This window comes from Lynx canadensis, chromosome E1 (genome assembly GCF_007474595.2).
Source record: "Lynx canadensis isolate LIC74 chromosome E1, mLynCan4.pri.v2, whole genome shotgun sequence".
NCBI lineage: Eukaryota > Metazoa > Chordata > Mammalia > Carnivora > Felidae > Lynx > Lynx canadensis.
In genome coordinates this window covers 53,869,801-53,939,551 of record NC_044316.2, presented here as the reverse complement: position 1 = coordinate 53,939,551, position 69,751 = coordinate 53,869,801, and the positions used below count along the sequence as shown (strand labels likewise).

Genomic DNA, 69,751 nt, shown 5'->3' with positions numbered 1-69,751 from the left:
TTAACTCAAAATGGATTAAAGATTTAAATGTAAGGTCTGGAACCATGCAGCTCCTAGAAGAAAGCATGGGAATAAAGCTCCTTCACATGGGTTTTGGTAATGATGTTTTGGATATGACACCTAAAGCACAAGCAACAAAATAAAAAGGAAGCAAGTGGGACTATGTCGAACTAAAAAGTTTCTGCACAGCTGATGGGAAACTATCAACAAAGTGAGAAACAACCTATGGAATGGGAAAAATATATTTGTAAACCATATACCTGATAAAGGGTTAATATCCAAAATACATAAAGAATTTATACAGCTCAAGAGCAAAAAAACAACCCAATTAAAAAATGGGTAAAAGGCCCGAAGAGACACTTCTCCAAAGAAGCTATATGAAAGGTCAACAGACATGAAAAGATCCTCAGCATCACTAGTCATTACGGAAATGCAAATTAAAATCACAATGAGATATCACCTCATGCCTATTAGAGTGGCCAAAATAACAAAGACAGGATATAACCAATGTTGCCAATGGATATAGAGAAAAAGGAAACCTTCTGGTTGATGGACATATAAATTGGTGTAGCCTCTACAAAAAACAACACAGATTATCCTCAAAAAATTAAAAATAGAAATACAACATGATATAGCAATTCCACTTTTGGGAATATATCCAAAGGAAATGAAAATACAAACTCAAAAAGATATCTGCATCTCCATGTTTATGGCAGCATTGTTTACAATAGCCAAGACATGGAAATAATCTAAGTGTCCAGGGGCGCCTGGGTGGCTCAGTCGGTTGAGCATCTGACTTCAGCTCAGGTCATGATCTCACAGTTCGCGGGGTTTGAGCCCCGCGTCGGGCTCTGTGCTGACAGCTCAGAGCCTCGAGCCTGCTTCAGACTCTATGTCTCCCTCTCTCTCCCTGCCCCTCCCCCACTCATGCTCTGTCTGTCTCTCTCCCTCTCTCTCAAAAATAAATAAACATTAAAAAAATTGTTTTTAAATCTAAGTGTCCAATGGATAAAGAAGGTATGGTATATACAGAGAAAGACAGATACCATATGGTTTCACTCTTATGTGGATCCTGAGAAACTTAACAGGAACCCATGGGGGAGGGGAAGGAACAAAAAAAAAAAGAGGTTAGAGTGGGAGAGAGCCAAAGCATAAGAGACTGTTAAAAACTGAGAACAAACTGAGGGTTGATGGGGGGTGGGAGGGAGGGGAGGGTGGGTGATGGGTATTGAGGAGGGCACCTTTTGGGATGAGCACTGGGTGTTGTATGGAAACCAATTTGACAATAAATTTCATATATAAAATAAAAAAAAATAAAGTTATCGTAAAAAAAAAAGAAGGTATGGTATAGATTTACAGTGGAATATTGTTCTGGAATAAAAAAATTAGGAAATACTACCATTTGCAAAAATAAAGATGGACCCTGAAGGCATTATGCCAAGTGAAATAAGTCAGGAAAGGCAAATACTGTGTGATCTCATATGTGGAATCTAAAACAAAAACGAAAACAAAAAATAACCAAATTCACAGTTACCAGAGGCAAAAGCAGTGGGGGGGGGGGGGGGGAACTGGAGGAAGGTGGTCAAAAGGTACAAATTTCCAGTTATAAGGTAAATAAGTACTAGGGATATGCTATACAACATGATGCCTACAACTAACACTGCTCTATGATATATAGAAAAGTTGTTAAGAGAGTAAATCCTAAGAGTTCTCATCAAAAGGAGAAAATATTTTTTCTTTTTTCCTTTCTTTTTCTTGTATCTATATGAGAAGATATATATCAGCAGGGAAAAACTATACTGGGCTGAACGAAAACTTAAAAAAATATATATCAAAATGGGGCACCTGGTTGGCTCAGTCGGTTAAGCATCCAACTCTGTTTTAAAATTTTTTTACGTGTTTATTTATTTTTGAAGGAGAGAGAGAGACAGGGCATGAGTGGGGGAGGGGCAGAGAGAGAGGGAGACATAGAATCTGAAGCAGGCTCCAGGCTTTGAGCTGTCGGCACAGAGTCCGATGCAGGGCTCAAACTCATGGACTGCAAGATCATGACCTGAGTTAAAGTCAGATGCCCAACCGACTGAGCAACCCAGGCACCCCAAACGTCCAACTCTTGATTTTGGCTCATGTTATGATCTCACAGTTCATGAGATCAAGCCCCATGTTGGGCTCTGTGCTGACAGCTAGAGCAGTGCTATGAGGGAAATTTATAGCCTCTAATTCCTATACTAAAAAAAAAGGAAAAGTCTTAAATCAATCATGTAAACTCTTACCTCAAGAGTTTAACCACTCTGGAAAACAGTATGGAGGTTCCTCAAAAAACTAAAAATAGAACTACCCAACTACCCAGCAATTGCACTACTAAGTATTTATCCAAGGGGTACAGTGTGCTATTTCAAAGGGACACATGCACCCCCATATTTATAGCAGCACTATCAACAATAGCCAAAGTATGGGAAGAGTCCAAATGTCCATCAATGGATGAATGGATAAAGAAGATGTGGTATATATATATACAATGGAGTGTTGCTTGGCAATCAAAAAGAATGAAATCTTGCCACTTGCAACTACGTGGGTGGAACTGCAGGTGTTATGCTAAGTGAAATTAGTCAGCCAGAGAAAGACAAATATCATATGACTTCATTCATATGAGGACTTTAAGACACAGAACAGATGAACATAAGGGAAGGGAAACAAAAATAATATAATAACAGGGATGCGGACAAAACATGAGACTCATAAATATGGAGAACAAACTGAGGGTTAAGGGAGGGGTTGTGGGAGGGGGGATGGACTAAATGGGTAAGGGGCACTAAGGAATCCACTCCTGAAATCATTGATGCACTATATGCTAACTAATTTGGATGTAAATTATAAAAAATAAAATAAAATAAAATAAAACAAAATAAAATAAAAAAGAAACCAGAAACAAAGAACAAAATAAACCTAAAGCAAGCAGGAGGAAAATAATAAAGATAAGAGCAGGCATCAGTGAAACTGAGAACAGAAAAACAGGGGCCCCTGGGTGGCTCAAGTGGTTAAACATTTGACTCTTGGTTTCTGCTCAAGTCGTGATCTCGCGGTTTGTGAGTTCGAGCCTGGCGTCGGGCTCTGTGCTGACAGCTCGGAGCCTGGAACTTGCTTTGGATTCTGTGTCTCCGTCTCTCTCTGCCCCTCCCCTGCTAGAGAGTGCACAAATGTGCTCTCTCTCTCTCTCTCAAAAAAATAAAATAAAACATTAAAAATTTTTTTTTAGAAACAATGAACTTGTAGCAAGACTGACAAAGAACAAAAACAGAATGTACAAATGATATCAGGGGTGTCACTAAGACCCTGAAGCCATTAAAGGATAATAAAGAAATGCTACAAACAACTTTATATCCACAAATTTAACAAACTTAAAGGAAATGGACCAGTTTCTTAAGAGCCACAAATTACCAAAACTGACCCAAAATGAAATAAACAACCTCAGTAAGTCCAATTACCATTAAAGAGATGAAATATGTAATTTAAAAACATCAAAAAAGAAATATCCAGGCCCATATTCACTAGAGAATTCTAGTAAGCATTTAAAGATGAATTAACACCATTTTTGCACAATCTCTCCCAGAAGAGAGAATAAGAGTGAGAACTTCCCAATTCATTTTAAAAGCTAGTATTATCCAGATACCAAACTTAACAAAAACAGTACAAAGAAAACTAAAGACCAGTATGTCTCATGAGCATGGACACAAAAATCCTCCACAAAATATTAGCAAATGGAATCCAGCAATGCATAAAAAGAATTATACACCATGATGGAGTGAGATTTATTCGAGGTGTGCAAGGCTGGCTCAATATTTAGAAATCACTCATTGTAATTCACCATATCAAACTAAAGAAGAAAAATCATAAGATCATATCAACTGACACTGAAAAAGCATATGACAAACTCCAATACCCACCCATGATAAAAAAAAAAACTCATAAAAATAAGAATAGAGGGAATTTCCTCAACCTGATGAATATCATCTAAAAGAAAGGCTAACATCATACTTAGTGATGACAAACTAAATGCTCCCCGTCTAAGATCATGAGCAAGACAGAGATGTCCTCTTTCACCATTGTTACTCATCCTAACATCATTGTTACTCATCCAGAAATTCTGGCCTTTGCAATAGGCTAGAAAAAGAAATAAAGGCATAGAGAATGGAAAAGAAGAAATAAAGCTGTCCCTATTTGCCGATGACATAGCTGTCTATGTAGAAAATCTCAAGTGATCTACAAAATCTCGTAGAACCAATAGGTGAGTTCATCAGTTCACGGGATCCAAGATGAACACACAAAAATCAACCACATTTCTATATACCAACAATGAACATATATGAACCAGAATTTAAAATGCAATTCCGTTTACAATAACTCCAAAGGAAATGAAATGCTTAGGTATAAACTTAACAAAATATGTAGTGGATCCTTACACCAAAAATTACAAAATGCTGATGACAGAAATCAAAGAAAATTTAAACAGATGCCAATCCTTCCCAAATCTGAGTTCTAATCTATTTTGCTGAAAACCAAAATTTTTTTTCCCAAGGGGATGGAGACTTTCCCTGAGGCCCAGCTCTCTGTCTGAAGGGATCTGGAAGGATCATAACATGGCCTGATACCCAAATACAGAAGGCATTTCTATTTCCCAACCTCATGGATGAGAACGAAGGAAACAGCCAGAGCACACTTGTTGCAGTTTTTCAAGCCACCACGAGATGGTGATAGTGGCCATTTGCAGAGCTTCTGTGGAGACCCTGTTCAAGGACTTAAAAATAGTTTTACTCTGGGGTGCCTGGGTGGCTCAGTCGGTTGAGCATCCTCCTTCGGCTCAGGTTATGATCTCGCAGTCTGTGAGTTCGAGCCCCGTGTCAGGCTCTGGGCTGACAGCTCGGAGCCTGGAGCCTGCTTTGGATTCTCTCTCTCTCTCTCTCTCTCTCTCTCTCTCTCTCTCTCTCCCTCTCTCTCAAAAATAAATAAACACTAAAAAACGAATAATAATGATAATTCTACTCTAACAGGATTGCTTCTCAGTGGCTGAGTCCCTCCTGGGTGATTCAAATACCCTGATCCTGGCCACCCTGGGTGTTAGAAACAAACCCATTGTATCCTCATGGCCTTTCCTTTTCAGGCTGAGTCTTACATCATCAGCTATGCGTGTGGGGTCACTTTGTCTCCTTTGGGACCAACCAGAGGTGGACCCAGACATTCACAGGTCCAAAGCTCAAGATCCAACCAGGGGTCTGGAGCCCAAAGGGCAGTTCAGACTAGAATAAGTCGGGGCCCTAATACCCTGTGCCTGGAGGACGGAATAGAACCAGGCAGAAAGACAAGACACTTCTGACTCTACCCAGGGCTTCAGCTTTATTGAGAAACAGCATCCGCAGGGCTCTTCTGGAATTCTTACCCTTGGAAGAGATAGAAGGACCCAGTGCCCCCTACTAAACATGGCCAGCTGGCTTAGAACTTGGTGTGGTGACAGCTGGCAATGCTTCCTCTCACCCCCCATGAACAAGGGAAGCAGCTTTTTCAAAGATATAATTGGTGCCAGCAAGGTCTGAGGAAAGGCATCTGAGGAGGTGAGAAACAAGGAGACAGAGGTGCTGGGACCAAGAGAGATGGGCAGACATGGGCTGGAGGCTGGGGTGGGAGGGTCTACCTTGCAGCGTGGGGAGAGATGTCTGTACTTTGGCTCTGACCTGGCATCCCAGGAACAGCCTCAAAAATGGTCTCTAACATTATCTCTATGTTGAATTGTTTACACAATCGCAGGGCTGCATTGAATTGTCTATCCTATGTACTTATACATGTGTTTTATTTCTACCAAAGCACACATACATTAACACTGTAATTCAGGAATCATTTTTATAGCCCAATTATTTATACCTTATGACCATTTGTGTATTAAAAAGTTGATTCATGAACTTCACACATTTAAAATATGCTATACATTTTTTTTTTGGTCCCCCGAGTACTCACACTCTCCCTTCAGTCCCAGAGTGGTCAGCACCTCTGTGAGCCCCAGTGCCCACAGCCCAGGGCCCCCTGCTGGCATCCTGAAGACAAGCTTGTGCCATCGGAGCCACCGCACTCGGGGCACCCGGTCCAGGAAGATAGTGGGACTCGGCATCCTACAGGCTGGCATTGGGAGCCAAGCCAAGCTGCCACCTCTTCCAACTCTAAAATACACTGTAATTTTGGGGGCGCCTTGGTGGCTCAGTTGGTTAAGCATCTGACTTCAGCTCAGGTCATGATTTCATGGTATGTGGGTTCAGGCCCCACATTCAGGCTCTGTGCTGACAGCTCAGAGCCTGGAACCTTCTTCAGATTCTGTGTCTCCCTCTCTCTGCCCTCCCCTGCTCACACTCTGTCTCTCTCTCTCTCTCTCTCTCAAAAATAAATAAACATTAAAAATTTTTTTAATTAAAAAAAATATATATATACCATAATTTTTGTAACCCTATTTTGGAATCTCTCTTTTCTTAAGATGCTGAGAGCTTCACAAAATAAAAGCGGCCCAGGCTTCTCTGGACCTCAGGGGGACCATGAAGCCAAAGAGTAATAAAAAAGATACTTCTGATTCTAGTCCAAGGAAAGGCATAACATTTGCCTTTAACTTGATCTTTGCTTCATTATTTTTTGCTTGCAAAAGAGAGACCCAATTCACTGTGTGGATGGTTCCCATGCTATTTCATGCTCAGCCTGCTGACCTCCTAGGCTTTTACTCTGCATTTCTCTATAGCAGCCTTTAAAACACCAATGTTCCATCAACTCTGGAAGATGTAGTGGGAGATGACAGGAGGTGGTGAGTTTTTGGATCCTCCCGTGTTGAGTCCTCACATGGATCTTCCCTCATGTGCAGGCTTGAGGGTTGGAGAAGTAAATCGCCACTGGGTCAAAAACACTTGTGTTAGTCAGGGAAACAGAGAAACAGAACAAATAGGAAAATTATGAAGAGTTCATTATAAGGAATTGGCCCCCATGGTTATGGTAGATGAGGAGTACCCAAGAAAGCAATGGTATAATTCATTCCAAGTTCAAAGGTCTGAGAGCCAGGAATGCAGAGGGCAGGAAAAGATGGATGCCCTAGCTGAAGCCATCAGGCAGCAAGGGGCAAATTCCTCTTTCCTCTACTGGTCATTGAATTCTACTCAGATCCTCAATGGATTGGGTGAGGCCCACCCACCCAGGGGAGAGCAACTTACCTCACTGAGTCTGCAGATTCAAATGCTAATTTCATCCAGAAACATCCTCACAAACACATCCAGACATAATGCTCCATCTGAACAGCCAGTTAAGTTGACACATAAAATTAACCGTCACAGCACATACTCAAACCTAAAGTCAAGTTTCTGCTGTTTTTGCACTGCCCACCCGGTGGACCTTCCAACTTTTCAGGGCAATCAGGAGCTGGCAGAAGCTGAAGTGTTTTCAGAAAAAGAAGAAGCACTTGGGAAGTGAGAGAGGAAGAGAGATGGTTGTGGGTGGAGAAGTTTCAGGAAACAGTGAGTCCCTGTCAAGTTTCTCAATTTGGGTTACAATGGCCACTGGCTGCCTGACAAATCCTCTCATTCTGCTTCCTGGGTCTGAAGATTGTGCCTCTCCCCCTTGCTGTCTCTTGGCCACCCTCTCCCCACCAGAGTTATGATACAAGGGAAAGACGCTTGAGCAGTGGAGCCAGAGGAATCTGGGTTCGGATCCTGACATCAACCCTTATAACATGCTTCTGGTCAGCTTATTGATTCTCTGAGCTGTTGGCAAGGTAGCTAGAAGGGGGAGACATTATGTAAACTCTTTGTTATATGAAGAAAGACCAATAAATGACAACTGCCCCCCCCCAAAAAAAAATCAAGCAAAGTTTCAGAGCTATAATTTCAAGGTTTGGTTTTTTGTGTTTTTTTTGTTTTTTTTTTTAATTTTTAATTTTTTTTTTAAGAGAGAGAGAGCAGAGGAGGGGCAGAGAGAGAGAGGGAGACAGGGAACCCGAAGCAGGCTTTGCACTATCAGCACAAAGCCCAACACAGAGCTCAAACCCATGAACCGTGGGACTATGACCTGAGCCATTCGGATGCTCAACCGACTGAGCCACCCAGGCAGAAGCAACAGTATAGGACTTTCAAGGATCAATCATAAATGTGTTGGGCCTTGCTCCTTCTGGGATCACTCACTCTGGGAGAAGCTAGTTTCCATATCATGAAAACACTCATGCAGTTCTCTTGCACAAGGAGCTGAGGTCTCCTGCCAACAGCTATGTGAGTGCGCCGTCTTGGAAGCAGATCCTCTAGGCCAGTCCAGCCTTCAGATGAGTATAGCCTTGGCCAACATCTTGACCACAACTTCATGAAAGAGATGCCCTGAGCCCAAACCACCCAGATAAGCCACTCTCAGATTTGCGACTCTCAGGAAGTGTGAGGTAATAATTGTTTGATATTTTTATCTGCTAAGTTTTGGGGGAATTTGTTATGCAGCAATAGATATCTAATCTAGTTGGACTTGCCTGGGTTCAGTGTCTGCAGCCAATTCAGTTCTCGTTTATTTACTCAATCACTCATTCACTCATATAGCAAATATTTATCATAAGCCGACCATTTGTCACATACTACAGTTGGGCACCGGGTTATTCCGTGGTGAATACAACGGATCCCAAATGCCGCTATGATATAAGCTATGATATATCCTAGTGGGGTGGGGGAGTGGAAAGAAACCACCAAAATAAAACATAATAACAAGGTTTGGTGAATTATGGAGGAAATAAACAGAGACCAGTGATTTAGACAACAGGGTGACCCCTAGGAAGGGTGATCAGGGAAGGCTTCCTGAAGGGGTGACATCCAAGGTGAAATCTAAAGGGTAAGAAGGAACAAGCAATGGGAAGAGGTGGGCAAAGGATCCAAGGAAAGGAACAAGCAAGTGATAAGGCCCTGGGGCAGGACGGGCACTGTGGCTGGAGCACAGGGCACACTGGGGCAGGGGGGCAAGATGGAATTGCAGAACCCAGCAGTGGCTGAGTCCTCTTGGGCTATGTAGACCAACCAAGAAGAGTAGATTTCATCTGAAGGGCATGGGACAAAGAGTGTACTAGCTACTATTGACTTTTGTTGAAGTACTCTCTTGCTGATGAGTGGGAAAGAGGAAGGTCAAGGCACTGGGGGGACAAGGAAGAACCGGGATGTCACCATCGCACTGGGAAGAGAGAGTACAGTTGTAATGTCAGGGGGAAGAGGGGAAATAGGAAGATGGAAAGTGCTAGAATAAGCATTAAATGGAGTGACAGAGAGAGGAATCCCTGGTGTTGTGGTCTGGTTGCAATAACACTGGAAATATTGTTGTCTTTGATCAGTATAAGATAGTGTAGGAGAGGACCAGATCTGGGGAGAGAGTGTTTAGGGGGAAGTTGATAGACTTTGTTGTGTAGACCTGGTTGTGCATGACAATGCTGAGAAGCTGGCATAACCCAGGCAAGATGTTGGGCCCTGAACCTTGACCTGCTTCACTACCATTTCCAAGGTAAACTCATCCCAAATCCATCACGTCATGAGAATGAGCCACTCTGAGTTAAGATAGACTTGCCTCCTCACCTCCAGGCAAGGACCTTCCCCCATCCTGCACCTTGAAGAGACCCCCAGTCACCACTGTGAACCCAAAAGAGACAGCAGCAACTTGTGTTTGGCAGACCACCATCTTGTTACACAACCACCCCTCTGTACCACTGGTTGGAGAGGACAGGCCCAGCCTCAGCTTCACGTGCCCCCATTTTCTCATCAGTACCTCCAATCCCTGCATCCTCTTGTCCATTCTCAGTACTCTCCCCTGCAAGTCACAGCAGAGTGGACTTTCCAAAGAAGAAAGTAAAAAGTGAGGTCCTCATGTTGGTGACAGGTGCTCCATGTCTATGTCTGGAGAACAGAGAAACACAGCCTGAGGGATTTGTACACTGGTTGGGAACCCAGAGTCAAAATGAGACCTTTTTTTAAAATTTTTATTTATTTTTGAGAGATAGTGTGTGAGCAGAGGAGGAACAGAGAGAGAGGGAGACACAGAATCTGAAGCAGGCTCCAGGCTCTGAGCTGTCAGCACAGAGCCCAAAGCAGGGCTTGAACTCTTGAACTGCAAGATTCAAGATTATGACCTGAGCCAAAGTCAGATGCTCAACCGACTGAGCCACCCAGGCACCCCAAAATGAGACCTTTGAAGGAATGTGAGGTCACAGTGCCAACCTGTGTGGCTAGAGGAGAGCAGGGGTCCCATTGGGGACTGTGGGAGTGCTTGGAGCTGCAGGTTGCGGGGGGGGGGGTCCTAACACCACTGTGGTCACCACTGATGGGTGCTCTGGCCTTTACCCCAGAGATGGTGCCTCCTGAGCACAAGGAAGTGACGTGTCACAAGGGTGTGGGTGGCCCACTGAGGAGGAAATGCTCTGATGTGGCTCTGTAGTGTGGGGGTGAATGTGGATAGTGAGAGGAGCAGCTGTGGGCTGTGGAGAGGGATGGCAATCCCACGCCGGCCCTGGACCCGGATCGGGACCTGTCCACAGATTGAGAAGCACCCAGGGCACCAGGTCCTGGGCTCTGCACCAGCCCATGCTCTTCTGTCCCCAAGCTTCCTCCACCCTGACCAGTTCGAGTGACCATGGAAGAAGACTGTGGGGACCAAAGACAGACTGAACAAGGAACCAAAGAGGCCTAGGAAAGCAGAAGTGGGATGTGGAGACCAGACCTTCTGTGAGGAGGCTTGAAAGTGTTCCCCCTCAGGAGCCTGACATTGCTGTGGGTGACGTCTGTGCCATAGAAATGACCCTGGGGAATGGGAGAGCATGGCTGCCTACAGATCTACTCCTTCTACAGGTCCCAGGTGAGTGGGGCTGAGCCTGGGCAGGGAAGTCGGCCCTTGGTGGGAGGGAGGGCAGGGGGAGGTGGGGAGAGAGGGACCCAAGGGGAAGGAAGGAGGATGTGGGAGGGAGGAGGGAAAACAGAGAAAATTTCAGGAGCGGCCAGCTACTGCCTCAGCAGTGACCGGGAAGATTCAATGCATGAAGCAGGTGAATCTTGTCCACTGTCCTGGACTGAGCAGCACCGATGAGAGGGAATCTGTGTCCACCATTAACGTCATTGTCACAGTCAGAAGTGATGTCTTGGAGCATCATGTGCACACGCGGGCACACACACACACACACACACACACACACACACCATGAACAGCCTCTCCTTGTCCACTCTGTGACATCCTCTCCCTTGGGTCTCAGGAAAGGACTGTCTCCTGCCAAGGCCTCCTCCAGATCCTGAGGGCCCTTGAGGGACCCAAGAGGCACCTTGACCCAAAAGCCCACTGACCCAGGCCCATCTGATGAGGGACCCACACTTGGCTGTGTTTTCCAGGCTGTTCCTCTATAAGTGGCCCCACCTCCGTGACGGGCACTGTGGGGGGATCCCTGAGCGTGCAATGTTCATATGAAGAGCAATTAAGAACACATTTCAAATACTGGTGCAAAAGGCCATGTTTGTGGAAAACTGTGGAGACCAAACGGTCAAACAGAGAAGTGAGGAATGGCCGCATGTCCATCAGGGACCATCCTGCAAGCCTCACCTTCACAGTGACCTTGGAGAACCTCACAGAGGATGATGCAGGAATATATCAGTGTGGGATCGATACGTCCTGGTTAGGAGGATACTTGCAAGACCCTGCCGTCCACATTGTGGTGTCTGTGACCCCAGGTGAGCTGTACACACCCCTCCCCCAGCACCAGTACTAGGGCCCCTGAGACTGGGGCCGGTCACCCCGAACCTTCAGGAAAGTGGTGACATGTAGGCTAGAAGAACAGGGAGAGGATGGGGCTGGTGACGCGGGACACCGGGGAGGCGTATGTATGTGCTCTTGTGGGCGTGTCCACATGTGTGTGTCTAGATGTGTGTGCATTCATGTGTGCATGTGTTGTGTTGTCTGCACACTCACACAAGCACACCCCTGGCTGTCGTAGGTGCCTCTGTATGCCACACCCTGACACACTGTCAAGCCTAAAGCTCTCCCGGGAAGGGGGATGGGAGAGGCCCCGAGTCTGGGGTCAGCTGCCTTCCTGCCCTGACAAGAGTCCTGTCTACTCTAAAGGGACCCTAGTCTCCTCCTGGAATCTCTCTATCCTCCCAATGGGAGACAGGACCCCTCAGATATTGCTTCTTCACCCTTGTAGGCTGCCCATGACCCTGGGGCCCTAGAGAACATCACTATGTCATGGATGCTTCCTGGGGCCCCAGCCTCACAGCTGTGATTCTCAAGGTCTGCAGCAACCTCGAGACGGCCCAAGAATGAGCTCCAGACCCTGATCTGGAGCTTCTGTGACCATTTGGGAACCACCCCGCCCTCCAACTTGACCCTCCCCCTCTTCTTCTGGCACCTCGTCCCCACAGGAGGGAACCCAGAGAAACCCCTGAAGTGGCTCCCCTCAGACAAAGGAGAAGGAGGAGAAAATGCGTTCTCAGGTCTTATGGTCCCAAATATACCGAATAAGTCTTCTTTAATAGAACCCTGTTTTTGTTTCCTAAGAACCAAATGAAGGTCATCCCTCCAAGTCTGTGGATTTTTATCTTGTGTTCTTATTCTGCTGTTGTCCCTGGTTCCTCTGTGGGAACTCTGAGGTCCTTCTTGTGGGTCTTAGTTTGTCTCTCATACATGAGGCATTTCCCTCCCATGCCCTCTGTGGGTTTCTACTCAACAGTGAGGAGCTGAGTGTCCACAGGCGTCCCTGGGGACCTGAGGGAAAGACCTTCTTCTCATTGGCTTTAAGACAGGCCACTTTCTATGGGGTCCACCGGGTGTGTGTCTGTCTCCCTAGATCTTTCTTTCTGGTCATTCCCACTCCCAGAGAGGACTGTGCAAGGGCCGCTCAGGTTCGTAGGCCTGGCTGACAGTTCTGGGGGCCGAGTGCACTGAGTGACGGAAACCCTGGCCCGTTCAGACATTCAGACTCTGCTGAATGCGCTCTTTCGTGATCCTCACCCCAGACATCAGCCCTGCCTGAGGATCCTGGCTCCCCCAAGCTCTGGATCAATCTCTACAGAGTAAACCTCACCCCATCCTCTGCCAGGGTGCACGTGGTGTGGCTGTGGCTGAGCCTGAAGCCATGTGTTCTGTCCGTGCACTGGAATCTCTGAGTGACCAGGACTCTGTGAGTCAGAACCACACAGTTGACCGAGTGGGAGACCCAGCGGGAGGGCGGCAGGCCTGATGTGTGCTTCCCTCTCAGGCTCCACTGAAGCCCCCAGCATCATGAGGTCCACCAGCCCCCCAGACCTTCACAAGACCCTGCCAGCACCCACGGGGAGCACTGCGATCCAACAGGAGACCCCCAGTCCCAGCCGACATCCCGGGTAAGAGGCTCGCATGGGGAGACTTATGACACCTGACTGATTTCTAGACCACACGGGGAGCTGAGGAATGAGGGTGCGTCTCTCTCAGCCCAGCACCCTCATTATTTACCAAGTCCACACCTAACTGTGAGGCTCCCACCTAGTGCCAGGCACTCTTCTGTGGATACAGCCCTGAGCCACTGAGACACATCCTGCTCTGACAAAAGTGGGGGGTGGGATTCACACAAGGACTAAGTCAACATGCTCATCATGATAAGTGTGTATTCATGATGAGTGCTTGGAAAAAATCCGTCAGAGGGGTCGGGGAGGGCACGTGCGGGAGGGGGACAGGCAAGCTATTTAATACACAACCACGAGGGAGAGGACATTTCACTGGGGACCTGCAGGATTTAGGGAGTCGCCACTCAGGTGTCTGCAGAAACGGGGCTCCAGGGAGAGGTAAGAGAAAGCATGAAGAGTTTTACAAAAGACGCCTTCAGGGCTCAGCCCAGGCCGGGTGCTCTGGGGGCCGGTGGCCCTGCCCTGTGCCCTCTCCTTCCCCCGCCCCCCAAGCCCTGGCCAGAGTGGCATCCTGTCGAACACCAGGCCTCTGAGGGAGGCGAGAGCTGAGCCATGTCATCCGTCCCTTCTATCATCAGCCACTGAACCAGGTGCCACACAGGTGCCAGATGCTCATTGCGAATAAAGCTAACATTTCCGAGCCCTCGTGGGAGATACTGTTTACGGGAGAGCAGACACCAGACAAATAACCCTGATACTGATTTCTAGTCCACAGACAGGGTAACCCCCAATGCAGAAGGCTGAGGTAGAACCCTCTTCCTGGCCCAGGTCCCACGTCACTCCCTGGGGTCTCCCTCACATCACTCCAGGGGCCGGGCCCTTTTTCGTGTCCACCGTCCTGTCTCAAGGCCACCTGTTAGCCTGAGGGGTACGGGAGCAGTCTCTAGTGTGGGGCTGCCATGCCCATGGACCCACCTGGGACTCATCTCCGCATGGGTTGTTGGGACCTCAGGACATGGGCACAGGGACAGAAGGAAAGCGGAGGGTACCAGGGCCTCTCCCTGAGGATGTGGCTCACTGTCTGTCACTGTGTCCCCCACAGGTCCCTGCTCAGCAGCGTCTACTTCTTGCTCCTGGTCTTCCTGGAGGTGCCCCTGCTTCTAAGCATGCTCAGTGTGGTCCTCTGGGTGACCAGACCTCAGAGGGGCTCTGGGGGACGGGCGGAGTCAGCCTAATTATGAAGACCAGTAACACCTATTGCCCATTGATGATCTGTCCGGGAACACAGCGCCCCTCATGGATGGGAACGGCCTTCTGACCAATACATCCAGCTGTTGTCCACATTTCTATCAGAATATTCTGTATGGGAATGCAAGCTGGTGCAGCCACTCTGGAAAACAGCATGGAAGTTCCTCAAAAAACTAAAAATAGAACTACCCTACGACCCAGCAATTGCACTATTAGGCATTTATCCACGGGATACAGGTGTGCTGTTTCGAAGGGCACATGCACCCCCATGTTTATAGCAGCACTATCAACAATAGCCAAAGTATGGAAAGAGCCCAAATGTCCATCAATGGATGAATGGATAAAGATGTGGTATATATATGCAATGGAGTATTACTCGGCAATCAGAAAAAATGAAATCTTGCCTTTGCAACTATGTGGATGGGACTAGAGGGTATTATGCTAAGCAAAATAAGTCAGAGAAAGACAAAAATCATATGACTTCACTCCTATGAGGACTTTAAGAAACAAAACAGATGGATATAAGGGAAGGGAAACAAAAATAATATAAAAACAGGGAGGGGGACAAAACAAGAGACTCATAAATATGGAGAACAAACTGAATGTTGTGGATTGGGGGGGGTGCTAAATGGGTAAAGGGCACTAAGGAATCTACTCCTGAAATCATTGTTGCACTATATGCCAACTAATTTGGATGTAAATTTAAAAAATTAAATTAAATTAAACTAAAAAGAAAGAATACTCTGTAAACTTTTTTTCTTGCAATGTATCATAGACACAAAAGAATGTATCCAATAAGTGCATACTCTTTTTAAAATATTTTTTAATGTTTATTTATTTTTTAGAGAGACAGAATGTGAGGGAGGGAGGGAGGGTCAGAGAGAGAGGGAGACACAGAATCTGAAGCAGGCTCCAGACTTTGAGCTATGAGTACAGAGCCTGATGCAGGCCTTGGACCCACAAACCGTGAGATCATGACATGTGTCAAAACCAGGAGTCAGGCGCTTAACCAACTGAACCACCCAGGTGCCTCTCCAACATATTAACAAAAAAAAAAAAACAAGCCAAATCACATTATAGAAGTTGTTATTTTTATTGTTATTGAGTTGCATGAACTCTTTATATATTTGGTATATTAACCCCTTATCTGATATATGACTTGCAAATATTTTCTCCCATTCTTTTGGCTATCTTTTCATTTTATTGATTGTTTCTTTTGCTGTGCACAAGAGTCTAATATGAGGGGCGCCTGGGTGGCTCAGTTGGTTAAGCATCCAACTCATCACGAACATGCACACTTATCTTGATGAGTGTGTTGACCTAGTCCTTATGTGAATCCCCCCACTTTTGTCAGAGCAGGATTGTGTTTCAGTGGCTCAGGGCTGTATCCACAGAAGAGTGCCTGGCACTTGGTGAGACCTTCACAGTTAGGTGTGGACTTGGTAAATAACGAGGGCGCTGGACCGAGAGAGACACACCCCCATTCCTTAGCGCCACCCCCCCCCCACCCCCGCCCTTGTGGTCTAGAAATCAGCCAGGTGTCATAGTCTCTTGGTTTCAGCTCAGGTCCTGATCTCACAGTTGATGAGTTCAAACCCCGAGTCAGGCTCTGTGCTAACAGTGTGGATCCTGCTTGGGATTCTGTTTCTCTCTCTCTCTCTGCTCCTCCCCCACTCACACGTGCTCTCTCTCAAAATAAATAAACAAACATTTAAAAAACAAGCAAGTTTTTAATATGCAGCCCAGTCCTACTTAGTATTAATTTTTGCTTTTGTTGCTTGTGTTTTTGATGTCATTTTGATGTCATTTCCAAAACTCTGTGCCAAGACCAACGTCAAGATGCTTTTTTCCCTGTTTCTGCCTAAGAGTTTTACAGTTTCAGGTGTTACATTTAAGTCTGAATCCATTTGGAGTCAACATTTGTGAGGGGTCCAAGTCTGTTGTTCTGCATGTGGTTCTCCAGTTTTTCCATCACCATTTCTTGAGCAGACTCTTCTTCCCCTCTTGGCCACTCTTGGCTCCCTTGTCAAAGGTTAGTTGACTTTACATGTGGGGAGTTTTGTGGGCTTTCAATTCCGATCTAGAGGTTTTTATGCTGGTACCATACTGTTTTGATTACTGTAGATTGGTAATATGCTGTGTGTCACTACAGCACTGAGCCTTCTTCTTCTCTCAGCCCTTCCGAATGTGCCCCAGACCCCAGGACTTCCAGGAAGACCTCCTCTCTCCACAGCTGGCTCTGGACACCTGGGAAGAAATACCTTCATCTGTTCCCCAAAGTTGTTCTTCAAGGGGCACCTGGGTGGCTCAGTCAGTAAGCATCCAACCTTGGCTCAGGTCATGATCTCACGGTCTGTGAGTTCAAGCCCCATGTTGGGCTCTGGGCCAACAGCTCAGAGCCTGGAGCCTGCTTCAGATTCTGTGTCCCCCTCTCCTGCTCACGCTGTGTCTCTGTCTCAGAAATAAAATAAACATAAAAAAATTTTTTTTTAAGTTTAAAAATTTAAAAAAAGGGAGGGGGTGTCTCAGTGGCTCAGTTTGTTGAGTGTCTGACTTCAGCTCAGATGACGATCTCGCGTTTGTGGGTTCAAGCCCCATGTCGGGCTCTGTGCTGACAGCTCAGAACCTGGAGCCTGCTTTGGATTCTGCGTCTTCCTCTCTCTCTGTCCCTCCTTTTCTTGTGCTCTGTCTTGCAAAAAATACAACAAACGTTTAAAAAAATCTAAAAAAAAAAAACAAAGCTGTTCTTTAAGAGTTTTAGCTACTGGGTTATAAATCAGGATTCCAATTAAATTAGGTCAGCTTAAGGCTAGAATTTGCTTTATTACTAATTAGAGAACCCAGTTCACCAGCCTTCTCTCAGCCTCCTGCCCTAGGCTTATTATGTCTGACTGCCTATCTAGCATCTAAAGCTTCACCTGGGGCACTAATAATAATGTAGAGTGCTAGCCCCATCCCAGGATTGTGTCCTCAAAACTCTGCATGCCTTTTCTCACTTAATTCCTATAACAACTCTTACGAGCCCAGTTTACAGATACAAAAACTGAGGCTCAGAAAGGTTCAATAGGTTGCCCGTGGCCACACAGCTTGTAAGCAGTGCTTGGGGTTAAAGCCCAGGTCTGTCTGATCCTACAGCCTGCACTTTTATGCCCTTGGTTGTAACGCCTGAGCAAATGCATCTCTAAGTGCACCAAGGTTGCTCACCTGACACCTGAGTGGGAAGGAGGCTCTGCTCCCCGCTGCTGGGACCCACTGCTGTGGTAGAGAAATGTTTCTGGAGCTGACATGCAGGCTATTGTACCCCTTGGGCCCTAAGCCCAATAGGTCCGATGCATCCTGCTGAGACCCTTCTGCAGAAACACACCATCCTGCCCCTCCTCACTCTGCACGGCCCTGTCTCCTCTTTCCTACGTAGTGGGGACTTCCGTGCCCTGTGATCTGGCCCTTCTAAGAAATTGCACCCAGTTTGCTGAATAATTAAAAGCAGGAAATACTCTATAAAAGGAAGTGAATAGGTAAGAAACTCAAAGGCGGTCCAGTCAAACAAAGTGCAAGCTGGGGCTCCGGCAGAGCTCTGGGAGTCCAGCTGGGATCCGAGTGCGAGCTCCGGTTGTGGGTCCAGAGGGACAGGGAGCCCGAGAGGCAGGACCATGCAGCTGCCGCTAGTTCTTCTCCTTCTCAGCCTCCCAGGTGAGTGCGGCTGGGGCCCTGGGGACTTCGTACTATTAGGGCAGGGCAGGGGATGGATAGCGACCCCAGGCTGAAGGGGAAGTGTCGTATCTGGAGAAATGAGAAGTGGCTCTTTTTCATTTATTCAGCAAAAGCATACTGGGGTCTTACTCTGTGCCAGGCATACACCAGGCCATGAGGAAGTGAAGGGAAAAGGGAAACAGGGCTGGCCATTAAAAAGAGGAACCCAGGGGCGCCTGGGTGGCTTGGTCGGTTAAGCGTCCGACTTCGGCTCAGGTCATGATCTCACGGTCTGTGAGTTTGAGCCCCGTGTCGGGCTCTGTGCTGACCGCTCAGAGCCTGGAGCCTGTTTCAGATTCTGTTTCTCCCTCTCTCTCTCTGCCCCTCCCCTGTTCATGCTCTGTCTCTCTCTGTCTCAAAAATAAATAAACGTTAAAAAAAAAAAAAGAGGACCCCATGGGAAGCCTGGGTGGCTCAGTTGGTTAAGCGTCCGACTTCGGCTCAGGTTATGATCTCATGGTTCATGAGTTCGAGCCCCGTGTTGGGCTCTGTGCTGACAGCTCAGAGCCTGGAGCTGCTTCTGATTCTGTGTCTCCCTCTCTTTCTGCCCCTCCCCTGCTCATGCTCTGTCTCTCTCCCTCTCAAAAATAAATAAACATTAATAAAAATTAAAAAGAGGACCCCAAATAGCTCAGTGGGTAAGACATGCAGATAAGCAGCAACAAATGGCAAGACATTGAAGCATTGATGGTGTGTGCTCAGAGGTCCTAGCGAGTCTGGCTGAAGGAGATACAGAAAGCCATACAGACAGCATCCGTTTGATGAACCTTGAAGAAAGGGATCAGCCCTTCAAGCAGAGAAGGGAGAAGAGCATTCCAGGGAGAGGGGAGTGCTTGGCCAAGACATGGAGGCTTGAGAAAGGATGGGGCATTCGTGGGCTGAGGGCCCACAGTGGGCAGGGGGCCCATAGCGGGCAGGGGGCCATGGGGTGACTGGTTGGTCATGAGGTTGGAAACACACAAGACAAGATTACGAAAGCCCTTGGAGGCCAGGCCTAGGAATCAAGCCTTTCAAAGAGAAAATTGCTCAGGAACCCAGGTGGGAGATGGGAGATGGGTTGTGTATCTTTTCCTCCTTGGAAAGCCACTGCACACCAAAAAGACATTAGGGACAGTTCAGAGGTTTGCAGAACAGATGCTGCGTGTGTGGGTCACACAGTCTTCTCTCTGGGCCAGGAGACTGACCATCTGGCAAAACAGACTGGTCCACAGGGATCCCCCAAAAAGGGCATAGCTAGGGAGTGGGGAGACTGGAGTTCCAGTCCTGACAGGAGCATGTGACACGAGCAAGTCCCTCGTTGCTCTAAGACCTGGATTTCTGGTGTGAATGAAAGTCCCTGAAGCCCTTCCTAGCTGTAACGTTGTGGGACCCTGTTATTCGGATCAGATATAAATAGATGAGGACTGTGGTCATTCTCGAATTATTGCCTCCATTGTTGATTTTATCAGTGATGAGGAAGCCCATGATAATGCCTGCAGATGGGTGGGGAGGGCAGCAGCTTCTCTGTGACTTTTACGCTCCTTAGGTGGTACTCCAAATGTCCCAGAATTCCCAAAGAACAGCAATTCAGAATGCCCTCATCTCCCCCAGGACTCTACCTGTGCATTTGAGTTCAGAGACCCCCATCTGCTCCTCTCTTAATCCCAACATCCAGCTCAGCAGGAGGCCAAGGGTAAGGGTGAGCTGCCTGGGCTCCCACACACAACACACACACACAGTAGAGTCAGATGCACACACCCCCATTGACATCTGTGCTCTCACACACTCATACAGAGTTAGACACACACTCACATGCACACAGGCTCACATACAATAAGCCACACACACTGTCTTCTCCCCCAGACGAAGGCTGAGAGGCACAGTGGCTGCTCTGACTTGGGCAGGGCGGGTGCCGCAGAGACAAGACAGGGTGTCCCTCATCCTCCTCCAACTCTGCGAGTTAATGAGGGAAGGGGGTGAAGTAGTCAATGATGCAAGAAAAGCTACCCCACTAGCAAATGGCCATTAGACACTCTGGGCTTACTTCTGTGAAACAAAGAATGAATGTGGATGGGCTGAGGTCAGAATGACCCAACTTCCGGTAGGACGTTCTTGTCTGCTCAGTCTTGTGGTCCTGCAACAACCTAGAGGAGAAGGCAGGGTGCTGGCACAGATGGGTGCTCAGTAAGCATTTGCACATAGAAGCAGAGAACCACAGACCTGTAGCCCAGAAATTACTCTTTGGAGCCCGAGCTGGTGCAGTTGCAAGGGGACCCCAGCAGGGACACCTGCCCCATCATTGCAAGGCAAGGTGGGCTCAACCCCCTCTGCACATCCCACACCCACATGAGCCCCTCTGCTCTGAGCCCTGCCCTTGGCTGCCTTTGGCCCATTTTGTGTCATTTGTCACTTGCTATCAACCCAGATAGCAACTGTTTTCTCGATTTGACACAAGACTATTCACCAAGGATTGTGCATATGGGGCAAACTTCCCTGAGGGATTGACATGAAGGGAGAGAATTTCCATCTCAGAGTCAGGGATAGGAAAAATGGAGATTCAAACAGCTTAGGGTTTGAAAACCCATCAGTCCCACTCCCGAGTCCTCCTCTGAGCTGACTGCTGTCCTTCCTTCACACCAACTCTCGACAAAACACAAAGACTTGATGAGTGATTCTGCCCATCGCGGGCTGTGCTTATAAAAGCCTCCCACATATTTCTTTTTATTTTATTTTGTTTTTAAAATTTTTTTAATGTTTATCTACTTTTGAGAGACAGAGACAGAGCACAAGCGGGGGAGGGACAGAGAGAGGGAGACACAGAATCCAAAGCAGACTCCAGGCTCTGAGTCATCAGCACAGAGCCTGACGCAGGGCTCAAACCCACAAATGGTGAGATCATGACCTGAGCGCAAGTCAGATGCTTAACCGACTGAGCCACCCAGGTGTGCTGCACATATTTCTTTTTAAAACAAGCCCAATCACGTTATGAATGCCTTACTGCCAGATTAAATTAACAAAGCTATGGTCAATGACACTTCGGTTTTGAAGGAGTGGCATCTCTCTTCCACTCTTCCATCTCTCTTCTTTGATTGTTGGCAAATACCATCTACACTGAGTCTTGGCTTTGGATTGTAGCTATATTGTCGATGTCTGACCGCTTCTGCTGACTCTTTTTTTTTTTTAATATGTATTTATTTTTGAGAGAGAGAGAGAGAGAGGGCATGAGCAAGGGAGGAGCAGAGAGAGAGGGAGACACAGAATCTGAAGCAGGCTCCAGGCTCTGAGCTGTCAGCACAGAGCCCGACGCGGGGCTCAAACCCACTAACCATGAGATCATGACCAGACACTCAACCAACTGAGCCACCCAGGTCCCCTTTCTGCTGACTCTTGCATTTGATTTTAATTTACATCATTGGTGTCCCTTAGCAACCTTTTTCCTAATTGAGTTCTTCTGCTTATTACCATTTTTTCTTAGTTGTTTTGTTTAGTGATGTTGTAAACATTTTCACGTAATAGAAATGTATGATTTAGAAAGTGACATTCTGGGGGCGCCTGGGTGGCTCAGTTGGTTAAGCGTCCGACTTCAGCTCAGGTCATGATCTCATGGTTCGTGGGTTCGAGCCCCGCATCAGGCTCTGTGCTGACAGAACCCAGAGCCTGGAGCCTGCTTCGGGTTCTGTGTCTCCCTCTCTCTGTGTCCCTCCCCTGCTCATATTCTGTCTCTCTCTCTCTCTCTCTCTCTCTCTCTCTCTCTCTCTCAAAAATAAATAAACTTAAAAAAAAGGGAAGTGAAATTCTGCCCTCCACCCCAATTTCAGCACTGACCACTGATAAAAGTTTACAACTACTGTCCTGTTTTTTTTTTCCTACGCATGCCAGAATCGAATGATTCTGTCCAAAGATCTTGATGTCCAGGTTCTTTGTAAAAACAATCATAAACTTGGGACACTTGGGTGGCTCAGTCAGTTGAGCATCCACCTTCAGCTCAGGTCATGATCTCACCATTCGTGGGTTCGAGCCCCACATTACGCTCTGTACTGACAGCTCAGAGTCTGGAGCCTGCTTCGGATTCTGTGTCTTCCCCTCTCTCTCTGCCCCTCCCCTGCTCACACTCTGTCTCTGTCTCTGTCTCTCCCATCTACATATAGATGTAGATGTACACTGAGTCTGTCTGTGTCCTTCTCTCTCAAAATCTCTGCTCCTCAGTGTCCTAGTGAGGGAGACAGTGAGAGAGGCTGGTAATGGTAACAAAATACCAGTGCAGCACCCAGGTTCCTATAAAGGCATGGGAGCCACGGGATGAAGCAGTTCTGGTTGGGAAAGGGAACAAGGTGACCAGTAGGCAGGCTGGGCTTGGAGAAGGGTTTCCAGATGGAAGGAAGGATGTGAGCAGTGACATGGCCCCTGAGAGGGGTCAGAGAAGAGAAAATTGGGGGCATCAGGCTATAAGGTCCAGTGGAGGCAGGGAGGGGTAGGAAACAGTGGTGGACAGAGGACTTGGATCTAAATGGAAGAAAGAAAAAAATTGAATGCCCAACTAAAGAGTTTTAAATCATCCTGAGACAGTGGCAAGTGGTTGCAGAAGAGATCATGAGATCTGCTCATGACAAGTGCTGCTGAGGACGGGATGGGGACAGTTTTAGCACATGACTCCAGCAGTGATATGCAGAAGGCACTGGAGAAGGGGGTGCAGTGGAGAAATCTTGCTGGATGCCACAGCCATGATCTAGGCACCAGATGAGCTCCTGACCTAGTGACAGTCTCTCACTGGTGAGGCAACCTCTGAAAGATGGTCTGCGGTTTGACATGTACCCGAGTGTTACAACAACCTGCAGAATGGAAAGTAGCACAGCCATTTTGCAAACCAAGAAGCAATACCCAGGGAAGTTAAGTAGCTTGCCCAAGATTTCCCAAGTAGCGTGCGGTAGACGTGTCTTTCTGTGTCCACATTCACTCTCTTTCTGCTGTGTCATGCTGTCATCACGAATGGAGGGGAGGAAAGAAGAGAATCATTTTGAGAAACATTTTTGAGGCAGAGTTGACTAACTTGTTTACCAACCAGTTGTAGAGGGAAAAGGGAAGGACAGGACTAATGAAGATGCCAAGATCTCCTTCAAGTGCGTTAGTGGCGCAATTAGGTTTTTTTTAAATTTTTTAAGTTTATTTTTGAAAGAGAGAGAGAAGCAGAGTATGAGTGGGGTGGGGGGGCAGAGAGAGAGGGAGACACAGAATCTGAAGCAGGTTCCTGGCTCTGAGCTGTCAGCACAGAACCCGGTGTGGGGCTGGAACTCACGAACCATGAGATCATGACCCAAACCAAAATCGGACACTTAACCAACTGAGTCACCAAGGCTCCCTGAAACACGGTTGGGAAAGCATAGATAGAGCTCATTCTACTGATGGAATACTACTTTTATTTCCAAAGGCTGCTGTAACAAATTACCACAAACTTAGTGGCTTGAAATGACAACATTTACTATCTTGCAGTTCTGAAAGTCAGAAGTCCAAAATAGTCTGACTGGCTGAAATCAAGTTGTAGGCAAAGCTGGATTCCCTCCAGAGGTCCTGGAGAAGAATCCTCTTTCTCACCTTGTTCAGCTTTGAGAGGCTGCCTACATTCTTTGGCTTATGATCCTTTTGTCTTCCCTCAAAGCCGGCAATGTAGCATCTTCCAATCTCCCCCTGACTCTGACACCCTCGTTTTCATCTTATAAGGACCTTGGTGACGACCTCAGACCCAACTGAATAATGCAGGATAATCGCCCTACCTCAAGGCTGATAACTTAATCACATCTGCAAATTCCCTTTGGCCCTGTAAGGTGACATATTCACACATTCTTAGGATTAGGACATCAATGTCTTTGGTGGGGCATAATTCTGCCAACCACAAATGCAAACCTCAAGTGACCTAAAATAGCATCAGGGAGAAGGTTTGAGGTGTGAAGAGGTTCACCTTCCTGGTACCACAGACCTGACTCCCTCTGCCCCATGCAGACGCCCCCACCTCCCTGGCCTGGCCCTGAGGCTCTCCATCTAAGACAGTCAGGAGAGGCTTCCATTGTGTTCCTCTGCTTCTCTGTGATTGTTCACGTCCATGTGACCAAGGCACAAGTGATCATTGCCAAGGACAAAGAGTGTCTGTCCAGCCACATATGGTCAGCTTAGCTGGCTCAGTCCCCAGAGCAGAAGAATACCCTTTGCACTTGTGCTTGTCCTTAACCCGTCCCACTCCCAGTTGACCTTTGCTAGCATGCTCTGTGAGCCCTCCACTAGAAAAAAGAAATACTGAAGAAGACCAAGTTCCAGGTGGATTTAGTTCTGTAACTATTGATTTTGGGGTAGAGATGTATAGTGTGTGTCTGGAAATGGTAGACTGGAGCTAAGGGGAGAATTTGGGCCACAAACATGGGATTTGGGGGACCATCAGCATATTGACAGTAACTGAAATCATAGAAATGGAGAATCCCTCCATGGGGGTGTAATAAAGTGGGACAACATGAGACCTGGAGAGGGGACCCTGGGCTACTGCTGAGGTGTTCTCAGACTGGATCACACTGACTCACAACAACTGACTTGGGGCCTCTCTTTCGAGCTGTGTGGCCAGTGACATTGCCTCGATTGTCTGAAACCAGCCAGGGTGGGAATAGTTACACTACAGAAATTGGAAAAATGCTACAGACAGAGATTTTCTCCCCCAGAAGCCTAGTTGTTAAGTATTTATTTACCAACTGTCTGCACCAAGATTTAAAGAGGGAAGAAGAGAAATCAGCAGAAGCCTCTGAGATGAGCAGTCAGAGAAGGAAGAGGTTAAATGAGGGCCGAGCTGAGAAGACCAGGAAAGATAGTGTCAGAGGTTCGGGAGTTTTGTTGCTGTGAACAGGGCTCATGAGATGAGGGACCCAAGAGGCCGGGACATTGTCACCAAGAGAGCTGACAGGGAAGCTGGATGGAGGAGGTGGATGTTCAGGGTGAGCCAGGGCGTGGCCCAGAAGGCGAGGACCCTGGATCAGTCCTTGGACACCAGCCTGGGGCCACTTGAGCCCATGGGGCTCAGGTAGCAGAAGATGTATCTTGGGATTCTGTCTTCTAGGTTGCCTCTCCATCCAAGGCCCAGAGTCCGTGAGGGGCTTAGAGGGCGGATCTGTGACTGTGCGGTGTGACTATAAACCAAGATGGGAGACCTATGGGAAGTGGTGGTGTCGTGGAGCATACTGGGAGTTGTGCAGGACCCTCGTTCGAACCACAGGATCACAGCTAGAAGTGAAGGGAGACCGTGTGTCCATTGGGGACAACCAGAGTCACCACTTCCTCACAGTGACCATGGAGAAAGTCAGGCAAGATGACACAGACACTTACTGGTGCGGGATCAGCAAGAGTGGACCTGACCTCGGGGCACCTATCAGAGTGACCATTGAGCCAGGTGAGAACTTTCTCATGTACACAGTGAGGCCCTCGTGCTCAGACAGAAAGATTGAGGTTCCTCCTGCCCGAGGGCAGAAGGAAAATAGTTGAGTGCCTGAGAACAGCGTCTTCATCACCATCTGAGGTTCCCTGAGGCTTCCAGCTGATGCAGGGCAGGGCTGGCCAGCATTGGGGTGGGGGTGGGGACGTGGACCCTGCCTTCGATGCCCACAGCCCAGGCCTGCTTTCCTGTGGACCAGAAAGCCCTGGCAGCCCCACATTCTCCCATCAGAGTTCTGGCTTGACCTTGGACGCCCGCAGACATTACTCTAGGAAGTGGTCACTCTCTGACAGTCACACTCCAGACCCGCCATTACACAGAGAGGAGAAGGGGAGACACCTGGGGAAACCCAGAGGGCCCCAGCACTGAACCCCAGGAGCTTGGCCAATCCATAGTGGCTGTGGGACCCCAGTCACTCTCTTCTCTATTTTTTCCTGGCTGCATAAGAGGGAGCAGGGAGTTAGAGGGACCCAGAAAGGGGCTGGTGTAACAGTGGATGCTTTAAGGCAAAAGGAAGGCTTTGACCATTAAGCTAATGTCACGGGACCCCTCTGGCAGTCCTGGGGTCTCCTCAGGCCTGGGACTCAACTAAAAAAACAGGTCATGGTGACTCAGGAATCCATGACCAAGTAGGCCACCACAAATCGTCTTCATAGTGCCTCATGAAGATGTTTAACTTATCACAACCATTGCTCACGATTGAACCAGAATGTGCCCTCTGGTTCACCAGTCCTCCAAAGTCCTCCTCCTCCTCACCACCCAAATAACTGGGTCACCTCACTTCCGGAACCACCTGTCCTCGAGCCCAGCTCAGGCACCACTTGAGAGAAAAGACCAGGGACTTGCCCCCAGCCAAGAGTCCCACCTAAGAGGGATAAGCGGAGAGAAGGTGGAAAGATTTATCTCTCTCCCCCCAAGCAAGTACAGTGCTTCTTCTTATCTCATTTTTATTTCTTCTTGTCACACTTTAAAGTGATGGAAAGCAACTATGCTGCAATTCTGAAGACTCAGCAGCAAGGGAGAAGCATGGGGACTGTATCCAGAGACACAATGCCCAGTGCAGGGGCAGGGCAGCTCCCGGGGAGGGCTAGCAGGGCACTAGCCGCGCACGAGTGCCCTGTCTGTGCCCATAACTTGTGACTGACTCTGCCCGTGTCTAGAGGGAACACTTCTGACCACCTTGGCGAGCATGCTATCCAGGAGAACCACCAATGGCCGTGCAGGGGTGTCGTCTGTCTCCTACAGCAGGTGAGTGGCTGCCGTCCTTACCCACCCCTACTTGGGGCCTCTCCTACTCTGCTTCTGTGCCCTCACATGATGCCAGAGCCGCCACAGCCAAGGTCAAGGCCCAAAGTGCCCCCCTCCATTGCTCCTGCCCATCTCACTCCTCACCCCTGTCTCCCCATGCCAGCCCTCCCCGGGAAGCCACTCTGTAGAATCTTTTTCTCTATAAACATCATCTGCCCATTTAGTTGTCAACAAAAAAAAAGCCTGATGACCTAGTGCGTGCCACTACATAGCAAAGTCACAGAAGCAGGCACACAGACTGTTGTGAGGGACCCTACTGTGCCAAGAGGCACTCTGGGAAAGGGGAGCCACAGAAGGGGGGATTAGAAAGGAACACGAGCCCCTGGGGCACCTGGGTGGCTCAGTCAGTTAAGCATCGGACTTTGGCTCAGATCATGATCTCGCGGTTTGCGTGCTGACAGCTCAGAGCTTGGAGCCTGCTTCACATTCTGTTTCCCTCTTCTCTCTGCCCTTCCCTGCTCTAGCTCTGTGTGTCTCTCTCTCAAAAAATAAATGTTAAAAAAAATTTTTAATAAAGAAAAAAAGAAAAGAAGGTGGACCCAGAACAAAGAAAAACCAAAAAGTTGAAGTTACTTCTGAGATGCCCTTGTGGTTGGGCCATTAAGGTTCATGGCAGCCTTCAGAGTAGGGCTGCGGGGCTTGGCCAGAGTAGGGTCACAGGCTTGGCCAGGCTGGCTAGTGCCCACTGTGTCAGGGAAGCAAGCGTGACAGCGCCTGGGGTGCCTGGGGCCTGACGGCTCTGTCCCCTCTTGCAGGAACCGCTACATCCTTCTGGTGTTCGTGAAGGTGCCCATCTTGCTCATATTGGTTGGTGTTGTCCTTTGGTTGAAGGGCCTCAGTAACGACAGTCTGTCTACATGAACTTGTCCTTGATCTTCTCACCAAAGACACAGCCGCTCAGAAAGACGGATGAACAGAACCTTCTGACCCCTGGACCCCATTTCCAGAGGAGACGTGGGCTGTGGAAGAAATGCCTCTGAGTCCTTAGGACGCGGTGACTGAGGCTGGGGGTGCTAAGGTGAAGCCCGGGCACCCTCCTTGCTCGGCACAGCTCAGGGACAGAGCTCAGGGCCCTCCTGGGGAGTCAGGGGGTGCCAGAGAGCCAGCACCTGTTCCATTCCTGCAGGCAGCAAATGCCCCTGCCCCACGGGGCTCATGGTCAGAGCTGCTGGCCTGGAGCCCAAGCCCTGTCCTCCCTGACACCAGCTCAGCACACTTTATGTCCAGACTTCTGGTTTATAGGGTTGTTTCTTAAGTCAGGTTGGGTTCGGATGACTTGTGCCCATGAGAACCTGACAGATGCCCGTGTGTGCGCGCGCGCGCACACACACACACACACACACACACACAGAAGGTGGGCTCCTGGTTCTGGGGCATCGCCCCTCTGCCCTGGGAGGACACCGCTCTGACAGCCAAGCAGAAGAGGGACCAGGAGTCTCTCTGGGCCTAGCTCCAGTGCCGGCCTTCCTCCACCTCCACCCCCCATCTTCCTCCTCTGTCCTGGCTCCCCAGGGCTCCCTGCCCCTCACCCCTCCAGGCCTGGGGCTTCCTGGGTGCTGCCTCTGTTCCTCAGGGCTGCTGGGCCTCAGAAACTACCTCAAGGTTGGGGAGGGCATTCAGGAAAACTGTCTGAGGGAAGTGATGTTACCTTTCCTAAATGATGATGTGTAAATAATCTTAATAATTAATTTGTTTAAATAATCTTAATGATTAAAAATGTCTAAGATAGGGTGCCTGGCTGGCTCAGTCAGTGGAGTGTGCAACTCTTGATCTCAGGGTTGTGAGTTCAAGCCCCATGCTGGTTGTAGAGATTACTTAAAAATAAAATGGTAAATGGGCATGTGGGTAGCTCAGTTGGTTAAGCATCTGACTCTTGGTTTCAGTTCAGATCATGATCTCACAGTTTGTGAGTCTGAGCCTCACGTCAGGCTCTGTGCTAACAGTGCGGAGCCTGGTTGGGATTCTCTCTCTCTCTCTCTCTCTCTCTCTGCTTTACCCATGCACTCTCTCTCTCAAAATAAATAAACAAAAAAATATATCCACCATCAGCAAATTTCAAATATACAGCACAGTATTATTAACTATAGTCTTCATACTATACATTAGAGCCCAGAATTTATCTTAAAACTGAAAGTTTGTGCCCTCTGAGCAACATCTCACCATTTTCCCCATGCCCCAGTTCTTGGTTCTATGAGGAATATTTCCCTCTGAACACCTAGGGGTCTTGTCCACCCTGCCCTTTGTGCTAATAAGTAGGCCCTGGTTCTCAGCCTCAGGAGGCCACGGGAAGATGCCTCACCAGTGGGTAAAGGAGAAGCGAATTCCTGTGCCCAGCCTGGAAGCTGGGAAAAACCCCCACCCACTGGGAAGCTATAGTGCCTTCCCTTTGCCCTTCAGCCAATGAAAAACCTTCTCCCACTTGATGCTTGGTTTGGAGCTCTGGTCAGTGGCGGGCCTGAAATTCCACTGTGCCCAGAGAAGACAGACTTTGAGTCAGACTAAGACCCAGTGAGTCACTCTTTTGGGGACCAAGGTCCACAGCCCACCAGCTCCAAAGGTCCACCTTTGTGAAAACTTCCCTGGATCCAGCCTCCTCAAGGTGCAACCAGATTCAGGTGACAACCAGCTCTTGGGGGGCAAGGCCAGCTGGCCCAAAAGGGTACAAGGCTACTGACAGTTGCTGCCCTGATGCCAGCTTTTCCCATAGTGCCTTACTGTTGATATTCAACAACCTCTATGTCTTTGTGAAGTTTCTGTGGTTGGATTGCTACTCTCAGGACTTCATCCAAAAGAATGCATTGGAGTAGGCATCTGTCGTCTGTCCTGAACACCTCCCCCCCACCACACACACACACACACACACACACACACACACATTTCTGGGAACCCCTTTGGTTCCCATGAAAACTGTCAAGCAAAACTTGTCTTTTACACCCACTGTCCAGGGTACAGAGAAAGACAGAAATTATAAATTAGGTACTGGGGCCGGGGAGCATTTTCCAGCAAACGTGTTTCCACTAGGAGCCAGGTGCCAAAGCCCCCATGCCCTTAAACAGCTCTAGACTGGCACAGTTCCTCATGTGTTCACTTTAGCACATGTTGTAACCCAGAATTAGCGGAGACAGAGAAGTGGAGAGCACAGGGACACATTGCTCTTCTAAGAAGGAAACACGGCTGGGGCACCTGGGGGGCTCAGACAGTTCAGAGCCTGACTCTTGATTTTGGCTCAGGTCATGATCTCATGGTTTGTGGGTTTGAGCCCTGCATCAGTCTCTGCTGGCATTGTGGAGCTGCTTGGGATTCTCTCTCTCTCTCTCTCTCTCTCTCTCTCTCTTCTCTCTATCTCTCTGCCTCTCCCTCTCCCTCTCTCGCTCTCAGAATAAAAAATAAACTTAACAATGTATATATTTTGAGGCACCTGGGTGGCTCAGTCTGGTTAGGCATCTGACTTTGGCTCGGGTCATGATCTTGGGAATCGTGAGTTCGAACCCCGTGTGAGGCTCTGTGCTAACAGCTCAGCGCCTGGAGGCTGCTTCGGATTCTGTGTCTCATTCTCTCTCTGCCTCTCAAAAATAAATAAACTTTAACAAAATTAAAAAAAAACAATATATGTATCTATATTTTAAAAGTATGTTAGAAAAAAAAGAAAGAAACACAACTTCTCCTTCCCCATGAGTCTCCTTCTCGTGGATCCTTACTTCTTTTTTTTTTTCTCTCTCTCTCTCTGGAGGGTCTGTACTTCTGAGAAGCTTTGCAACCACAGAGGAAGTTCACCAAGAGCAGGGTGAAGCTGGTCAGAGCAGGAGAAGCTGTGGCAGCCCCACCCAGAAAGGATACCACAGTGGGAAGGGCCCTGCCAGCACCTGGGGCATTGGGTTTGTTCTGTTTGATGCCAGATATGTCCTGAATGGAGTTTTCTTTTCTTCCTTTTTTTCCCAGTATTTTTCAATGCTTATTTATTTTTGAAAGAGAGAGAGAGAGAGAGAGAGAGAGAGAGAGAGAGATTGCACAAGCAGGGGAGGGACAGAGAGAGAGGGAGACAGAGAATCCAAAACAGGCTCCAAGCTCTGAGCTGTCAGCACAGAGCCTGACGTGGAGCTTGAACTCACGAACCATGAGATCATGACCTGAGTCAAAGTCAGATGCTTAACTGACCGAGCCACCCAGGTGTCCCCTGAATGATATTTTCTTAACCAATGAGGCTAAAGGATGAAGTTTCTAGCACTTTCCCTGCCTGGTCTCTGAAGCATCTCTCCCTACAGCTTACCGGTCTGGCTTGTTCCACCTGCCTTGGGCTTCCAGATCCTCATGGCTGGTCTCCTTATGTGCCCCCTGCACCCCAGCCTGGCTGTCTGGAAGTCAAGTCTCCACCGAGAATGGGGTCCAGATTCAGCCCCAACAGCTCTCCTGGGCTCCTCCTAAACCCATGCCGTGGAGGCTAACAGCGAAGAGGCCTGGGGGCTGGGCTTCCTCTGGGCACCACTGTCTCATCTCATCTTGCTGGAAGGGGACCCTGAATTCCTCCACCCCAGGTCCTAATTTGCTGGTCATCTTTCTTCAAATCTTTTCTTAGCTTAGGAACATCAGACCTACAGCTCCCTGCCCACGTCCTGCTCTGCCAGCTCCAACAGAGGTCATGAATCACCCTTGAATCTGTGCAGCCCCAAGACTGGGGCCAACTCATCATGGCCAGGACAGAAGGTGTCCTGAGGGTAGAGGTCAGCCTCAGTCCCCGAGAGATGGGACCACCGTGCAGTGGGGAGCTGCAGAGATGACTTTGGGGGAATGAGGGCCAAGGCTACTGTTCCTGCTGAAAACATGGGTCTGGGGCCAGGTCTGATCCTCATGCCCTCATTTATTCATCCACTCATTCACTCATTCATTCATTCATTCATACATTCAACAAATGCAACTAAATTACCTACTGACTCCAGGCACCGTTTTCAGGGCACATTGACTATTGTATGAATGAGGGGAGCCCCCCGGATGTCTCCTCCTGTACATTTGGCTTGAAATGCAAGAACCTGACCTCATATCAATTGCCCCCCTTTTATCACTGAATAGAAAGGTTTCAGGTGACAAGGTAAATCATGGGTTCTCCTCTGGCAGCCACCATTGGAGATGATTTAGAAAGCACAGCTTGGGATTCAAACAGTAATGAGATACTACTACCCACCTACTAGAATAGCCAAAATCCAAAACATCCACAACACTAAATGCTGGTGATGGTGTGGAGCTATAGGAACGGTCGTTCATTGCTGGCAGGAATGCACATGGATTTTTATAGCAGTTTTATTCTCTTTTGTTTTCAATATTTATTTATTTACTTATTTTGAGAGAGACAGAGACAGCATGAGTGGGGGAGGGGCAGAGAGAGGGAGAAAGAGAAGGTCCCAAGCAGGCTCTGTGCTGCCAGCACAGAGCCTGACGTGGGGCTTGAACCCTCGAAACTGTGAGATCATGACCTGAACCGAAACTGAGAGTCAAACACCCAGGAGCCCCAGTAAGTCCCAAATTCTAAAGCAACTATGGAGGCCTCCCCTCCCTCCTCTGGCTGACCCTGACCCTCCTCTGGGGTGGGACCTAGCCTCACTTGCCCCCAGGCTCCTGGGTCTCCCTCTACCTTTGTGAGGAGCTCTGAGGGGTGATACAGACCGCATCTGATTCCCAAAGCTTCTGTCACTGGAACCCTCAGCACATCATCTAGGATACCAGAAACACTATCCACGTCATCAGCCAGTCATCTGGTATACCCACTCACGGTGTCTGCCACTTGCAACAAGAAAATAAGAAGCTAGAGGAGGCTGCATTTAGAATGAACCAGAAGCTTACCAACAGGTTTTAACAAGTTACCAAGAAATGTCGACCAGGATAAGAGGGAAGGAAGACAACTCTGGTTCAGGCACAATGAATAACAAATACCTGAAGACAGGAAGTTGGGAGGGAGACACCATAGGGTGATGGTTAACATGATGGCATCTGAAACTGGACAGACCTGAGTTCACGCCCCAGCTCTGTTGTTTCCTTGCCTGCCATCTCGGACCTTTTGCTCTCACTAACCATCAATTTCCTCACCTAGAAAATGGGGATGAGCACAGATCCTGTCTCACAAAGCAATCATGACCACGGGGATTAAAGAACACCCTGCAGGCCAAGCGTTAGCTCAGAGCTCTCAGTCCACTCTTGGAAGTGCTTGGGGAAGTCAGTGAGAAACCAGGACCACTCAGGCTCTTTGAGACATCTTTCCAGGCAGATGAGAGAGGAGACCCAGAAGTTCTGGGTGATGGGACAGCTCCCTCAGGACACTAGCTCCTCACAGAGGACACAAAGTAACACTAAATTACCTGAAAGCGGACCAGAAAGGACCTGGAAAGGGTCTCAGAAAAGAGTTTATCTGGTTTGACAGGTAAAACAAAATACATTAAAAAAAAAAATTCTTCTTGGGAATGCAAGCTGGTGCAGCCACTCTGGAAAACAGTATGGATGTTCTTCAAAAAACTAAAAATAGAACTACCCTATGACCCAGCAATTGCACTACTAGGCCTTTATCCATGGGATACAGTGTGCTATTTCAGAGGGGACACATGCACCCCCCATGTTTATGGCAGCACTATCAAGAACGAAAGTATGGAAAGGGCCCAAATGTCCATCAAGGGATGAATAGATAAAGAAGATGTGGTATACACACACACACACACACACACACAATGGAGTATTACTTGGCAATCAAAAAGAATGAAATCTTTCCATTTGCAACTACATGGATGGAACTGAAGGGTATTATGCTAAGTGAAATTAGTCAGAGAAAGACAAAAATCATATGACTTCACTCCTATGAGGACTTTAAGAGACAGAACAGATGAACATAAGGGAAGGGAAACAAAAATAATATAAGAACAGGGAGGGGGACAAAACAGAAGAGACTCATAAATATGGAGAACAAACTGAAGGTTGTTGGAGGGGTGGTGGGAGGGGGAGGGGCTAAATGGGTAAGGGCGTTAAGGAATCTACTCCTGAAATCATTGTTGCACCATATGCTAACTAACTTGGATGTAAATTTTAAAAAATAAAAAATAAAACTTGGGGCGCCTGGGTGGCTCAGTCGGTTGGGTGACCGACTTCGGCTCAGGTCATGATCTCACAGTCCGTGAGTTCGAGCCCCGCATCGGGCTCTGTGCTGACAGCTTGGAGCCTGTTTCAGATTCTGTGTCTCCCTCTCTCCTCTGACCCTCCCCCGTTCATGCTCTGTCTCTCTATGTCTCAAAAATAAATAAACGTCAAATAAAAAAAAATTAAAAAAAAATAAAACTAAAAAAATTCTTCTGAAAAACATAAAATTAAATAAATTCTTCTGTGCTAAGTTGGTCCCCAAGATAAAGCTGAACTCCTGGGAATTCACTATGTGGTTTAAACCTGGGTTTTACTGAAAGAGCCACTTCCTTCTTAAGAAGGAATTAACGGTTTGGATGACTCACTAGACACAGCTGGGTGGCAAACAGAGCCGAAGTGAAAGACAAGCTCCTAGATCCCTCAGGTGGAAGTGCACAGTGGTGCCAGCCCAGAGTGAGCCACCTGAGTTCACACCCAGAACTGGGAACTTTGAATTTTATGTATCCGCCTCTGCAGGTAGCAACAAGAAGGGGACAAGAAGGGCGCCTGGGTGGCTCAGTCGGTTCAGCGTCCGACTTTAGCTCAGGTCATGATCTTACAGTTCATGGGTTCGAGCCCCGCATCAGGCTCCGTGCTCACAGCTCGGAGCCTGGAGCCTGCTTTGGATTCTGTGTCTCCCTCTCTCTCTGCCCCTCCCCTGCTCACAGTCTGTCTGTCTGTCTGTCTCTCTCTCTCTCAAAATAAATAAACATTTAAAATAATTAAAAATGAAATGAAATAAAATAAAAAATAAATTAAAAAGAACAGAACAAGAAACCTAGCCCCTGGGGCAAATCCAGACTTGCCCCACCATCAACCCAGAGTGATGTGATAGATGCTGCAGATAAGGGAAGCTCCCTGAGCCACTGCTGGCACCCCTCCTGGGAAGCTGGGCCTGGGCCCCTCAGCCAATCTCTGGTCCATCCCTTGGTCCTGGCCCTGACGTCGTCCCAGTCAGAGCCTGGTGGAGGGTGACCCGGAAGCCACACGTGGTCACCAGTCCTCTTGTGTACCATCTCCCTTCTGGCACATTTGGACTCTCTCCATCTCATTCAGACACTCTGCACACCGGTATTGTGCACTAAGCAGGCAAGAAACACTGCAGGGGACACCGTGGGGGACTCCAGAGGAAACAGATCCAAAGAAACCTGGCCACACACCTCTCACCTGGCGAGAGGATAAACAAGTCTTGCTCAGCAATGAAAAAAAACCACAACTGGGGCACCAGGGTGGCTCAGTTGGTTAAGCAACTCTTGATTTCGGCTCAGGTCATGATCTCACGGTTCCTGAGTTCAAGCCCTGCATCGGGCTCTGCACTCACATCCACAGCCTGCTTGGGATCCTCTCCTCCCCTCTCTCTCTGCCCCTCCCCTGCTCTTTCTCTCTCTGTTTCTCAAAAATAAATAAATGTTAAAAAAATGTTTTTAAAGAAACAACCTACCAGATGCTCTAGAGCAGGGATGGGTCATGCTAAGTGAGAGAAGCCAGGTGCAAAAGACAAAGTCTACATGATTCCCTTCAGATACAATTCTGGGAGGGGCAAAAAAGAAGCAATAATAGAGACAGAAAGCAGACTGGTGGTTCTCCAGGGCTGGGGTACAGGGGGATGGGGAGTGACCATTGTATGGGGTTTCTTTTGCTGTGATGAAAGTATTCTGGAACAAAATCAATGTGGTGATTGCATGACATTGTGAATGTACTAAATGCCACATGAAAATGGTTCAATTTATTTTGTGTGAGTTTCATCTAAAATTCACATTTTAGGGCACCTGGGTGGCTCAGTCAGTTAGGCATCTGACTCTTGATTTCGGCTCAAATTATGATCTCAATGTTTGTGGGATTGAGCCCCATATTGGGCTCTGTGCTGACAGCATGGAGCCTGCTTGGGATTCTCTCTCTCCCTCTCTCTCTGCCCCTCCCCTGCTTGTGCTCTCTATCTCTCAAAATGAATAAATAAACATTGAAAAAAAATAAATAAAATTCAGAACCAGAAAAGACACCGCATAGCCAAAGCCATCTTGAAAAAGAAAACCAAAGCAGGAGGCATCACAATCCCGGACTTCAAGCTGTATTACAAAGCTGTAATCATCAAGACAGTATGGTACTGGCACAAAAACAGACACTCAGATCAATGGAACAGATTACAGAACCCAGAAATTGACCCACAAATGTATGGCCAACTGATCTTTGACAAAACAGGAAAGAATATCCAATGGAATGAAGACAGTCTCTTCAGCAAATGGTGCTGGGAAAACTGGACAGCAACATGCAGAAAAATGAACCTGGGCCACTTTCTTACACCGTCCACAAAATTAACTCAAAATGGATGAAAGACCTAATGTAAGACAGGAAGCCATCAAAATCCTAGAGGAGAAAGCAGGCAAAAACCTCTTTGACCTCAGCCACAGCAACTTCTTATTCAACACGTCTCCAGAGTCAAGGGAAACAAAAGCAAAACTGAACTATTGGAACCTCATCAAAATAAAACTCTTCTGCACAGCGAAGGAAACAATCAGCAAAACTAAAAGGCAACCAACAGAATGTGAGACGATATTTGCAGATGACATATCAGATAAAAGGTTAGTCTCCAAAGTCTATAAAGAACTTATCAAACTCAACACCCAAAAACCAAATAATCCAGTGAAGAAAGGGGCAAAAGACATGAATAGACACTTCTCCAAAGAAGACATCCAGATGGCCAACCGACACATGAAACAATGCTCAACATCACTCATCGTCAGGGAAATACAAATCAAAACCACAATGAGATACCACCTCACACCTGTCAGAATGGCTAACATTAACAACTCAGGCAACAACGGACGTTGGCGAGGATGTGGAGAAAGAGGATCTCTTTTGCCCTGCTGGTGGGAATGCAAACTGGTATAGCCACTCTGGAAAGCAGTATGGAGGTTCCTCAAAAACTAAAAATAGAACTATCCTACGACCCAGCAATTGCACTATTAGGCCATTTATCCACGGGGTACAGATGTGCTGTTTCAAAGGGACACATGCACCCCCATGTTTATAGCAGCACTATCAACAATAGCCAAAGAACAGAAAGAGCCCAAATGTCCATCGATGGATGAATGAATAAAGAAGATGTGGTATATATATATACAATGGAGTATTACTCAGCAATCAAAATGAAATCTTGCCATTTACAACTATGTGGATGGAACTGGAGGGTATTATGCTAAGTGAAATTAGTCAGTCAGTGAAAGACAAATATATGACTTCACTCATATGAAGACTTTAAGATACAAGACAGGGGGCACCTGGGTGGCTCAGTTGGTTGAGCGTCCCAACTTTGGCTCAGGTCATGATCTCGCGGTCCGTGAGTTGAGCCCCGCGTCGGGCTCTGTGCTGACAGCTCAGAGCCTGGAGCCCATTTCAGATTCTGTGTCTCCCTCTCTCTCTGCCCCCCCTGTTCATACTCTGTCTCTCTCTGTCTCAAAAATAAATAAACGTTAAAAAAAAATTTAAAAAAAAAGATACAAGACAGATGAACATAAAGGAAGGGAAGCAAAAATAATATAAAAACAGGGAGGGGAACAAAACAGAAGAGACTCTTAATATAGAGACCAAACAGAGGGTTGCTGGAGGAGTTTTGGGAGGGGGGATGGGCTAAATGCGTAAGGGACATTAAGGAATCTACTCCTGAAATCATTGATGCACTATATGCTAACTAACTTGGGTGTAAATTAAATAATTAACTAATTAAAAAATAAAGAAATAAAATAAAATTCACATTTTAGGTGAATCCCACATAAAAAAAGACAAAAAAATCTATAATTTTTTAGAGCAGCTCAGTGGTTGCCAGAGACTGAAGGTGGGGTGTGGACTGACTGCAAAAGGGCATGAGGGAACTTTCCAGAGTGATGGAAGATTTCCACCTTATGAGTGTGGTAGTAGCTTCACAGTTATAGCCATTTACTAAAACTTGTCCAACTGTGTACTTACAGTTAGGGATTTTCATTTTACTATAAATTACACGTCAATGAAGCTTTTTAAAAAAAGTTCTCAAATGGAAGCACCTGGGTGGCTCAGTTGGTTAAGTGTCCAACTCTTGATCTCAGCTCAGGTCATGATCTCGAAGTCCGTGAGTTCGAGCCCTCCATCAGGATCTGCGCTGCCATGAGGAGCCTGCTTGGGGTTCTCTGTCTTCTTCTCTCTGCCCCTCCCCTGCTCATATTCTCTCTCTCTCCCCCCCCCCCAAAAAGAAATAAGCAATAAAAAAAAAATTGCCTCCCAACATTGTCAAATGTTCTCCAAGGGCAAAATCCTCCTGGTGGAGAACCACTGGAGCAGGGGCATAGTAGATCTTCTGTTCTGGCTTCTGTACCTCATAGCCTCACTTGTGTGTCATCTGCTGGTCTCTGCCTCCCTTCTGGGGGACCTGTCCGGATCACAATGTCCCCTTCGGTCACAAATCTGCTGTTCAGCATGATCATTATGGGTTTTTTTTAAATTAATTAATTAATTAATTAATTAATTTTTTAATGTTTTACTTATTCTTAGAAAGAGACAGACAGAGCATGAGCGGGTGAGGGACTGAGCGAGAGGGACACAGAATCCGAAGCAGGCTCCAGGCTCTGAACTGTCAGCACAGAGCTCCACATGGGGCTCGAACCCACAAGCCCTGAGATCATGACCTGAGACAAAGTCAGATGCCTAACCGACTGAGCCACCCAGGCACCCCCCAGTATGTTTTTTAAATTTTTTTTGACATTTATTCATTTTTGAGAGACAGAACACAAGCAGGGGAGAGGCAGAGGAGAGGGAGACAAAAATCTGAAGCAGGCTCCAGGCTCTGAGCTGTCAGCACAGAGCCTGACGCGGGGCTCAAACTCACAGACCGTGAGATCATGACCTGAACTGAAGTTGGACACTCAACCGACTGAACCCCCCAGGCGTCCCTTTAATGTTTTCTTTTGTTAAGCCCATCCAACAGACTTTATATTCTTCATCAGATCATCTCAACAACAGAAGTCTCCAGAGAATTAAACCTATAGTTGGTTCTACTGACTTTTATGGTGGCTTGTTTCCTTCTGTGCTCAATAATTTATAGTGGGAGCTTGCATTTGGCTAAATTTAATGGGGCCAAATGTGGATTGAGAATGGCTTCCCTCCGGGAAGTACTCATGTTTGCTTCTGCTGGGTATCATTTTAATTTAAGTTTTCCTGCTTTGGGTTTCCCTACGTGTGGGAAGGGTAAATTTGAATCCCAGCCTCATGCTTACAATTCTCAAAGGATGCTATTCATATTATCATGATTGTTCATACCGTTTTCTCCTTGAAGCTGCAATAAAAGCAGGTTATAGTTATCATTAATTAGTATTACTATTACTGTTTGAATCATTTCCCTTTGTTCACAAGCAGGTAATTCCTAATCTACTATTTTCCTGAGAACGCAGACCCTTTAGGGATTCCGGTCTTAAATGGTGTCTTAAGTACAGCTCCTCCCTTTCAGTGGCCTGAGTCTACTGTGCCCCAGACTCTGAGTTCATTCCAGAACACTGACCTCCCTGTAAGAGCACTTGGCGGGAGTAGCCACAAGCTTCCTCTCTGGTTTCACTGGTAACTATTCATTTGGAGTTTTAGTTGCTTTGTGTGGCCTTTGGGATGCCCTTGGAGTTGGCTGATGCAAGTTGCTTCCTACTCTTTGCATCATGGTCTCAGCATTGCCTTCATCGTGTGGCTGGTTCTCCCCCAGAGAGTGTGAAGTAAACAGTGATCACACCCAGACTCAGGGCTTCTGGGAAAATCGGGTGACCGCTCTGAGAAACCTTCCAGGAGTCCTGACCACCAGCTCTCCCATGACATTTCATTGGCTGGTTGAGACAAAGGTGACATCTTGAACCGATCACTCACATGGGGAAGGGGGGGGACAGCAAGACAAGATGGTGGCTCCACTTGGGGAACAGAAGTGTGTGTAGGAGCCGTCCAGATGTCTGCCACAGACACCTTCCTAAACCCACTCTATTCCTGGCCCGTCTGGTATCTTCTTGGATCCCTGTGCCTTGGTTTATGTAAACAAGACCAACTCCCTGCTCTCTCACCACCTCTCAAGGCCTTGGGCTCTCTGTGAGCTGAGCTTTGGGAATGTGACTCTTTCCTCCTCCCTGGGTTTCCCAAATCAGTTTCCCCCTGGGCAATAGCAACTCCCCTTTTTTGCAAACAGAAGGCTCCTCGAGGGCACAGGCTTCTCACAGCTCAAGTCTTGCCTCCATCCTCTCTTCCTGCTTTTTTTTTAAACATTTATTTATTTTTGAGAGACAGAGCGAGACAGAGCATGAGTGGGGGAGAGGCAGAGAGAGGGGGAACACAGAATCCAAAGCAAGCTCCAGGTTCTGAGCTGTCAGCACAGAGCCCGATGTGGAACTTGAACTCAGGGGCCACAAGATCATGACCTGAGCCAAAGTCGGACGCTTAACCGCCTGAGTCACCCAGGCGCCCCCTCTCTTTCCCACTTTTTTTTTTCAACGTTTTATTTTTTTTTGGGACAGAGAGAGACAGAGCATGAACGGGGGAGGGGCAGAGAGAGAGGGAGACACAGAATCGGAAACAGGCTCCAGGCTCCGAGCCATCAGCCCAGAGCTTGACGCGGGGCTCGAACTCACGGACCACGAGATCGTGACCTGGCTGAAGTCGGATGCTTAACCGACTGCACCACCCAGGCGCCCCTCTTTCCCACTTTTAAGGATAAACCCAGGTGATTGTGGCCCTGGTAACAACAACTATTAATACTTTATTCAGCTGCTAATTTCTCTCTGAAATTTTTTCCAGATTTCTGAGGGAACAACTGCCCTTTCAGTGCTAAGGCCCTTTAAGCTAGCTCAGCTCTCCTCCCTGTTCCCAGGAAGGGTATGTCCTCAGGGCATCCTCACCTGACATCAGCAGAAGAAAGATGGGGCATCGCTGGTGTGGGCCTGGGAGCAGGAAGAATCCGAAATTCTATGAGGCACAGACCAGAGTCCCCAGTTAGGAGGTCCCCAGTATATGGTGGTAGAGTTTAGTCTGATCCTTTGCCAGAGACACCTAATTGAGCCTCAGTGACATCCCTGCTCAGCTACTGGTGATCATTCCTTCAGACAGAGCAGCCAGAGACAGCACAAGATGTCATCTGACATCTGGCCCTTGTTTATACAGGAAGTGGAGGACTTTTGGATGTGTCTTCCGATGTCTCATTTGGTGATGTGCACCTGCTGTGAGCCCTTGGTGTGCTGTGATTTGCTCCCCGCTCCAACCAACCTTGGGAAAAAACAAACAAACGTAGATTATATTACCAGGATAATAAAGAACTGACAGTCCCTCCCCATGTTGGTAACACAGAGGCTACCGCAGAATCATATGGGTCTCCACCACCCACCATTTGATATCATGTTCCAAAGATAAGATGAATACCAGTAAAACCGATCCTGATAAAGCAAATATGGGAAGGGGGAAAAAAATCCCTCGCTAACCAGAACCTAATTTTCAAACAGGAAACAGGGGCAGAATGGTTGTCTTTGAGACTTTTATTTAGGGCACAAAGAGAGAAAATGACAGCCTTGGAGAGGAAGGGTGGCTGGCCACGGGCAGAAGTGGTAGTGCAATAAAGAAGCTTGCCACACATAGAACGTCCGATGCATTCTCCTTATTAAGTCACCAAGACAAAGCTCACGGCCACGTTTCCAAAACTCGACCCAGCTCTGTACATTTCTGGCACTGTTACCTTTTTTAATACATGAAATTAAGACGCAGCTGGAGGGGTGGAAGGAGAAGGTAGATGGAAAGGGATCTGGGCTGGGAGCTGGGTAATTAGCAACCAGACCAATATGGTAGCCCCAAGCCTCATGTGGCTACTGAGCATGTGACGGTGTGGCCGGTGGGCACTGAGATGCACCGTAAGCATCAAATATACACCTGGTGTTGAAGATTTATTATGAAAACCAATTTTTAGTATCTCCATATCATCAAATGATAATATTTTGAGTGTACTAGGTTAAATCAAATGTACTACTGAAATTAATTTCACCTTTTTAAAAAGTTTTTTTAACATGGCTCCTAGGAAATTTAAAATTACACATGTGGCTCCCATTAGAGTTCTACTGGACATTGCTGGGGGTAAGATCCACATGAGGTTGGGATTTGCTGCCTTTTATACATCAGGAGAAGCAGGAGCTGGAGAGGAAGGATTCTGAGCCTTCCCCAGCACTTCTCAGGGAATTATCTGGGGAAGGGGGCTTCTTGATGGCAGGAGGAGGGGACATGAGGCTAGAGGGACAGGTTTGGGTCAGAGTTCATCCCGCTAAAAAGATGATGATCTGAGAATAAAATCAGGATGGGTACTGTACAGATTTTCTAGTTTTTCCTCTCTGGGTAAATCTCTTGAATGCCATTAGACTCAAAAAGAATAATAATTTAAATACTAATTTTTAAAATAATAAATTTTTAAAAAGGAACAAATAACTCTGCCTTGGATTGCACATCAGTTAATAAGGCTGAGTTCATCAAGCACCCTGAGAAAGCCTGGGGGTGGTGATCATATCAAGACAGACACCCCCAGTCCTGGGTAATGGGAGCCAAAGAGCGCTATAGCGAGGTCAGGACATGTGGATCTTGGTCCTTGTGCTGATGTGACTGTCTCCTTGATCTCCCTCCTCCTTTCCTCCCAATGTCCCATGTACAGTGAGGGCATAGATGTGATGGCTTCTGACAGACTTTTCATCTTAAATTTCTAGAACTCCTGATCCCTCTTTCTGCACATCAGGCACCAACAAATGTTAGTTATTGGTAGCAATGAGTGGAAGGAGGAAGAGGAAAGCTATGAGTCAGGAACTTTGTTTGTTTCGGTTACTTCCACATTCCCTGGGTGCGGGCAGCCCCTGGTACCTAAAACAGTTAGTAAATAGATGCTAAATAAGGATAAGGGAATGGGGAAACGACAAAATGGGGTGCCTGTTTGTACTAGGGCGGTCTGACTCTGAGAAGGACGAGGTAATTTATTAAGCTTTTATTTAAATTCCAGTTAGTTGGGGTGCCTGGGTGGCTCAGTCGGTTGAGCATCGACTTCAGCTCAGGTCATGATCTCGCGGTTCGTTGGTTCGAGCCCTGCGTCGGACTCTGTGCTGACAGCTCAGAGCCTGGAGCCTGCTTTGGAGTCTGTGTCTCCTCCTCTCTCTGCCCCTCCCCTGCTCGTGCTTTGTCTCACTCTGTTTCTCAAAAATAAATAAATGTAAAAAAAAAATTTTTTTTTAAATAAATAAATAAATTCCAGTTAGTTAACATGCAGTGTCGTATTAGTTTCACGTGATTCACCACTTTCGTACATCACCCGGTGCTCATCGCAAGTGAGCTCCTTAATCCCCATTACCTGTTCCACCCACTCACCACCCACCTCCCCTCTGGTACCCTCCAGTTCCTTCTCTATAATTAAGAGTCTGGTTTTGGGGGGCACCTGGGTGACTCAGTCAGTTAAGTGTCTGACTTTGGCTCAGGTCATGATCTCCCCGTTCGTAAGTTCGAGCCCCACACCAGGCTGTCGGCTGTTAGTACAGACCCCACTTCAGACACTCTGTTCCCCTCTCTGCTCCTCTCCCACTCATGCTCGCTCTCAAAAATAAACATTAAAAAAAAAAGTCTGTTTCCTGGTGAGAAGGGAAAGGTAATTTAAATTATATCTCAGCGCTGGGGAGACTGAGAGAGGAAGTTTAGAAGGACACATAGAATGTTTTCCAGGACCGACGGATGAGTGTCATGATCTGACTTAACCTTGATAAGCCAAACCAACCCTCTAAACCAGAGGCTGTCAACCAGGGACAATTTTGCCCCCTAGGGGACATACTCCATTTGTATGCAGTGTCCAGAACAGGTCAGTCTATAAAGACAGAAGGTAAATTAGTGGCTACCAGGGATGAGGGAAGGAAAGTGGGGTTCATGGTACAAAGTTTGTTTGGGAATAAAAAAATGTTCTGAAATTAGATAGTGGTAGTGGTTGTACAACTTTGTACATATGCTGAGAACCACTGATTTGTATACTTTCAAAGGGTGAATTTATAGAATGTGAACTGGATCTTCAAAAGCAATCACTCAACAACATTGAACAGTGCCAAGTTTGAGAGACTCTAATCTAGACAAAAATGGGAAGCCAATAGTAGGTTATCTGGTGATGGGACCCAGAGGAAGGGAGAGACCAAGGGGGCCATTGGAAGCCAGCCTGGCTGTGGAAGGGGAGCCCCCAGTGCAGGGACACCTGCTCTCACCCACGTTCCCGAGCTACCTTCTGCCCACTCAGGCAACCTGCCAGTGAGCTGACATCAGAAAAATGGGGGAGGGCATGAAGGCATTCAGATCCCTGGGAAGGAATATTCCCCAGATAAGTCCCTTGGGTTGAGTATCATAAAGCTGAGCCTTTCCACTTGCCTGGATGGAGTCTGGGTTCTAGATTTGCAAGCCTGAGGACCAGACTCGGGCAAATTCACCAGAGTGATGTTTCTGGAAAAGACTGTTAAGGACTCCAAGCCCTCATGCTACTCACACACATTCTCCTTTCCTCCCACCGCTGTGTCCCCCCTGCATGTTAAATGGCCGTGCTATGCCTGAAATTCACAAGGAAGGAGAAGTGCCTACAAGAAGGATTCAGAAAGAATCCATGGACGACAGGTGGTCAGGGGAGGGAGGGGAAGTGACATCACAGGTCGCCACTAACATTGGGTAATGTGAGCACACGCACCGCGTTGACAGCTGGCACGCCTCAATCAATGCCCATCCCACTGTCCCTCCCGCAGCTGTAGCTGGTGGGTAAGGCTAGTCTCAAACCCACTTGGCTGGTGAAGGAAGTCAGCTTGAAGAAGGTGACTCAGGCCTATTTGGAGCCTGGTCCTGAATCCAGGCTCCGTACAGTGTAGACTAGGGTGCGCCCCTTCACTTCCCCAGACCTCAGTTTTCACATCTGTGGAATGGGTGACGTCTGGCCCCCTCCATCCCTTCCAGCCAGACTTCTCATGAGTCTGAGCGAGGACAGGATACCTGTTTCCAGACACCTGGCCAGGCCTCTCCAATGATTGACCGGGCTGTGATTTTTATTATCTGTCCCCCTACTAGGGAAAGGTAGAGAAGGAAGGGACAGCATGTATCTTCTTCACTGCTTTCTCTCTGGTGTGAAATACAGGATGCCCTCCACCCCTGCACATAATAGGTATTCAATAAATATTTAAATGAATGAAAACAATGCAACCGTATATAAAAGAATGAGGTAGGGGCACCTGGGTGGCTCATTTGGTTAAGCATCCAACCCCTGATTTCAGCTCAGGTCAGGATCTCACGGTTCATGAGATCAAGGCCCGAGTCAGGCTCTGTGCTGACAGTGCAGAGCCTGCTTGGGATTTTCTTCTTTCTTTCTTTCTTTCTTTCTTTTTCTTTCGTTCCTCCTCTCCTCATGTCTTTCCTCTCCCTTCCTTTCTTTCTCCGTGGCACACGGCCTAAAAAGTCTCTCCCCTTGCTTTCTTCTCTCTACCTCTCCCATGCTTGCTCTCGTCGCAAAAAACAATAAATAAAAGTAAAACAAAAAGAATGGGGCACTTGCGTGGCTCAGTTGGTTGAGCGTCTACTTCGGCTTAGGTCTGATCTCAAGTTTGTGGTTCGAGCCCTGAGTCGGGCTCTGTGCTGACAGCTCAAGCCTAGGCCTGGCTTCGAATTCCGTGTCTCCCTACTCTCGCTGCCCCCCCCACGCCAGCTGCTCCTCTCTCTCTCCTTCAAAATAAATAAATAATTTTAAAAGTAAAACAAAAAACCAGAATGAGGTAGATTATACATGCTAGTGTGGAAAGGCACCCAATATATGCATGAAATAGTGATCTTTTCAGAAAGAACTACTTAACATAATAATAATTTACTGAAGGCTATGTATAAATAGAAACAAAGTACTTCATGGAAAGGATACTGAGCCTGGAAGACAAAGAGAACTTTCATTACATACTGTTCTGCAGTATTAGAATTTTCTGACACGCCGCTATGGACTTTTTTCTACTTCACCTTGCGGTTTTTTCCTTTCCTTCTGTATTTTATGTTCAGACATTATCTGAGTATAAATTAGCGTCTTTCTGAATTATGGTATTTTAATTTAAAAGCAATGATATCTCAGAGGCACCTGGGTGGCTCAGTCGGTTAAGCATCTGACTTCAGCTTAGGTCGTGATCTCACAGTTCATGAGCTCAGCCCCCAGGGGGCTCTTTGGCAGACAGTTCAGAGCCTGGAGCCTGCTTCAGATTCTGTGTCTCCTTCTCTCTCTGCCCCTTCCCCTCTCTCCTCTTTCTCTCAAAAATAAATAAACATTAAAAAAAAAAAAGAAAAGCAATGCAATCTCATTTCTCTCAAATTGGCAAAAGTTTGTTTAAATAATTTTTTTGAGTACCATTCTCAGTAGCAATGAGATATGCTAAAGCATACTCATTAAACAGCTATGTGTCTGGCTGGAACCTGGCCACCATCCTTATGATTTGTTCTAATATGTACCATAAGACACTGGCTGTTGCAACTTGCATAAGGCAGCTGAGGTTGACCCCGTCACACCATCATCTGCAAACAACCAATGTGCTCTGCTGGGCTCTATTGGTGGAGAGGGACGAGTTAGGCTCCCTCTTATAATTTATTAAAAGAAAGGTCACAAGGTCGGGGTGCCTGGGTGGCTCAGTCAGTTAAGCGTCACTAAAGCTCAGGTCATGATCTCACGGCTCCTGGGTTTCAGGCCCCCATCTGGGGCTTTGTGCTGACAGCCTGCTTTGCATTCTCTGTCTCACTCTCTCCCCCCCTCCCCCCCACTCATGCAGGTGTCACATGGGTCTTATAGACTTACTTAACAATTACTATAAGAAGAAGGAAGGAAGGAAGGAAGGAAGGAAGGAAGGATAAGGAAGGAGAAAAGAGAAAGAGGGAGAAGAAGGGAGGATTCACACACCTGGAGAGCAGGTTTTGGTTCAAGGCCTCTGCTTGGTGCATCATGGACTCTGTCAACAATGCTGAAAGTAGACACTGTCAGCCCTTTTCCGCTTTCCTTCCCAGACACATGGAGCCCAGGATTTGCCTTTGGCCTGGGTGTTAGGATGTGTTGTGGTTCATTTGCCCCAGGTGGCTCAGATTTGCATGTAAGGCAAAGGGGAGTCCAAAGAGTCAAGTTGAAAGTTGCTGAGGACTAGCAAGCCATAAATCAAAGGAATGGCAACAAAGAAGTCTCAGCAGTGAAAATCCAGGAGGGGGTGTCTGGAAAGAGTCTCAGAGGCAAAAAAACAGCACAGAGGATTGGGGTGGCAGTGTGGTGGGGGAGTGGCGAGAGCCTTTATAAAGAGCTTTCTTCTGACCAGCCTGGCGAGGGGGAAAAGCACCAGAGGACAACTAGGCCATCCTTGGTTATGGTTGAGCCAACAGACTGGGGTGGCCTTGAATGCCAACCCCAGAATGTGGAGCTGGTAAGGGCGGATGTGAGATTTAACACCTGTTCTGTCTGACCCCAAATCTGCCACACTGGCTACAGGTGGGGCGACTGCCCTTCCCTCTGACATGCTGAGGTCAGGGTGGGAAGAATTCAGGAATTGAGAAGAGGCAATTGGGTGCTAAATAAGGGAGCTCAAGTTTGGGGAGGAATGGAATTTTCAGCACAATGACATCCACGGGGTGGATGGTTAGGGGAACTGCAAAGCAAGCAGGAGTCTTCCTGTCCTTACCCTGTTTCAGGCCCTTCCCCTGCTCAGCTGCACTGACCTGGAAAACACAGAATTCCCTCCACATCAGCCTACCAGCTGGAGCAAACACGCCCCGCTTGGAATCCAAGATGTGTGATTCCAGACACAGCCACAAAGTGGAGACACACAGTTGTCCAATCCCTCTGTCTAGCTCCAAGGCCAGCTGCACTAAGGGGTTCACCCAAACAGCCGACTTGTTGGGCTGTAAGGTTTAAAAACAAACAAACATAGTCTTGAAATCATTTTCTAAGCCCGGGTAAGTAAGCCCTGGTCATCTTTCGAAAGGACTCAGGCTATGTAGAAATACCTTCCTCTTCCTTGGACCAGCTATGAATATACAGATACTTAACCTAATGTTTTTCATCCTGCAAATGTTTATCAGGCTGGCAGTCTGTGGAGGGGAATCTGAACTGCAGAACAAGGGCCGGGCACCATGGGGAGAGGGCGCCATCCAGCACCCCTGGACACACAGCAGGACAGAACCTGGGTGTCCCAGGCTTACTCCAATGGAAGCCATGTAAGCAGCCTACTCACTGAAGATTCTAGAAAAAAATATGTACAGATATTAACATATTGAGAAACCAAATGTGGCAAATGTTTCAAAAAATAAGTGAATCTGGGTAAAGGATATATGGGACTTTTGGGTACCGCTTTCACATGTTTTTTGAAATTATTTCAAAATAGAGGGTTTTAAAACACTAAGAATCCAGGAGCCCTGGGATGCAAGATTCAGACTTTCTTTTTTTTTTTAATATTTATTTATTTATTTGTTTTGAGAGAGAGAGCATGAGCAGGGGAGGGGCAGAGAGAAAGGGAGTGAGAGAATCGAAGCAGGCTCCAGGCTCTGAGCCATCAGCACAGAGCCTGACGCAGGGCTCGAACTCACAAACCCCGAGATCATGACCTGAGCTGAAGTCAGATGCTCAACCGACTGAGCCATCCAGGTGCCCCTAAATCTTGGTAGATTAAAAAAAAATAGATATCATACGAAGTATTTTCTCTAACCACAACAGGATAAAGCTAGAAATCAATAACAGAAGTAAAACTAGAAATTCACAAATTTGTGGGAAACTAAACAAAACAGTCTCATACAACCAATGAATCAAAGGAGGAATTACAAAATACTCAAAGATGAATGACAATTAAAACACAACACACCAAATGTGGAATGTAGCAAAAGCAGTGCTAAGGGGGGGGGGGGGGGGGGGATTTATAGCTGGAAGGGCTTATGTTAAAAAATGAGAAAGATCTCTGGAGCGCCTGGGTGGCTCAGTCGGTTGGGCTTCCGACTCTTGATTTCAGCTCAGGTAGTGATCTCACAGTTGTGGGTCCAAGCCCTGCATCGGGCTTTGCCCTGAAAACGTTAAGCCTGCTTGGGATTCTCTGTCTCCCTCTTTCTCTGCCTCTCCCTCTCTCCCTCTCTCCCCTCCCTCCCTGTCTCTCTCAAAATAAATATGTAACTTACAAATTTTTTTTAAATGAGAAAGATCTCAAAAAAAAAACCCTAACTTTACAACTTAGACAACTAAAGAAAAAAATAGAACAAAATAAACCAAAATCTACCAGAAGGTTGGAAATAATGAAGATTAGAGCGTAGATAAACAAAATAGAGAATACAAAAAAAATAGAGAAAAATCAATGAAGCCAAACTTGTTTATTCAAAAGACCAACAAAATTGACAAAACTTTACCTAGATGGACTTAAAAACAAACAAACGAAACAACAACAACAACAAAAAACCCCAGAAAACTGAAATTACCAAAATCAGAAGTGAAAGTGGAAGCATTGCTACTGACTTCACAGGAACAAAAAGATTCATGAGATTGCTACAGTTGTTCAACCGTACACCAACAAAATGGATAACCTAGGTGAAATGGGCAAATTCCTAGACCCTAGCAAGACTGAATCAAGAATAAAGACTGTGGAGGAGCACCTGGGTGGCTCAGTGGGTTAAGCGTCTGACCTCTTGACTTCAACTCAAGTCATGATCTCACAGTTCATGGGATCGAGCCCTGTGTCAGGCTCTGCACTGACAGTGTGGAGCTTCCTTAAGATTCTGTCTCTCCCTCTCTCTCTGGCCCTCCCCTGCTTGCACTGTCTCTCTCTCTCTCTCTCTCTCAAAATAAAGATACATTTAAAGAAAAAAATGAACAAAGAGAAAGACTGAACAGAGCAATAACAAATAAGGAGACTGAATCAGTAATCAAAAATATCCTGACAAGGGGCACCTGGGTGGCTCAGTCGGTTAAGCATCTGACTCTTGACTTCAGCCCAGGTCATGATCTCAAGGTTTGTGAGTTTGAGCCCCACATCAGGCTCTGTGCTGACAGTGTGGAGCCTGCTTGGGATTCTTGCTCTCCTATCTCTGTCCCCCTCTCAAAATAAATAAATAAACTTAGAGAGAGAGAGAGACAGAGACAGAGAGAAAATGAAATACTTAAAAAATATATTCTGAAGAGACAAGCCCAGAACCAGATGGCTTCTCAGATTAATTCTATTAAACATTTAAAGAAAAACAAATACCAATCCCTCCTATACTCTTCTAAAAACCAGAAAAAGAAGCAACATTTCCAGACTCATTGTATGAGCCCAGAATCATCCTGATAGCAAAGCCGGAAAAGACACTGCAAGAAAACAAAACTAAAGCCCAATATTCCTGTGAACATTGATGCCAAAATCCTCAACAAAATACTATCAACTGAATTCAACAAAATACTAAAAGGTTTATGCACCATGACCAAGTGGGACTTATTTTTGGAATGTAAAGATGGTTCAACATAAAAATTGATCAATGCAACACACCATATTACCAGAATGAAGAAAGAAAAAAAAAATGATCATTTCAATGGATGCAGGAAAAACATTTGGCTAAATCCAACACCTTCTCATTATCAAAATACTCAACTAAGAATAGAAGCAAACTATCTCAACATGATAAAAGCCATGTATGAAAAATCCACAGTGAACATCATATTCAACTGTGAAAGACTGAAAGCTTTTCCTCTAAGATTGCAAACAAGGCAAGGCTGCCTACTTGTGCTTCTTCTATTCAACATAATACTGGAAGTTCTAGCTTAGCAATTAGCCAAGAATAATAAATAAAAGGCATAAAAATTGGAAATGAAGAAGTAAAAAAAGAAAAAAAGAAAAAAGAAAAGGAAAGGAAGAATTAAAATTATCTCTGTTTGCAGATGATATGATCTTACATGTAGAAAACCCTAAAGACTCTACCAAAAACAAAAGTTAGAACTAATAAATGAATTCAGCAATGTAGGAAGATACAAAGACAACACACAAAAAAGAAGTCACATTTCTGTACGTTAACAATGACAATCTGAAAAGAAAATTATGAAAACAATTCCACTGACAAGAAAATCGAAAGGAGTAAAATACTTCCTGAAACCAATACTACACCATATGTTAACTAACTAGAATTAAATAAATTTGGAAGAAAAGGAACAAACAAAAAAGAGTAAAATACATAGGAATTAATTTGACCAAGAGGTGTAAGGCTTGTACAATGACAACTACAAAACATTGCTGAAAGAAATTAAAGAAGACACAATGAAAAGACATCCCATGTTCATGGATTGGAAGGCTTGATATCATTAAGATACATCCCTATCAAAATTCCAATGACATTTTTTTGCAGAAATAGAAAAACCCATCCTACAATTTATACTGAATCTTGTGGGATCTCGAGGGAATAGACAAAACAATCTTGAAAAAGAGGATCTGGAGGACCCACGTTTCTGGCTCCAAAACTTGCTACAAAGCCACAGTAATTAAAAGCCAGTGATGCTGACATGAAGTCAGGCATAGATACCAATGGAGTAAAAAAGTCAGAAATAAACCCTCACATGTGTGGTCAAATGCTTTTCAACAAGAGAGTGAAGGCCATTCAATGGGGAAAGGACAGTCTTTTCAACCAACAGTGCTGGAAAAAAACAGGATATCCACGTGGAAAAGAATTAAGTTGGTCCTTTAACTAGCAACATATACAAAAACAAACTCAAAATGGATCACAGGTCTAAATATAGGAACGAAATCTGTAAAAAAAATTCTTAGAAAGAAACACAGGTCAAAAGCTTCACAACATTCAACTCAGCACTCAATTCATGATAGGACATGATGAAAATTTTAAAGTTTTGTGCATCAAAGACACTACCAACAGAGTAAAAAGGCAACATACAGAATGAGAGAAAATATTTGCAAATTATATATCTGATAAGGGATTAATATCCAGAATATATAGACAACTAACATTCTACCAAAAACCCAATTCAAAAATGGGTAAAGGAGTTGAACAGACATTTCACCAAAGAAGATATACAAATGGCCACCAAGCATGTGGCAAGTTGCTCAGCATCACGAATCGCTGGGGAAACATAAATCAAATTACAGTGAGATACCACCTCACCACCATTAGGATGCTGCTATCAAAACAAACAGGGGCACCTGGGTGCTCAGTCAGTTAAGTGTCCGACTTCAGCTCAGGTCTTGATCTCGTGGTTTGTGGGTTCGAGCCCCGCATCGGGCTCTGTGCAGACAGCTCAGAGCTGGAGCCTGCTTCGGATTCTGTGTCTCCCTCCCTCTCTGCCCCTCCCCCACTTGCACTGTCTCTCTCCCTCTCTCTCAAAAATAAATAAAACATTCACAATTAAAACAAACTAACCAAAGCGTCCGACTTCGGCTCAGGTCATGATCTCACGGTCCGTGAGTTCAAGCCCCGCGTCGGGCTCTGTGCTGACAGCTGGAGCCTGGAGCCTGTTTCAAATTCTGTGTCTCCCTCTCTCTCTGAGCCCTCCCCCATTCATGCTTTGTCTTCTCTCCTGTCCTCAAAAATAATAAACATTAAAAAAAAAAAAAAACTAACCAAAAAAAAAAAAAAGAAAAGAAAAAGAACCAAAAACAAAAAACGAGTTTCAAAGAGATATTTATACACTATGTTCCTAGCAACATACTCACAATAGCTAAAACACAGAAACAAACCAAGTGTCCATCAGCGATGAAAAGATAAGCAGAGTGCAATATACACTCACAGTGGAATACTATTCAGCCTCAAAAGGAAGGAGCTTTCTTTAATAGAGGATTGCAGACACATAGCACACATTGCTTAAATAACTTTTTTCTTCTCTCTCAAGAGATTTTGCACTTTGTTGATATGTCTTAATATTAAAAATAAAGTCATCCAAGAGTCCAGAGAAATGTGCCACTGGCTCTGGAGCCATGGGCAAGCGTCTGCTCTCTCTGGGCCTCAGGGTCCTTGTCTCTGAAACCAGGGAGACTCGATCATCAGGGCCTTTGCCTTCTCCAGTCTCTCTGCCAGCGCTCCCCATGCCGTGGCAGTCCCACACACTTCCACAGAGCTGTGATTTATAAAGGTATTCAGAGGTACCATCCTACACGGGTCACAATCTTTTCCTGGAGCCACACAGGACTGCGCCTCTGCGCTCCACTCACAGCTGGAATGAAACAAAGAGGAAGGATGTGCCAGGAGCTGGGTAGGGGGGTGGAGGGTGCTCTACAGGTCCTGCTCCTCCCCAGTCAAGCCGGCCAGGCTGATGGCACAAAAGCGACAGTCTGAGGGGGGCCCAGTTGCCTTGCTGTTGGACCGCCGAGAGGAGCAGCTGAGGGGGACATGGGTGAGGGTTCGGGGGGCCTGTGGCCCACAGAGACCTCCAGATGGTGGGGCCAGAGGACACAGGCTTAGGTCTTCTTAATCCCGCCGTACTTTGGCTCCTGCTCCCGGGTCCTCCGGAGGGAATCCTGTTGGCCTTAGAATCCTGACTCTCGGGGTCAAATGCCACCAAAGAGTAGTGAAGTTCTTCCAGAGAAGGCTTCTTCTGCAGAGAGAGAGAGACTGGAGGCTCAGGGAGAGGCAGGGGAAGCACTGGCCCCCAGCTCAGGATGGAGACAAGGGACACCTGAGGGGACCCTGAGGGGCTCCACGGCGGGGGGTCCAGGCTTCCCCACTGTCCTGCCCCACCCTTGCTTCACCCCACCTGTTCAAACACAGCACAAAGTCCCAGGCATGAGACCTGGAGACGGGGCGGGGGGGGGTGGGGCGCCTGGATCGACTTTGAGATCATTAATCACCAAGTTAGAAAACCAAGGATGCTGCTAGTGCCAGGGCCACATGTCTGATGCTTTTCTCCCTTCATCTTCTCCAACAACAGGGTCCCCAACCTCTCCCCGAACTCTTCCGCTAATGGGTGGGTCTTGACCCCTGCTGGAGAAGCCTCTTCCACGCTGCACTTTACAGTCACTGTGCCTAAGGGTTGGCTTGCAGGGGGGGTCATTGATTAAAAACCTGAAACGTAGAGTTGATGCCAAAGAGATAATGGTACCAAAACAGTGGGAAATCACAGCTTTAACATCGGTGTGTGGTATATAGTAGGTGCATAATAAATGCTCCGCTTTCACTGACTGTTGACCATCACTGGCCACCCCAACAGCCCCTTCGTCTCTGCCCCAGCCCCCAGCCACAATGGCAACAAGCTCTGGCAAGGTCTACACTTGACCTAGGTTCTGTGTGGCCCCGTGTTGTGGGGCACAAGGTCACCAAGTCAGCCCTCCCTTCCCTCTCTGCCTGCTGCCACCCCCCAGGGCGGTGCCTCTCACAGAGCCCAGGCCCTCCCCTCCCTCCCCCCCCCCCCCCCGCCAGCCGCCAGGCCCTCACACTCACCACAGTGCTGTATTCTACCTCTTCCTGTCTCGGCTGTGTGGGCTCTCCCTGAAGCGTCCTTGTCTGCAGCTCCAGATTCGCATAATAGAGCTCACCTTGCAGAGTATTCTGGGTGGGCAGAAGGTGTGGAGATTTGGCAGGTGTCCACGGAGCCCCTCCATAGTCCAGCTCAGAGGGACCTCTGTTCCTGCCTGCCTGCGGACATCTACCCCTTCTCTCAATGTTCTGGGTGTCCCAGCCCCAGTCTCCCCCACTGTGCCTCCCCCATCCCCACACTCTGGTCCCCTCTGGGCAGTATTTGAATGCCCCCCCCCCAAGTCAGCATGGAAGGACCCTCCATCATTCCACTTTCTATGGGGGATGGGGGTGGGGACAGATTAACCAGAGCTAATTAGCCAGAGACCCAACCACCAGATGTCCCAGAGATCATTCTCCCTGCTCTTGGGCAGGCACCCAACTCCATCCATCAACAATGCACTCAGACCTCCACTGGCCAGTGGGACTGTTGAAGCCCCCAATGTCCTCTGTTCTCTCCGCCAGCCACCCCGGCACACCTTCTGCCTGTGTCTTACCTGACTATGGGTCTGGAGTGGCTTTGGATTCTCACCAGCTAAAGAGAGAAGAGTTAGGAGTCTAAATCCGAGAACAAAACAGGGATAAGGATCCCCTATGATCCAGCTGGAGGAAGGACTTTCCTTAGAGACTTTGATGCTGGGGACCTGTCACTTCAGGGTAGGAATTGCAGAGAGAGTGAGTGGGTAAAGAAGGAAATGAAAATGAATGCATGAGTGGAGGAGAGAATCAATGAACCAGCGGGAAGGCACAGGCTTGGGGAGAGTGGCCACACAAAGCTAGGTCTCGAAACAGTCACTCATAAAGAATGCTCTCAAGTGGGAGTAGACTGGAGAACGACACCTGTTTACAAGGACCTATCCGCAGGATGAAACAGTTCCAGAGATTTCTTTCACAGCATCACCAAACTGTAAACTAAGAATGGTTAAGATGGCTGGGCATCTGGGTGGCTCAGTGGGTTCGGCGTCCGACTTCAGCTCGGGTCGTAATCTCACAGTTCGTGAGTTTGAGCCCCGCATCGGGCTCTCTGTTGACAGCTCAGAGCCTGCAGCCTGCTTCGGATTCTGTGTCTCCCCTCTCTCTGCCCCTCCCTGCTCTCTCTCTCTCTCTCTCTCTCTCAAAAACAAATAAACATTAAAAAAAATTAATGAAAAAAAGAATGGCCAAGATGGCAAATTTTACGATACGTGCTTTTTACCCAAATAAACAAATCGCAGATCCACAGGCCCTCCCCCTAGACGTGTGGAACCAGAACTTCAGGGGATGGGTTCAGCAATCTGTGTTTTAAGGAGCCCTAAAAAATTTTTTTAATTAAAAATAAAAAAGGAACCGTCCTTATGGAGACCTTAGTACTGCATCAAACCATGAGAGGTCACCGGGTCATCTGCTCTGATTCCCCTGGCTTGGGGGTCTGTCCCTCACACACAGGAGGCCCTGTGTCTCCAGGGGAACCACGGTTCAGGACACACGACCTCTGGCCTGTGGCGTCTTCAGCGTCGCTCTGCAGGAGACCTGCCTCTGAACACGGCTCTGTGCACCCCTGGCCGCTGGAACCCAGAGACCCAGGAGCGGGCCGGCAGTGGGCATTGTGCACACAGCCGGAATGCCTTTAGTGTAGCTGCACGGCCAGGCAACCCCAGGGCCCCCCCGCACTAGATGCACCAGGGACAGACATTGCCCACCCCTCATAGAGCCCCAGAGTCGAAGGTGAGACACCGACATTCAGGAGACACACAGGATGGAAGTGCTAGCTGAGTGCTCTCGGTTGGCTTAACGGAACACCACCCGGGTGCTCTGAGGTGCAAACACATTCTGTTCCAAATACTGCGTGCAGGCTCCTGCCACCCTCTCTCTCCGTGGGCGACCTGGTGGCTGGTGAAGAGATGGGTGGACATTGTTGGGGAAGGAATGTGGCAGTGAGAAAGTTCGGCCAGAGCCAGCTGCATAGGAAGGTGGAACCCAGTCTCTCCTGGTCACGACTGTGTCCCCCAGAGCCCAGCACAGGACCTGGTGCCACGGTAGGTGCTCCGGACGGCTGTGCTGTGTGCGTGAGCAAGGGAATGAATGAACTCATCATGAGTGGGCGGAGGGGAAGACAGGCCGTGTGTGACAGGCAGGCACCAGGCCGCGGCAGAGCAGCAAGGACAGTGTGGGGACAGGAGCTGAGACCTGCAGGGATGGGGAGGGAGTGTCCGCATCTTTGAACACAAGGCCTTTCTCCTGTGACAGAGGGTCCACAAAGCAAGGTGCAATCCCCCACACATCGTTAAACTCTGCAGTAAGAGACTTCTAGAACATTGCACAGCAGGGAAAATGATAATGGTAGGTTAAGTGCAAATATGTGTGTGTGTGCATTGTGTGTGTGTGTGTGTGTGTGTGTGTGTGTGTAAGAGGGATTGTGGTAGAAGCAAGCCATAAGTAAGAAATCATATCTGCATAAATAAACATTGAGAAGCACGAGAAGGACATGCCCCAAATGTCAGTGCTTGGTTTTCTCCAGGTGCTGGGAGTTTTCTTTCTTATTATATTATATGGACAGTTTATTTCTTTCTTTGTGCTTTTGCTTATTTTTTGAATGTTCTACCATAATCTTTAAAATAATTTCTTTTTAATGTTTATTTATTTATTTTTGAGAAAGAGAGAAAGAGAGAGCACATGCGAGCAGGGGATGGGAGAGAGAGAGGGGGACACAGAATCCAAAGCAGGCTCCATTAAAAAAAAAAAAAAGGGAAACTTTCTAGGTGAAAGGGCAGAGAGGGCTGGGACCCACGGGCCTGAGGCTGAGAAAATCCCAGAGGGAGGCCTGGCCTGGGGTGAGAGGAGGGCACTCAGAAGTGATGTGGGGGAAGCAGAGGGGAAGGGGAAGTGGTTTTCCTTCCCTGTATCAGGCACACACGTGCTGAGGTCGACTCCTCTTCTAAAGGCCTGACCGAAGGCCTGACCCCCACGGTGGGCCCCGCCCCGATCCCCAGGAAGCACGGGCTCTGGGAGCACCCACCGCCAGTTGTGGGGCATGCACCCCTCCTCCCATAAGGCCGGGCAAGGATTCCCCTTCGAGGCAGCTGCTCACGGAGTCCAGAAGTTTTAGAGCAAAGAAGGCTCACCCTGCAACTCGGGCAGAGACCCTGCGCCCCATGGGTGACAGCTGGGCCTCCAGCCAGCAACAAGGTCACACCTGCATCCTTCTGCTCTTTTTATTGAATTCGCTCGTTTAGAGTCAACTGAGCACCTACTTCCTGAGTGCCAGACAGGGTGCTGGGGGTGCCACATGTGTTCTCTCTTTGTGTCTAAGCCCAGAGGAGAGCAAGTGGGCCCCAGGATGCCCGAAGCATCTGAGATGCCCTCATGGCTCGAGATACCAAACAATACATTAATTCAACAAAAACTGACCGGGTGCCTTCTTGCGTTCCAGTCCCTGATCTTGAAGGAGAAGCACAGGCCGGCGGGAGACAGGCGAGGAAGCAGGCGGGGAGAGTCTGGTGTGAAAAGGGTATGAGGGTGCGTGCACACAGGTGCAGCCAGGAGGGGCCCCCAAGCTGCTTTTGGGGAGCCAGGAGAAGGTCCCAGAGGAAAGGGAGTCTGAGAGCCCCAAAGCCCACCAGGAGCAAGCCAGGGAAAGAGGGTAGCGAGAGGAGGTGCCCCCGGGGCCCAGAGCAAATGCAGAAGCACCCACTGATGTTACTGTTCCCACCATGTTACAGGAAGTTGGGAACAGCTGTCTTCAAGAGTGTGAGGATGCGCAGGGGCTGGGTGGGACAACACCCCAAGAGTATGGGAGGGTTCCAGAAGGGTATCAGACAGAAGAGGGTGACCGCTTCACGGACAAGCTCCAGGGAGCCCCCTCCACGGCCTGTCTCTGCCATACCAGGGACACCTCCTCTGGGGCCTGGCCTCGAGGGTCACCCAGGACATGTGGTTCTGAGGATACACTCCCGATGCCCATTCTGGGGAAACAAGACACAGAGCCTCAAAAATGAGAGGGAGGTGCTTGGGGCCTGCCCACCCACCCCCCACCCAGCAGGGGCTGACTCACCTTTGACCCGCTTTGCGAACTATCCTCCAGGCCAGGAGCAAGCTTCCCCCCAGCAGAAGCAGCAGAAGCGCCAACAAGGAAAGGAGTACTTGGAGCCTGGGGGAGGACACGGCAGTGTTGAGCTTGCACTCCCCCCCCCACCCCCACTTATTGCAATCGATAGAAAAGGTCACATTAAAAAAAAAAAGGAGAGGGGCGCCTGGGTGGCTCAATCGGTTGAGTGTCCGACTTTGGCTTAGGTCATGATCTCACAGTTTGTGAGTTCGAGCCCCGCATCGGGCTCTGTGCTGAGAGCTTGGAGCCTGTTTTGGGTTCTGTGTCTCCCTCTCTCTCTGCTCCTCCCGTGCTTGTGCTCTCTCTCTCTCTCTCTCTCTCTCTCTCAAAAATAAATAACATTAAAAAAATTTTTTTAAGTAGACAGTATATCAGTGTACTTAAGAACGTGTAGTTAGAACTTGGGTGGCTCAGTTGGTGTAGTATCTGACTTGTGCTCAGGTCATGACCTCACGGTTCCTGAGTTCGAGCCCCACATCCGGCTCGCTGCTGTCAGTGCAGAGCCCGCTTCGGATCCTCTGTCCCCCCTCTCTCTCTGTGCCCCCCTCAAAAATGAATAAAGGTTTATTTAAAAAAAAAAAAAAGAACCTTCCAGAAGCTCTTTATTCAGATACAAGAAAATAGAAACATACATTATTTTCCCCCTTCTTTCACACAAAGGAGGTGTGATCCAACACTATTTTTGTTACTTAGCAGCACGTCTTCGACATCTCTCGACGTCTGTGAATAAAGAAGACCCTCGCTCTTCTCCACCGCTGCATAGTATTCCACTGCGTGGACAGACCATAATTTATTTAAGTCTTGCTTCTGACTGGCATGTCCCCCAGCCTTTTGCAGTTACAAGCATTGCCACAAAAAAAAAGTCGCCTTGTGGCTCTGCCATTTCGCATACGAACAAGCCACAGCAGAGGTCGTGGGAAGCTGACTTCAGGTCCCTCGCTTGCCAGCCTCTTTCCTGTCTAGCTTGCATTCATAATGTTCTAGTCTCTTTCTTTTTTTAAAAAAATGTGTATTTACTTTTGAAGGAGAGAGAGACAGTGTGTGAGCAGGGGAGGGGCAGAGAGAGAGGGAGACACAGGATCGGAAGCAGGCTCCAGGCTCCGAGCTGTCAGCACAGAGCCTGACTCGGGGCTCGAACCCATGAGCGGTGAAATCGTGACCTGAGCCGAAGTTGGACACTCAACGGACTGAGCCACCCAGGCACCCCATGTCTTTTTTTTAAAGACGTAAGTCCCCACACACACACACCAAACTGCAGAGGCTCCAGGCCTTACAAAACTTAGTTCTGCCTCCTGTGTGTGCATCTGCAGTCAGTTCTGGAAGTGTTGTGTTTAGGACCTGAATTCACCTTGCCTGATGTAAGATAGTCACTTGGGTTGATGGAAGGCCTGTGGAAGGGTTTTGGGGGGGTCATAGAATAAGGAATCTGAATGGGGGCACCTGGCTAACTCAGTCGGTAGAGCATGTGACTCTTGTTTGTGAGTTCGAGCCCCATTGGGGTATAGAGATTACTTAAAAAAAAAAAAATAAGAAGAATCTGAATGGCCTTTGCCCCTAGCTTGTGGAAGGGAGACTCTAAGTCCTAAGGATTTCCCCAATAGTAGGCTAGCCTCTGTTATTGAAGGACCCCCTCGGATCACACCTGAGTTTATGCTAAGAGATGAATGGGTCAAGACTGGGGCTGGTCACCAAAAGGCCCACCCCCATGATATGGAGACTTGGGGCTCTGAGCCAGCCTGAAACTCAGGAAGTAGAGGGGGTCTGGGGATGGAGTTCAATCATGTGGCCAGTGATTCAACCAATCGTGCCTAGGTAATGGCATATGCCCCGACGTGCCCTGACCCTCCTAGGAGTCAGCAGGGAAGTTCTGTGCCCAGGACCCTCCCAGATCTCACCCCCTGTGTCTCTTCATTGGCTGCCTCTGGCCTTTTTCCTTTATGATAAAACCATACTCGTAAGCACTGGGCTTTCGTGCATTCTGTGAGCTATCTAGCCAATTATCAAACCCAAAAGGGTCATGGGAACCCCCAAATTCATAGCCAGTTGGCCAGAAACGTGATGGCCTGGGGATCCCTAAACTGCTCTGGCATATGAAGTCAGGCAGTCTTATGGAACTGAGCCCTCAACCCGCGGGGTCTGTGCTAACTCCAGGTGGTGAGTGCTGGCATTGAATGGCAGGACGCAAGGTGAGGCCTGGTGAGGGAGTCTGAGATCCTCAGAAGTGGTTTACAACTACACGCGCTTTTCTAAGGAGTCTGTAAGCATTGTCGGATTCTCCTGGGGGCTTGTGACCCCAAAAGACCAAGAATCACAAGTTTAGGGGTGCTTGGGTGATTCAGTCAGTTGAGCGCCCGACTCTTGATCTCGGCTCAGGTCGTGATCTCACGGTGTGTGGGTTTGAGCCCAATGTCGGGCTCTGTGCTGACATGCAAAGCCTGCTTGAAATTCTCTCTCTCTCTCTCTCTCTCTGCCCCTCTTCCCATTCAAAATAAAGAAACAAAGTTTAAAAAAAAAAAAGAATCACAGGTTTAGAAGGAGGAACCAAGACTCTGGAGTCACGTAAACCTGGGTGGAAGCCCCCCCCCCCCCGCCTCCCGTAGCTACGTGACCTGGCAGATCACTTAACCTCCCTGAGCCGTCTGCGCCTACGTAACATGAGGGCGGTGACGGCCCAGGGCCCTAGTGACGTGTAGGGCATTTAGCACATCCCTGGTAGGAGCATCGGCCCTCATTAGAAGTTCCTTTCCTGCCATCCCCACCTCGAGGCTTCCCCTGGCCCTGAGCAACTCCTGAGGCGAGGGCCTACCTCCAGGACAAGGGACAGGGGACAGAGGACCTCACCCCACGCCCTGGCTTTGCTGGAACTCCTCTTGGCTGCTTGCACTGTGGGTGGCTCCCATGGTGATGGGGACAGTGGGTGAGGATGAGGATGACGTGGTCGTGATTCCAGCTGTGATTGTTGAGATCTGGGTTACAGTGATGTTTGCGGGTGGGGCGGACGTTGTTGCTGGCGCGGAAACACAAACGAGACCCGGGATAGCGCTATCGGACTCTCCCGCTACTTGCCAATACCTTTTTGGTTTGATTTCACACAAAATGCTCACTCGGGGTGGAGGCAGGACCGAGGACCCCCCCGGGGCCACAGTCTCCCTGGGGCCCGGGGCCCGGGGTACTGTGCGCCCCCAACAGCCCTGATCCCATCCTGTGGAGGAGGGTCAGGGCCCTCCGGAGAGCCCGTAGGTCACCCCTGTGCTCCAGATTCATCCTCCTCTAGCCACAGCCAGATGCTGCCCGCCTGGGATCTCTGTCTAAACTCCAAGTCTGACTGCAAGTCTGGCTGGAGGCCCCGCTATGCCCAGCACCTTCACCTTCGCCGTTTGGCCCCACCTGCCTCTCCATTCAGCTCCCACTGTCCTGTAGCATGGCTCCCTCTCTCCTTTGCACACTCTGCCTTCTCAGCTGCCCCTTCCCAAGACTGAGCAGAGGGGCCAGCTTTTCCAGGAAGCCACCCTGACTCTCTTTCTCCACCTACTACCCGCCTCATACACACACACACACACACACACACACAGTTTTCTCCAAGCCTCTGATCTGCTTCCTGCCTTGACTATTCCCGCCTGAGACCCTTCAGGGGCCCTGGTGCCGGCGCTGGGGGAGGGGTGCGTACAACTCACCTGGGATCACAGACACCACAATGTGGACGGCGGGGTCTTGCAAATATCCTCCTAACCAGGACGTATCGATCCCACATCGGTATGTTCCTGCATCATCCTCTATAAGGTTCTCCAAGGTCACTGTGAAGGTGAGGTTTGCAGGATGGTCCCTGATGGATACGCGGCCGTTCCTCACTTCTTTGCTTGACCGTTTGGTCTCCACAGTTTTCCACAAACATGGCCTTTTGCACCAGTATTTGAAATGTGTTCTTAATTGCTCTTCATATGAACACTGCACGATCAGGGATCCCCCCACAGTGCCCGTCACGGAGGTGGGGCCACTTATAGAGGAACAGCCTGGAAAACACAGCCGAGTGCGGGCCCCTCACCAGATGGGCCTGGGTCAGGGGTGCCCTGGGAGTCACCCCCAAATTTGCCCCATCTCACATCGGCCACCCCCCCGTCAGCCAGAACCTTCCCTTCCTCTACTTTTCTGTCACTCCCAAGATTTTTATCACAGCAGCCCCTTCTTCCAGACCCCAGTCTCCCTTCTGGCTGTTCATGATCACCAAGTCCTATCCCTGAGAACCCCAGATAAACAAGTGAATCCCCCAACTCCGGAGGGCAGGAGAGGAACACACGTGTATACACCCCACCCAGGAGGAAAGAAAGGGTAAAGTCAGAGCAGAAATCAGCGAATCAAGAAACAGGAACACAGTGGAGTTAGCGTATACGTTGGAAACTTGATTTTTCGTATGCAAGATACCAACATTCTAGTGATAGCCAAGTCAAGAAAAATAGGAGATGCACATACACAAGTCGTAAGAAAAATAACCAGGGTAATTTACAAGCCTCTACAAACAAGTCTGTAAACTTAGATAAAACGAATGATTTCCTATGTTTTGGAAAATACTGGCTGGACTGTATTTCTTTTTTTTATGTTTATTTATTTCTGAGAGAGAGAGAGACAGAGCATGAGTGGGGGAAGGGCAGAGAGAGAGGGAGACACAGAATCCGAAGCAGGCTCCAGGCTCTGAGCTGTCAGCACACAGCCCAACTCAGGGCTTGAACTCATGCACCCCAGGATCATGGCCTGAGCCAAAGTCAGATGCTTAACCGACTGAGCCACCCAGGTGCCCCCTGTTGCTGCTGTTTTTAAAAACACTTTGTGGGGCGCCTGGGTGGTTCAGTCGGCTAAGCGTCCGACTTCAGCTCAGGTCACGATCTCGCAGTTAGTGGGTTTGAGCCCCACGTCGGGTTCTGTGCCGACAGCTCAGAGTCTGGAGCCTGTTTCAGATTCTGTGTCTCCCTCTCTCTCTGACCCTCCCTGGTTCATGCTCTATCTCTCTCTGTCTCAAGAATAAATAAACGTTAAAAAAAAATTAAAAAGAAAACACTTTGTAACGAGACACAAGCAGACAGACGCCTTCTTCACACTTAATGGGAAACAGTGGACACCTGCCCTCGTCAGAGACAAGTCAAGGATGGTCACTGCATTATTCTGGCTGGACCAGCCTGTGGCCAATGAGAGAAACAAACGGGACAAACGGATATCCAAAAGGAACCACGAGCTCCCACTGCAGGCAGATTCCATGAAAACACAAGGACGCCCCAGAGGGTGATGGACAGAGTAGCCGTGTGAGGGTGACCCGTTGCCAAATTAATACACAAAGGGAAGAGCTTCCCCGTGGCCAACCAGTTAGCAAACGGAGTCAAAGAAAACATGCAATTTGTAATCAAAACGACCAAAAGGATTTTAGGCACCCCAGGGACAGCTGTCTAGGCGGTGTGTGCCTGTGTGCAGAGAGGCATGGAAGCCGGATCCCTGGAAACGGGAAGTCCTCGGCTCCCTGGAGAAGCTCTCCTCCCTGTGACTTCTCTGCCCTCCCCTTCCTCCCCACCACCATCCCCTCCTCTCTGTCCCCATCCCTCTGCCTTGAGGACGCTGAGCCCCTCGCACTGCCCTGGCTACACACACCTCAGTGCACCCCAGAGGGTGGTGTTCCCGCCAGTCGTCACCCCTCCTCCACACCTGCACAAAACACACCCCCCTCCCCTCGGTGTGCTCAGCCTCAGCCGCTCTCCCACCCGCTCTGCTGCCACCTGGTCGCCCCTCCTTCTTCCTGGAATAATCCATCCGAAACTGCCCTCAAAGCCCCTTCTGGGCGCCCCAATGTGGCTCATGGAAGGTCAGGTGAATGCCTTGTCTCACGTTTCCAGGGTACGATCCATCTTACGTGGTGGACACGGGGTGCCCCTCTCCCAGTGCCCCTTCCTGTGCTCCCCTGTCCCCCACAGCCTCCCTCACCGCTGAGCCTCCCCCTCCTCGGGCAGCCCCTCACCTGGGACCCAGAGAAGCAGCAGAGCCAACAGCAGCCACACGGCCTGGTCCGGCCACCTCATCTTCTCCGCACAGACGTCACCCACGGCAGTGCCAGGCGGCTTCAGGCCCCTTCAAGGAGGAGGGTCAAGTCTCTAAGGTTTCCACTTCTGCTTTTCTTTGCGCCTGCTGCTTCCTTGTTCGGTTTCTTTAGGTTCTGCTCCTAGGGCTGGTCAGAAAATGAAGGGCACAGAGGGAGCACAGCCACCGGGGACGGGGACCGGCTGAGACCCGCTCCCCCTCACCAGAACCATGCACCCTTCTACCCATCCCAGCTGTGCCACAGATGCCACAGATACTTCCAGGGGTGAGACCCCTACTCGCCCACAGCGCCCCAGACCTGAGCCACCCCTCCCATCACACCCCCAAAAGCACAAGGCCAGCTGGGCTCAGAAACTCCTTGCAGGTCCAGGCGAGCACCCAGTGGGGAGGAATCAGGGCCAGCATCCTTCTCCAGCCCTGATGAGGCCACCCCAGGGAGCTCCCCTTCCGTGAGCCTGCAGCTCAAGGCCCAGACCCCTAAGCTAGCACAGTGACCTAGAGTCTCTGAAAGGCTCTCAGTCTTAGAAACGTCTCCTCAGGCTGTGACCTTCCTTCCTGTGCAGCCCTGCTGGTCCCAGCTCAGGGCTGGGCACAGAGTGGGCACTTAGCAAGCTTTCAGGGACCCCTCCTTCCCTGATCCACATGGAATTCAGACTCTAAATACACACACGCACACACACCTGTATACCCTGTGACAAGTGCCCTCAGCTTACACAGAATGGCCACACGCACATAGGAAGCCAATCCTAATGTGTGACATGTCATCTGATAGCCTGCACTGAGTGCCACCCACAGGGAGCCCTGTGCCATCTCTGGAGTCCCAAGAATGCCCTTCTTTCTCTCCCTGCTCCTTTGGGGATTATTTTCACTTTCCTCCTCCCTTCTGGCCACAGGAGCACCTTCCTCGGGAAGCTACAAGGAACCAAGGAAACTTGTCCATTCTCCTCTGGAAGCTTCCAAGCACAGAGTTTGGTGGGCATCAGAAGAATGTCTATGGCAATGCAGTCATAGACTAGCTGAAGCTCATGAGGATTCAAGATCAAGGTCTTGAACTGAACATGAAAATGTAGGAGAGGTATACTTGGTGGTTGCCTTGGTCTAATAACCACAAAGTTTCTCCAGAAATGCGTATTTTCCAATTCAACCACCAAAAGACACTGCTACAGTCTTGAATGTCAAGGTTCAGAGGGGGACGCACCAGACTGAGAAGCAAGAGGCCAGGATCTCCCGTGGCTTGTCTGCTTAGCGCTGGTACAACCGTTGGTAAAAATGTGTGTCTCCTGCAAAATGTCAATGATCACGGCCAATCTGTGGGGATGAACAGCATAATAATTACAAAAATACTCAAAAGTGAGGTAATAATGTCCTTAGGCCAGTTTTTTTTTTCCCCCGGGGAATACATCTTTACTCTAAAGAAAGGCAGGAGGGGGGTCTCCTGGGTGGCTCGGTTGATGAAGCGTCTTATTAACCTCAGGTAATGATCTCATGGTTTATGGGTTTGAGCCCCGCATCGGGCTCTGTGCTGACGGCTCAGAGCCTGGAGCCTGCTTCGGATTCTGTGTCTCCCTCTCTCTCTGCCCCTCCCCCACTGACGCTCACTGTCTCTCTCTCTCTCTCTCTCTCTCTCAAAATACATAAAAACATTTTATTTTTTTTATTTTATTTTTTTTCAACGTTTATTTATTTTGGGACAGAGAGAGCAGAGCATGAACGGGGGAGGGGCAGAGAGAGAGGGAGACACAGAATCGGAAACAGGCTCCAGGCTCTGAGCTGTCAGCACAGAGCCCGACGCGGGGCTCGAACTCCCGGACCGCGAGATCGTGACCTGGCTGAAGTCGGACGCTTAACCGACTGCGCCACCCAGGCACCCCCATAAAAACATTTTAAAGAAAGGCAGTAGGAAGATAGGATTCAATAGAGAGATGTATGCGTCATGAATAGGCTGTGAGCTGTGGAGTGTGATTCTTCTGAGGGGCACAGAGAAACATCGAGACTACTGAAAGAGGAAGGGCAGGGGCCTCGATCCCCGCCACATCCACCTTGCTGACCCCAACCTGTCCGCAAACGCTAGGGAAGAAACGAAATGATGCAAAATTGCCACGTGATGTTAGAAAATGAGGGAAATGACGCCTTCCCCACCACCGATAACCACTAGCAGACATGATTTAGGGGAAGACCGAGGCTGAGAGCCGCAGGCCTGAGCCCCCACCTTCCCAGGCGGGGTCCTGCAGCTGCAGAACCTCTCATCAGCTTCGGAGCCTCTTCCCAGCATGGACACATGCGCTCGGAGGCCAGCGGGGACAGGGGCGGACACTCTCTGGGCAGACACAGTGGCAGCAGCCTCCGCACTGAGTCCTATGAACGGTAGGGGTCCCAGGAAAGATTTGGGGGTGGTTTAGCTGTGGGGCCGTTCGGGAGAACTTCCCTTTCTAAGGGGGCACAATCTCAGAGCCGCCCTCTCCCTTGGGCAGTCGGTGGCTCCCATCAGTCTGCCTCTTCGTCTCCAGAGCTCAAGGCCCACGGGGGTCTCTGGGAGCACCTCGCCCACTGTGGGTACCCCTCAAGGGTGGCCAACAGGCCAAGGGGCTGGGCACCGAGGGCCACACAGCAGTTAGTGGCCACATGACTGGCTGGTGGTAGGAGGGGAGCTGACAGTTGGGCGAGCCTGGAATGAGAGGGGAGAAGAAACCAGCACCTACTATGGGACGAGTGCTTTGTCTCCAGGGGGTCAATGTCTTCGGGATCCCCGAGGCAAACAGACCACTGTGCATGAGAGGCAGTGGGGGCAGGGCAGCCAGGAAGGAGGATGAAGCAAAGGAAACATCTGGTTGCCCAATCTGGCCCGGACTGTTTCTCCGCTGGACTCCCCGAGACTGCCCGCACCCCAGCCTCCTCCTGCCCATCTCAGGGGAAGCTACTCCAGCATGGCTGGACCCTCCAGGGTCCCAAGCAGCTTGACCAACCTATATTCCAGCGCATTCCACAGTCCCAGGGTCGCAGCCCATCACCAGCTGGTCGTGGCCTGTAACACGCTCTCTTGCTTGGCCCCGGGCATGCTGCGGTCTAGACTGAGCGGAAACTGTGGGCGAGCAGAGGAGTGTCAGTGCTGGCCAGAGGCCTGAGAGTGTTCTCTGTCCCCCAGAGGGCTTCCTGGCCACAGAGCCCCTGCTCCATGAGGGTCCTCTGTAGAGAAGGTGCCTGGACCTGTAGAGAATGTCTGCACCTGCAACCTAGGGTTTTGCAGAGCTCAGCGGGAGCATCTACCTGGGGCCTGCTCCTGGCTCTGCCCCGAGGGCGGCCCTGGGGCTCCGCAAAGTCCCAGTCGTAGGGACGGGATCGGCAGCTGCGGGAGGGGACATGGGTCATTCCTTCATCTTCGACCTCCTCCATCGCTCCAGGCTGCAGTCAAGCCATCCCCTCAGAAGACATCCCTGCCTCCTCCAGGCCCCTCTGAGCCCCCTCCTGCATCCCCGGCCCCTGCAAAGTCTGGTTCTGGGTTTGCTCACCCACACTGGGGTGACACTGAATGCCTCCCTTCTCATGGTGAGACTCCATGGAAGCAGGGCCCCCGCAGCCCCAGGTTCATGTGCCCACCATGTTGCCCAGGGAAGGGAAACCAGATCTGGGGACAGATAACAGGGAGGCCAGGGCACCAGGGCCCCTCTCATCCTCTTGCCAAACTCCATCCTCAGGAAGAAGAAAGGGCTAGAGCTTAAAACGGTGTGAGCATGTGACCATCCATCCAACTGAGCGCTTAAGACTTGTGCCCTTACCCTAAACTACTGCTCAACAGAAACTAGGTGCAAGCAGAGGCCAGCAGCCTGCACACCGGGCAGGGAAGACAGGGGCAGCATCCAGGGCTCTGTGACCGTCCTCTGCCAACCCCCCCAGGGACACACAAAGCTGGCGGGTGGGTAGGGGCAGCCTCCCCCAGCACCGGCCTCGTGTGTCTCCTGAATCACAGCTGATAACCTGGGAGGTGGGTGCAACAACCCCAAGCTCTGTGGGCCATACTACACCTGTCGAGTGGGTAACTGCTCGGGGCAGGGGGAGAGTGAGTTCTAGAAGGCGGTGGAGGGCACCAAACTGCTGACCCAGGAGTGTAATGGGGAAGAGGATGTTGGGCCCCCGAGTCCTCACTCCCCCGGCCTCCCCCCTACCCATCACCACCTTCTGCTTCTTCCTCCTTCCTCTCCCAAGAGCAGCCCCAGGCCTCTTTCCACGTGGAATGACACCAGACGAACCTAAAACAGTCTCTGGGGGCTCTTGCCCCTGCGCTGACAGGGGGTGGGTGGGGGTGGGATGAACCTGCAAACCATCCATTCAGAAACTTCTAAAATTGGCTTGGGAGGGGGCACATTTGGCCTCGAGCTTGAATATCTGAGTGTCTGACACTCTGGGAATAACCCCAACTCAGGAAGGTCAGACGCTTCCTCAAACACATGCACACACACCCCTGTAACCACCTTGACCGCTCCACTCCCCCCACCCCACCGCTGCCGCCCAGCTCATCTGTCCGTCACACAGCAGCCTTCCCACAGGCATTTCCAGAAGCTGGTAGAATGTGTGTGTTTCAAAGGGCCACCTCAGGCCAGCCCAGAGCTCATGGCACCTTGCCGTGGGTGAGCGCGAGCTATAGACACGGCCACGCCTGTTCTGACACAGCAGGTGAGTGTTACACGGGCCGCCCGTCTGCAGAGGTGAAGCCAAATGTGTTGCCTCAACTTGCCTGCGTCTCGTGTGTTCTTTTTAATTTCTTTCAGGTTTTCTGTGCCTCCCTGAGAGCCAGAGAGGTCTGGCCATTTCCAGTTTCTGAGTCACTTA

The 69,751-nt window shown here is 48.6% G+C and overlaps 3 protein-coding genes across 18 annotated transcripts; 2 read left to right on the top strand and 1 right to left on the bottom strand.

Annotated features, from left to right (window-relative positions):
• The first annotated feature begins 10,443 nt into the window (after positions 1 to 10,443).
• On the top strand, positions 10,444 to 14,827 carry CD300C (CD300c molecule). Its single transcript, XM_030294740.1, has 4 exons — positions 10,444 to 10,878; positions 11,403 to 11,738; positions 13,265 to 13,388; positions 14,491 to 14,827. The coding sequence occupies exons 1-4, from the start codon at positions 10,818 to 10,820 to the stop codon at positions 14,621 to 14,623; spliced, it is 654 nt and encodes a 217-aa protein (XP_030150600.1). The 5' UTR covers positions 10,444 to 10,817; the 3' UTR covers positions 14,624 to 14,827.
• A 3,356-nt stretch (positions 14,828 to 18,183) lies between these two features.
• LOC115500386 (CMRF35-like molecule 7) lies at positions 18,184 to 32,311 on the top strand. 5 transcript variants are annotated; one of them, XR_003964521.1, is made up of 5 exons: positions 18,187 to 18,326; positions 25,456 to 25,785; positions 26,988 to 27,075; positions 27,891 to 28,153; positions 31,709 to 32,311. XR_003964521.1 is itself a non-coding variant. In XM_030294744.1 (4 exons), the coding sequence occupies exons 1-4, from the start codon at positions 18,287 to 18,289 to the stop codon at positions 31,773 to 31,775; spliced, it is 525 nt and encodes a 174-aa protein (XP_030150604.1). In that variant the 5' UTR covers positions 18,184 to 18,286; the 3' UTR covers positions 31,776 to 32,311. The 5 variants fall into 5 exon arrangements, 3 of the variants coding, with proteins under 3 accessions (XP_030150604.1, XP_030150603.1, XP_030150602.1); XR_003964520.1 differs by having other exon boundaries at positions 31,398 to 32,311; XM_030294744.1 differs by lacking the exon at positions 27,891 to 28,153 and having other exon boundaries at positions 18,184 to 18,326.
• Positions 32,312 to 41,003: 8,692 nt separating this feature from the next.
• Positions 41,004 to 68,110, bottom strand: CD300A (CD300a molecule). 12 transcript variants are annotated; one of them, XR_003964519.1, is made up of 9 exons: positions 67,891 to 68,110; positions 64,848 to 66,235; positions 62,527 to 62,862; positions 61,694 to 61,859; positions 58,799 to 58,894; positions 54,694 to 54,801; positions 48,060 to 48,207; positions 47,225 to 47,285; positions 41,004 to 41,538 (listed from the first exon to the last, which is right to left on the bottom strand). XR_003964519.1 is itself a non-coding variant. In XM_030294734.1 (8 exons), exons 3-7 carry the CDS (start codon positions 64,906 to 64,908, stop codon positions 54,708 to 54,710), a joined length of 753 nt encoding a protein of 250 aa, XP_030150594.1. In that variant the 5' UTR covers positions 64,909 to 65,054; positions 66,126 to 66,235; positions 67,891 to 68,107; the 3' UTR covers positions 52,925 to 53,851; positions 54,694 to 54,707. The 12 variants fall into 12 exon arrangements, 7 of the variants coding, with proteins under 7 accessions (XP_030150596.1, XP_030150594.1, XP_030150595.1 ...); XR_003964518.1 differs by lacking the exon at positions 41,004 to 41,538 and adding exons at positions 44,216 to 44,763; positions 45,298 to 45,453 and having other exon boundaries at positions 47,225 to 48,207; XR_003964517.1 differs by lacking the exon at positions 41,004 to 41,538 and adding an exon at positions 44,216 to 45,453.
• Positions 68,111 to 69,751: the final 1,641 nt, after the last annotated feature.

Bases quoted from the DNA above. Each gene is read 5' to 3' on its own strand.
- CD300C (XM_030294740.1), top strand. From the start codon at position 10,818: ATGACCCTGGGGAATGGGAGAGCATGGCTGCCTACAGATCTACTCCTT. The intron at 10,879-11,402 runs GTGAGTGGGGCT...TGTGTTTTCCAG, and splicing joins ACTCCTTCTACAGGTCCCAG to GCTGTTCCTCTATAAGTGGC. The intron at 13,389-14,490 runs GTAAGAGGCTCG...TGTCCCCCACAG, and splicing joins AGTCCCAGCCGACATCCCGG to GTCCCTGCTCAGCAGCGTCT.
- CD300A (XM_030294736.1), bottom strand. From the start codon at position 64,908: ATGAGGTGGCCGGACCAGGCCGTGTGGCTGCTGTTGGCTCTGCTGCTT. The intron at 61,860-62,526 runs GTGAGTTGTACG...TTTCCGCGCCAG, and splicing joins TGTGGTGTCTGTGATCCCAG to CAACAACGTCCGCCCCACCC. The intron at 58,895-61,693 runs GTGAGGTCCTCT...GTCCTCCCCCAG, and splicing joins CAGCAAAGCCAGGGCGTGGG to GCTCCAAGTACTCCTTTCCT.
- LOC115500386 (XM_030294742.1), top strand. From the start codon at position 18,287: ATGCAGCTGCCGCTAGTTCTTCTCCTTCTCAGCCTCCCAG. The intron at 18,327-25,455 runs GTGAGTGCGGCT...TCTGTCTTCTAG, and splicing joins TCTCCTTCTCAGCCTCCCAG to GTTGCCTCTCCATCCAAGGC. The intron at 25,786-26,987 runs GTGAGAACTTTC...GCCCGTGTCTAG, and splicing joins CAGAGTGACCATTGAGCCAG to AGGGAACACTTCTGACCACC.